Consider the following 72,089-nt stretch of genomic DNA (forward strand, 5'->3'; position numbering starts at 1 on the left):
TGCTGATGTGCACCGGAAACAGTGTCTTTCCATATACAAATGCACCCTTCAACCAGGGGCGAGTCCAAACCTGCTTGAGTGAGGTTTAATGCCATGCCTATGTTGTTATTGTTGTCCTACGTTCATTAGTGTTAATTGCAAGATAGCACAAGTGATCACAAGTGATGGCAACCAGCGAGGAAACCACCAAACAATCCTAGAAAGGCTAGTTCTGACCTCAGTTAAAATAATTTAGAGCAAAGCCCAGCCTTTTCTACTAGCTAGGAAGAATTTTCTGTAGTCAAAAACTTAAATAGAAGCAGGACCAACACATACCTGGAGATGCGAATCGGCAAAACTCTAGGCAATTCATTAGGAAACTGAGATCTTTCTAATTACAGAGCTCAGTATAACCATCTGCCTAGTACAGCAGGGAGGGAATAGTTCAAAAAGGCAAAAGTATTAAGCTCCAAAAATTTTAAGAATCCGACAGGCGTGAGATGGCTCACCACTTGTAGGTTTTTGCACACTAACAAAGCTGTATTCAAGCATAATGAAAACATTTTTTTCTCCTTCTTGAAAAAACATAATGAGAATGCAGCATTATGGATTTTTGTTTGGGGTTTTATTTTGGTTTCAGTGTTTTGTTTTTTTTTTTCCTCTAAGTGTGTTTGTATAAAGTTTCAGGCACAGATTCTCTAACTTTTTATTGAAGTCTTCACAAGTACTCTCTCTTCAACAATGTATCTAAAGACATTTTGATGTATAAAAGCTCATGAAGAGTGGTTAATGTGATAAAAGCAGAAGCTTGAAGCAATGACATCTAAAGAGAGTCTGTCTGAAGATCTTGAAATCAGATAGAATAAAGAGAAGGCTAAAATGACAAACATGTTTGATCTTATGTACTTAAACAGAAAATCATTTCTGAGCCCTGTCTTATCCTATAAAGAGCTGATGAATGTCTTGGATTTAGATACATGTAGCTATATTTGCTACTGAGAAAATTACATACTTGTCCCTTTGCACTTGTACCATATTTTAGGAGTTGAGTTTATTGATTTAAAAACCCAAATCAACAACTTCATTCCTCCTCCCCTCTCTGCCTAAAAAAGTATTCAAGTGGAAAACAGAAGTCGGCTTTCTTGTACAAGGAAGAGATTAATTTCCTTAAGGAAAAGCAATTAAATGCCTCCAAAAATGAAGCACTGAGATGATTTTTGGGTCAAGTAAGGAAAAGCAATGCACACAGAAGGCAGCTGTTGAGTCAAGTGCAGTCACTGCAACACAACTGTGGCATTTACAGGGGGAAGGGCAGGCGATTAGGGTGACAGAAGACTATTTCTATAGCATTAAACCTGTAAATGAAGGGAGAATATGGAGGAAATAATATGGCGTGAGCCCTAAACCTATCATTTCTGTATTCAAGTCTGGAGCTCACAGATCAAGAGAAGCAGAGAGCTCAGTAACAAGGAGATAATATGATCATCCAACTGACCTTAAATTTATCAATAGACTTGTATAGGCAAAGACAAGCTTAGACCTAGAGCCTTTCCTTTAAAAACACAGGCTCCATTCTTGCAGAATTAAAGGAAACTTGTTTAACATTTGCTCATATTTTGAAATACATCTTCCCCCAAGCCCATAAAGCATGTAAAGTTTTAAAAATGTTTTGGGTTTGTGAGTTTTCTGAGTTTTCGTCTTTGCATTCAGAAGGTTCCTAGTTCAAGTCTTCTAACTACAGAAAGCTTTTAGTATACGAAGGCTCTGATTCAGTAAAGCACTTAAGTAGTTGTTTTATTGTAAGTGCAGCAATACAAATACAAATCTGAGCTCCATGTTCAGGGCAAGATGGCCTTAAAATTAAATAACGGTGCATTAGAAAAATTCATCTCTATTAAATGCTGCACTATTCCTTCATCTTGCAAGGGGGTGCAAAGAGAAGTGCAGAAGACTGAGACTGCAGTTTTTAGTTACTGATCCACCTGGCCAACAAAGCAGCCTAGCTCGTGCTTACTAGCACACTCCCTTTCTCACAAACCTGCTTTTCTTCCCCAGACTGCTCTCTAAAGGACCTATATATTCTCTTTGGTTAGTTACTGCTGTCTCTGTCTGAAGCCAAGTTGTGTCAGCCTCCATGTGTTCTTGTGAGAAAATCACTGTCCCAAATGCAAATTATCTGCATACATAAAACCTCCAATTTCATGCAATAAAAACTGCTAAAGAAGAGTAAGAAGAAAGCATTGGCTCTAAATCAGCGGAGGCTGGGGCCACACCTAAGCCACTGTGCATGGGCTCCAGTCAGCAGAGAGCACCAGTTTTAGGGTTACTTTAGAGACTCCAATTCCTTTTGCACCATCATCTCTAGTATTACACTGAAGTTACACTTGAATGTACAATATTTGCATCCCACTTGCTAATTCATGTTGCTTGTTCTCTCTAATCTCGCCATCACAGCACAAATCCTTTTCATGCTCTATTTCCTATGCAGTGCAGCTTCCTGGTTTTGTAAGCAACATTATTCTTCCCATTGAAGTTATTTTCTATAGTAGACTATGGACTGTCTCTAACTTTCTCGTACTTTCCCTGCTATTCAGGAGGAGCTACGCAAACAAAAGTCAAAGGAATTTTTTCTATTACCTTTTTAATCATCTTACGGGCTACTAAAAAAGTACTAGTAACTTCTGTTCTTCCTCTTCTAAGGCCTGTTTTAAAGCCGGTGAGAGCTATTACATTCACAGGGTTGTGGACAAAACTACTTCTGACCAGTAGACCATCACCATAGACATAAGGCATCACTGTGAACATACCAAGGAGTCACTTGAGGAAGACGAGAGACAGTCTGCTGAAGGCGGCCTTACACCTTCACAGACAGAATCAATGCAGAGGAGGTAACCATGAATCCTGAAGGTGGCAGGGGAGCAGAAGAAAGGTCCATGAGGAAAACAGAATGAGTCTGTGGAAGGCCATGAAGGGTGGCACAGATTTTACAAGGTACTTTTCAATATGTGTGGTGTCCCAAAAAAAAAGCCTTTTGACTCCTTTGGCTTTGCTGGCTAGGTGACACTTTCTGCAGCTGCTATACAGGCCCATTTGTTTCGAAACAAGCAACAGCTAAATGTACCTAACCTAAATTAGCACATCTGTCTACGTAAGAAGTTGTCAGCTGACCCTGACAGACACTGACCAAAACATCCACTCATTCAGTTTTTATTTGTTTCTTGTGGTGTCTGCAATGTCACATCAGAACTGGTAGATCTTAGCCTGTCATTGTTTAAGGTCTAAGGTCTGGTTTGGCACCAAAAGTCATGCTGAGTCAAGGCTCGTTCCTTAGTTTTATATCTGCTGACTTTACACTAAGAAATTATTTCAGGATCCATTTCCTAGTCCTATAGCAGGGAATATAGGATTTCTTACACACACAACCTGCAAAATGCTGTAGGAGAAAACAGTGTCTGTGCTGTGCAGTACAATTTAGACCATCAGTAATGATAAATCTTTCCAAGTTATATTTTTGCTGGAGTTCTCTGACATTTCTCTGTGCTGGGGTATGAGTTATATAACAGCAAGTCTCAACAGACATTGACAAAAGCATCCCCAGCTTCAGCAACACCGTAGGTCTTTAAATTATGCCTTGTCCATGTGCGTGGACACATGCACTAGAAGTTCTGATATATCCACTTTTATTCCCTCAACGTTTGCTTTCCACTCATGCAGGAAACTGTATGGTTTTTCCTTTTGGCTGAGGGGGAACAAGTTTTGTTTCCCTTTCATCTCCTGATGAAGGTATCCTTCCTAAGTATGTCAGGAGACAGCAGCAATGCATTTTTGTGTGGCTTATAATTAAAAACTCTTTATGAAATTCACTTTTTTGCAGTGTGCAGGGGCAAGGAAACATCCAATGCTGTTGTTCAAGTCCATATATACTGTATGCTTACTAGTAGCTACATGGGTGGAGTCAGTCAGCATTAACAGCAGCATGTTTTAAATGGCTGCTCATTTCCTCTGTCTTCTCTCCTGTGTGCTCAGAAATGACTCGAACTACGGCATAATAGAAACCGGCTCTGCTTTGTGTCTAAATTCCTGCAGATTTTTTGCTGTGTTCAAGTGAAGGTGCAGAACAATTGTTTTAGTCGTCCAGGAATAGAGATTGTATCTGTAACTTGTCAACACACAAAGTCGGTTTTGAAAGTATCTCCCTGTTGCTGTCCTTCTTTTGAGGGAAAAGTAAAAGGCCAGGATGCAAGGCTGGCACTCAGCTGCACAAATGTCACTCTAGATGCCCTAGTCGCCGCTTCAGATCAGCGTAGCTCTTTTACAAGTCCTGTGCTACATCCACTCGTCTGTTCTGGATGTCTCTGGTTTTTAAGCAATTGAAGTCCAATTTTTAGGCCTTTAGATTGAGTTTCTGGTTCTGCAACAAGTTCATCCAAGACTTAAAGCAAATCTCTTGATTCCTCTGCAAGACACAGATAATGATTCTTTCTATTTAAACAGTAGGAGGCTCAGAGAAGAACAGTAGTTACTACACGTACGTGTGGATCCTAACACAGCAGGACCTCAATCTTAGCTGATCCTCCTGCGCTAGACCATTGATATTTGTTTCATCTCTCTCTCTCTCTCCAAGCTGTTGGCATGATCTGGCCAAGAGAACAACCCAGAGGCATTTCAGGCTGGATATTTTAAAATGTTATTTCTGCTTTAGGCTAAGAAACTTAACCATTCTGGGACAAATTATTTGCTGCTATTGTGCCGCGATCCGTGGTAGAAAGGCTGGATTCATTCATCGCCTATACAGACATTTTACTTGAAATTGCTGACCCTTCCACTTGTTCAGCTCCTGTTTTCTGAAGTACCACCATCTGCATACTGAGTGGTATTTAGCACACAGGCATATTTTTATTCTCTTGAAAAAAAAAAAATGATGGGCTCAATTGCCCAATCCCCTGGACTGAAATGCTTTCTACACAATGGTGAGCCACATATATTTTTGCCTTACCTGTAGCAGAGTTTAACATTTTATACTGACTCGTGGAGAAATATTAACAGATTATTAACAGAATACCTGATTCTGCCTCTAAAGTAAGGGCTAGGTCAAATCTCATCAGTGCCCTTAAAATACAGATAACTGTACTAATTTTCCCTTTTTACCTTTATATTATTAATTCAGAATGATAAAATACATAACTACGCTGCACAAATTTTCATTCTCCCTTGTACAGCACTTAAAATGTTTTGTTCACTTACCAAATGTTTTGTTTCAATATTTACGGTCTGGATGCTTTTCATGTGTCTTAGACTACTGTAGATTCTCCAAAAACTTTCAAAAGTCCTTATTTCGGAAAGCACCTTTGTGTGGTTTTTGTGCTTTCCAGAATACATCTTCACAGTCACCTGCATTCTATTTTTTTTTTTTTTTAAATAAACAACTGTGCTTATAGTTTAAAAATAAGATGGTATTTTACTTGGGAGCACACAGTATGAGCTTCAACTAAACCATTAGAATAGTTTGGACAAATTGCCTTTTCTCTGACAGATATTTTTCCAGACTTCTTAGTTGGGGAGGAGGGCGAGGACAACGCAAGTGTGCAGAGCTGGGGTGAGCAGGGCAGTTTGGGGGCTGGAGCTTGCAGGATGTGGGATTTTGTGCTGGGCAAATCGGTGAGCTGTAGCCAATGCACAACAGGAGATCTCTGCCTGATCTTTTGGGAAGCACTCCATTTAATAAATGACCTGCAAAAATATGGTCTAGTACAAGGTTAAGCCTTTCTATTGAAAACGGACAAACCAAAACTCATTTGCCAGGTTTGACTGACAATAGTGAATAACAAGCCAGGGATTTGAATGCCTTTTCGACGTGCAAAAGACAGTTCAATGTATGGAGACTTTTAGCTTTGTAATGGTTGAACAGATAAAAATAGAGGGTTACTCTCTACTGCTTTTTCCTGTCAAAAAAAAAACGAAGGTGGGAGAGGAATCATCACCTTAATCTCGTTGCCTTGGGCAAAGTCCAGTTCAGGAAACCAGTCTCTTCCCTCAGAGAGGACGATGCTGCTGGGCTGCTCCTCCCAGCCTGGCTGTGAGCTGTGGCACTTCCATGGAGGCTGATGCGAGTGCTTTATTGCTATACAAATGTGATTGCTTTGTTGATCATCAAGAAAGATGGCATGTCATTCACAAGCAGCGTGCTGGAAAGAAGACTTTCATGGGATCATTTGTAGTTTACAATTTAACACAAAACCTGTTAAAGCATAAAAGCAGTCTGTTATAGTCCAGAAACACTGTGCACAGCAACTTTTGGTGTTTATTTATGAAAACAATACAGTGTGGTTCCAGTGGGAACTGATCAAGTTGCATAAAAGATTTAAGAGTCCATTCTGTAGCTGTAATAATGCTTTTAGCACTTTCTCAGATCCTTCCCTGTATTCCAACATAGTGGCTTGTGCTAGTTTATCTTTTGGACCGTAAAACATTTTATGCCTTCGGTATTTTGGAAGTGGTATCACAATAAAAAAGATTTAAGCCACAAAATAATACACACATTTTCTGTTTGGAAATGTGTTAAATCTGTTTTTGAGAAACTAACTGCATGTGACGCTATTAGCACAGTATTGGTAATACCCTAGAATATCGCTCTAAAAGTGATGGCAGGTTCTTGTTAACAAGTAATCCTGTTTTAATACAACTCTGTTGAAAAATTCATCGTTGAAACATCATGTTCAAGAAAAAAAAAAGATTCCTCTCCGACACTTTAACCAATTTATTTTGTTTTGTTTTAAATAATTTAATCAAAAGACATCTTGAAGCCTTTTGTGAAATGAAAACTAAGGGCTTTGGGGTGAGGTTTTTTTTTAGTTCTTCTTTAAAAATATAACATTTTTTGAGCCATACCCAGGCTTTTCCAAGTGTTCAGGACGTAAATATGCTAAAATTAAGAACTCCAATTCAACATTTAAAATAATAATAATGGAGGCAGGGTGATAATGTCCTGCGTGAATGTTAGAAGTTTATGTCATAAAGAAGCACGGCCTCAGACGGCACAATTTCAATGGATTATTCCCATAAAGAGAATTCAGGCATTGTAGCTGGAGTGAAGCATTAGCATCGATACACATGCTTTAATAGGTACATGAGAAATAACTCCCTCTGCAGTACTTAGGAGAAAGTAATTCCATTTAGGACTACATAAATTTTCAGTATGTTAATTAGGTTAAGAGAGGAAAAATAACATTAGGAACTTTCACTGGAGTTGTATTAGCTTCAAAATTAGGAAGAAATTGAAAGAGAATTTGTTATCCGGTAACTTTGGCAATCAGCTCTACTTCCAAGCCAGAGTCCCAAAACACTAAAATCTTCACTTAGACATGTGTTCCCATTTCACTGCAGCACTATTAACCTCTTTCTTTTTTCTCATTTTTTTAATCATTTGCTTTTCATTATCATTTCTCAAAGACAAACAGTTTGTGAAGTAGTTATCCAAATATATAACATAGAATTATTCTGAAATCTGTCATTTTAAGAAGCATTAGCCGGAGTAGATGTACTCAGCCCAGGTACGCAAAGTCATATATAGGAATTACCCCAGAGAAATTGCAAATAGCTAAAGCCTCTTTTGAAAATGTCAGGTCCCCCCTTCAAAAATGATTCAGTATGCTGAGATCATGACCTGTCATCATGTTAGCTTTGGTTGGGATCCTGGGAACCGCTGTTAACATCACCAATATCGCCAATAACTGATGAGATTCATTGAATCTCATTGAAAGACTTAAGGAGTTGGGGGGAATGGTCAGGAATATTTTTGATAATGCAGACGGGAGTTGAGTCTAAATGAGAAATCAGCTTTCTGTCAGAAAAGTTTTATCAGGTTCAATAAAGGGAGATTCATCCACTCCAAAAACTCACAAACTGGTGCTTTAGACAGACAGATGAGAGGAAAGCCTTGAAAAGCAGCCTTTGAATTCTCAGCTGAGGATCCTGATCAGGAGAGGGAGAGAGCGTGAATGTGTGCATGTGCTGCTGGAGACCCCCTCTTAGCCTTTAAGTGCTCACAGGTGAAAACCCTTCTGTTCATCCATTCCTTCATGGAACATGAAGGAGTTGGATCACTTCTGAAAGTAGCCATGAATTTCAAGCTCAATACCAACACAGGGGAAAAAAGGACCCTACTTTTTAATTCTAATCCACTGAAGTAACAAAGCTGGCAAGTGGCTCAGACCTATCCCTTGCTTACGAGTAGTTACGCCAGCTCTTAAAAACACTACTTTCAGACGTGGGTAGTTAAGCTTGTCCAATGTATTCATCGCATGCCCATTAAATAGAAGTCTGGATGAGGCATCAATGGCCTCCAACATGACTCTGCTCAGTCCTAGAGGTGGTAGCTACATTTCATCTCTCAGCATGTTTCTATAGGCACTCGCCCTCTTTCTGAGGTTTCTGCTTCCAGAAACTCAACTTCAGGGGTTTAAGTGTTTGTAGTAGATGAGCAAAGCAATAGCTTGTCTCAGGTGTAGGCCAATACATGAGAAACAACATCAGCCTTGGTGTAATCCCTGTCCAGTCTCCAGCTTTCAGCTGCCAGCTCTCAGATTTGCTATCTAGCTACTGATCACAGGCAGGTCTCAGAGCTTTTGAACCAAGCCCAGTCTAACATGGGCAACCTCAAACCAGAGCAGGCTGGATTTATTTGGGGGCAGGCATGAGAAGCAGTCCCCTTCAGAAGGACCTCCACCAGACTCTTTGCGGCCAAGGGTCCTTGTGGGCTGGGCATGATAACCCATAGGGAGCATCATGGGGAAAGTGGTCCTGGTGCAGTCATCCTTGTCACCTTCCATAGGGGAAGCAGAAGGCAGAAGAGGGGGAAATTCGGGGAAGAGTTTGAGAACTGCTGCTCCAATCTCAGGATGCACCCTCCCTTTCACATAGCTTGTCAGAGTGGGTGCTGAGCCATGTAACATGGGTCACTGGGTGCAAAGGGTATCCTGGCCTGAATAAACAGCCTCACTGAGAACACCAGGCAGTCACAATTGCAGGGTGTGCAACACATGTACAAAGTATACAGCTCAGCACACTTCAGGAGTCAGCTCCACAGTGGGCACGATAGCCTCCAGCTAGACTTAATGTTTTCCTTTCAGTTTTTGGTCCCTGCTTGTCATCTGCAGCACATACTGTAGGGAACAGCATGCACCTCATTATTTAGATTTACCGTTCTATTTGTAGCGCTTCAGAGAAAAGCAGGAGGGTTTAGTAATCCTTCCCCCACCAGCTAAGGGCTGGGGAAATTGGTGGGAGACAGCAGCCCCACTGTTTACTTCCCCTGGTGGCAGGGGCTTGTTTTAGCTGCTGCCTGCCTGATGCGGCTTTGTGTTCGGAGAGGCATTTCACTGCAGTCGCTTGACAATTTTGTGTGTAGAGCAGGCATCTGATCAGACTTTTAACCCGGGGGAGGGAAGCAAAGCAAAATTCTGGTGAGTTAAATTACCTTCTGCTGCATACAATCATCTGGCATAACACAGCTCAGCAATAACGCTCATGTTGCCATTAATAGAAAACACTTCACAATGCACTCCGGAGATTTATTACTTTTTTTTCTTTTGGTATGGAAGTGATCCATTCAGATTGGAGCTGCTTGAACAAAGCCTAAGGGCTCAGACACCACCAGCAGCATCTCTCTAAATGTCTCTGTCTTATTGTGTAATCTTTACATTGACTTGAAGGAAATGTGCCAATTGTTGAAGCTATAGGGCTCTGTGTGTATAAAACACACTTAGCTGAGTGGCCCTATGGGGCAACACGAGTTATTTGCTGTTTACCTCAAGTAAATCATGATAATGCTTCAACAGAATTGTCTTGGCTTCAACAAAATGTGTCAAAGCCTTTTTAAAAAGAACACTTAATCCGTGTGTGCTTCACTCCCTCATATCGTGAAGTAAAGAAGAAAAAAATGTGACTATGCACTATGCTGGTAAAAGCCTGAAAATTCTGATGAAACATTTACAGGGGGGAGGGGGAAAGTGGGGCATTTTCTAGCATGCAGATATCTGAAGTTTTCTAAATGGAGAAATAAAAGCTTGTCTTGGAAACTTTCGGTCATCTGAAAAATAAGTCGAAATATAAATAATAAGAATGATAATAATGATGTCAGAAGACCAGAATCAACATTTCATCCTATACCTATATATGGACTGCTTCCATCAAGCTGACAGGTGCCTGTATACCTCTGAGGTAAAGATGGCAAAATTGCTGACAGCAGAATAGCGGTACTCAGCTCAAAGAGCACCGAGTTGTCAGGCAGTCCGGATCCAGCTGCAGGAGTGAGTGGGGCTTGCAGAGGCTGGAGACCGGTGGATGTGGAATTACATCACCTGAGATGTTCTGCTGTTTTACATCCTTGGTCCCTAAAAAGTTCAAGGGATAGTTATATTCCTGGCTAAAGGACACAAGCCCTCGAGTAATTTTATTAATGTTTCTTTATTGTTTAATCATGGCTTGCATAGCTTAAGGCTGTCTACTCTGTTAAAATTAGCAACCATGCTTTGTGATGGAAAAAGTCATCCTGTTTTCTCAACGGAGTTAAATCATTCACAAATCAAGAAGGGATGCTGCAGCCAACCCTTAACTGAATTTTGTGGCATTCTGAATGACAATGCATGAGTCTCCCCTGCAAATCAGGAATGAGGAATTATTACACAGAAGGATAAACAGGATAAAAATGAAAATTAATGCTCCTGGAAAACAAATCAAGTATTTCTGCAAATCTGTTTACTGGCATTTCTGCTTGTAGACTCGTAAGTTAAAAGTCTCTCAGACCCATCAAAGATGATCATTCCCTAATTCTATGTCTTTTTACTCCTTGTAAAAGACCATGAAGTTGCATAGAACATTAAAAACATTTCTTTAAGAGTATGGTAAATAGACTGAGCTTATTAACCTCTGTATAAACAAGTAAGGTAGGATTTGGATCATGGAGGGTAAGGCTCACGTTTACACACATTTATCTAACCTAATTAGACATCCAGGGTGGGGTGTAAACCACAAATCCAGGAGAAGAAAGTTCATTTATTCTCAGAAATTGTCTGCTTTTTACAGTGAGATCTAAAAGTAGATCCTATCAAGTAATAATTTGCTATGTTGTTTACAACGTTTAGAAACGAAAATGGCAATTACCAACCCTCTTTATTTGTCAAAGGTTGCTAGACAAGGTTGGCTCAGCATTTTCACAGCAAAGAGCATTCAGGTCTTTCAAATTCAGATCTCTGTCTTAATTGAACATCAGAGAAGTCTGTCGTGAAATAAGTAGAAACAACACAGGCCATCTAGTTTATGGACAGCTCTTTTCCTTCCTAAGGCTGTTATCAATTTGGAAAGCTTACTCTTTTTTTGGTTTTACTGGGAAGAGAAATAAAGAAATAACTTTAATGCAGAAATTTTCTGTTGTAGATCTACTCCATTACACACTTAACATTCTGTATGTTACAATGAGTTAATGTTAGCTTGCTAGCACTACTGATGAGATTCCATGAGATATCACAAGCTAGTTAGGATTTAACATAGTCCATTTTCAGGATATCTTGTTCTTAAAAATTGATATTTTTTTTTTAAATAGTTGTCCCCTCTACTAAGATCGGGAGATTTTTAATTTTTCTTTTTTAAATATAATTCATAGAGTTTGTGCTATGGAATGAGCAGGGCAAGGGAGTTCTGGGTGACCTGAGGAAGTGTTTTCTTTTTGCTTGGTCTCATTGTCTCTTGCCACATCAACTGTCCTCTCTGAAGTTGAACTAACAAACCAATACTTTGAAAACTGAAGCTTGTAGTCTCTTGTAAATGTAAATTATACCTGGATTTAACAGACTTCCCAAGTGCTTTTTCTCCTAGCTGAAAACAAACACCACACAAGCAAAACATCAGAAAACAAAAGTACAATTAACACTAAAAGAACAACAATAAGAAAGCAATTCAATGTCTGTACATTAAAAAAAGTTTCACCTCAATAAAATACATTATAAAATAGTTGAATTAGCATAGAGGGTTTCCCCTGCTAAGAGGTTACAGAGGTCTGTGAAACATTTTAAAAAAAAAGTAGGTAAGGATTTTGCTTTTCCTGTGAAAGATTATTTTTGCGCAAATATGATGCCTTGGGAGTCTGCTTGTGAGAACGCAGGAGCAACTGATTCCTTCCTGGGTGCCAAAGATCATGTCTGTGTGGTGATATTTTTTTTAATCATTTCCAGTCCTTCAAACGTATCTAGCATTATGTCTGAGACCACTTATATGGGAAGTGCTGGTTTACCATACTCCATGGTCTACTTTACATATTAGAGTCTGGCACGTTTGCATAAGTGAAGATGATGTCAAATTATGAGTTACTCCTGTGTAATGTAGAATTTGAAGCCAAATGGTTAGGTAGATAGCAACTGACTGGTAGTGTTACAATTTTATCTAATACAAGACTTGTCCTGATTGGGGTTTAGGTCTTTCCTGGTGTTTTCACTACCAAACCACACCATCTAAAACCTTGTATTTTGTCAAAGGCTGTCTGTTATTAGGAATTAATTCAAGACACCATGGTAAGCATTTTCTGTATTAAGCATATCTGAGAACCAGGCTGTGAACTAAATTAAGTAACCTTAAAAGCGCTGGGGCTGGTGAGTGCCTCCTGCTCGAAGAAACAAGACCACTTTTATTGAAGAGGGTACCTGAGGCCACAGAAGTCCAACCCTGCCAGTCTTAACTGCAGTAGTGGGGAGGTTTGCTGCCCTTCATAGTGGGGAATGAGGGGGGGATTCCCCTAGTCTGGTGCAAGGATGAAGGAATTGGTTGGAAGGCTAAGCAATCAGCCTGAATCTCTGATCATGACTCTTGACATTCAGGAAGTTCAGAGCACTTTTCCTCACATTACTTATCATTGTGTACAGCTCTAACCCAGAGGATAAAGCAGGGTCAGAAAAAGGATTTCTGAATTCCCAAGGGCTTACAAGAAATCCTCCTGCTGGGCTCCTGTATGATGTAGATTTCTCTTCCCTTCATCTACATAGTTCCTGCTGAATTTCACCTTTTCAAGATTAATAAGCCAAAGTTTGTTCAGACGCTAAGAAGGGCAACTACCTTTTACTCACTACTTGCTGTGTGGAAATATCTAAGTTCTTTAGAATCTGTAATGATTGTGGGTAAAAGGCCTTTCTTAGGTATCGTCCAACGACCAGATGATTTACTGCATCAATAATTTTAAAAGCTCCCAAATAAAAAGTGAGACCTGAATCCCAGTTTTCAGTATCCCTACTTCATGCCTAGCTTGAGAGCAAACTGAGCATTCGATATTCCCAGTTTTGACACACCGCAGCTTTACTCTCTACACGCTGCACACCATCTTCATTCTTCTGGTACATGGGTTTAAATATTTAAGGATTAAGAAGAGCTCACCCGGTGAGCTCACACTCACCCAGTCAGTGCAGATCAGCATTCGGAAGGTCAGAAAAAAAGCTTCATGTACTGATTTTCGTAGGACTTTGGAATAGCTTATTTCTGGCCACAGTGGAAAGAATGAGTCTGTCAGACTGCCCTCTGTGCGAAGGGAGAGAGCCCAGCCTCGGTGGGGACCAGGACAGCACATCTGTAAATAGCAGGTGAGCATTGCCCAGGTTGGTCACTGAATTGAGTGTCAGAATGCTCCACAAACCAGCCTCAGGGACTGTCTGTAACAGCGCTTCCCCATGGGAGCATGTACAGGAAACTTCTGATTCAGGACGTGTGTCTGCCCATTTGATAGATTTAATTTTTTTTTTCTCCCTCTGTTATCAGCTTATTCTTAGACATGATTGGTATAGTGGGAGGTGTCCCTGCCCACGGCAGGGGGGGTTGGAACTAGATGATCTTTAAGGTCCCTTCCAACCTAAACCATTCTATGATAAAATAAGGAGGAGAATGGTCAGATAATTAATTTCATTATAAAAACATTTGCGAGTTCACTAGACAGTTTATCTTTCTTTTTCCTCCCGTAAAAAAACACTACCAAGGTCTCACTCCACATAGAGATGTTTGACTATCTTCACATAAATAGGGAAAATCAACTTTTGCCAATCAGTAGTGTCAGCTTTGCATCAGCAAGTTGACTTGAACACAAAATGACCTTTTTACATCCATATGTATCCATCTATCTAGAATTAATCATCCATTCAGCTGGTAGTTTATTTAAACATAAACACAGCAAAAAGGTGCAGTAAGAGTGTTTTCAGAATCCAAATATTTGCTTGCTACTTCTTTAACCACCTACCCACCACAAGGGTGAAAGCTGCCAACTGGCAGCTGAAAGCAACATTTTGTCTTCGATTAGTCATATTTGAATTTCTTTTTTTCGCCTGTGAAATAGTGCCTCAGGGACAAATGTATAACAACAGAGGGCAAACTGGGTCACTTGAAAACCAACTCCTGGGGCATGTCTGGATTGTGAATGAGTTCATGACTTTTGTTAGGAGCTCCCATTCTCCCACTGAGATTATATTTCCTGCCTTAGACAGATCACGTTCACTGAGCCAACAACTGCCTCCAGGCAACCAGGATATAACGCTGTGCCCTGAGCAGCACAACACTTAACCTTGTGGGATATTGTACACAGGGTTTGTGTGTGTGTGTGTGTGTGTGTGTGTGCGCGCAGGGAGGAGAGGGAGTCCTCTTAATATTACTTACTAACACTGACACCACAGAGCGCTTCTGCGGTAGCATGTGCTCTCAGTCGCCTGCTCCAAGGGAAAGGATTGTGAGAGATGTTTCATCTCCCTCACGGCATGAGAAATGTATTTTACGGCTATTAATGTTAATCATGTTAATCATAATGTTGGGGTTGGGCCAAGGATGCCCAGTGATAGACTGGGATTCCACTAGGTAGTTTAAAGGCACCACAAGAAAAGATTGCTTATTGAGATAGAGGCCAGTTTATTAGCTAAGTATGCTACAAATCTCTGGGCTCCAGGAGGAGTGGGGAACTGTCCGATATGAGCGCTGACAAAAGAAATATGCAGACACATGCTAATCCTGTTTTGGGAGTTGGGGGTTGGTGGGTTTGCATGTGGTTGAGCATGAGGGTCACTCTCAACTGGGCCTTCTGAGCCTTGATTTCACATTTGTCTTCATGAAGTCTGGAAAGTTTACCTGGAAAGACTCCCAGTGAAAGGAGCTGGAGGTGACCAAGTTCCGCAACTTACTTTTCAAGGTGGCAAATTCTCATGGGGCCATGTTATAAAAATGGCCTGGCCAAGGGAAGAGAGCACATATCCTCCAAAGGCATGCTCAAAATTCACAAGAACCTTGAGTGTTGGACTTGTAATCGATTCCCCTTGCACTCAGATGATTTCTATGACTACATAAAAACATAGGGGCTATTTCTGAAAGGAGGAAAACAAGACAAAGTCTCCTCAAACGCCTGCTTTAGGTCTGCTCTCTGTGTTATAGCAGTGGCTTGCATTTGGTGTAGTTTTAAATAACTAGAAGGCTTTATACCGTGCTGTGGCTGGTGTCAGTGTGGGTTGTTTTTTTTAAGCCCAGAATGACTTATAGATTAGTCAATCTGCTACAGTTCTAACTAATGCATTATTGGAAAGCTTTCTTGAATCTCCAGAACTGAATCTGGAAGGTAAGAGTTGCTCAGAATTACTTAGCATAGGCCTACTCAAATTTGTGAACCACTTATTGTCGCTTCATCTGGCAACAAAAAAAGTTAAGGTGGTCATAAACCCAACTTCGTTTATGACCTCAGAATTAAAACAAGTGAATTAGCAAAAAATCCACAGGTTTTTCTGATGGAGTTGCTTTCAGGACAATCTTGAAAGCCTGCAATGCTACTCATGTTCTTTGGCAAATGAAAAAGGATTGTTGCCCGAAAATGGAAGGCTTTACCCACTGGGTAAAAGAGCTTCCTCTTTGTGGTCACAGGCCAGGACAGCTAGGAGGAGATGGGTTCAGACACAACTGGCCACATGCAGATAAGCCATGGACACAAAAGCTGTAGATTAGACATCACAGCCTAATTGGTACCCTAATTAACACCACAATAAGAAAGGGTTATTGTAAAAACAAGCATTTATCTTTAGGCCCAAATCTGCCAAATCTAAATCTACTCAAAGCCAAACTTTCTTTTCTTCAGGTCCTCACGTGAGCTGGTGTTAGACTGATGCATGCATAACTGACAATTCTAGAAAATATTACGAACTCCTAAACCAGCACTACTGTACAACAAGAAATTAGTATAGTGTAGTTCCAGTTGGAAGGGACACAACGATCATCTGGTCCAAATGCCTGACCACTTCAGGGCTGACCAAAAGTTAAGGAATACTGACCAAAAGTGAAAGCATACAGAAAATAAACCTCTTGTCCTTGCGTGGCTTGCACACCTGAGGGCTCCCACTCTCTGCAGCACCGGGTCCTGTCCCTGTTCAAGGGGCTGCACGGGTAACATCGGGCTTGCGTGGGCTGCTCGGGTGACCTCCTCCGATAACTTGGCTCCCCCAGGCTGGCTTCTCTCAATAGCATCAATTGAGGTACAGCAGCTTCTGTCTGAGAAATTGAATTAATTTTAATTCCTTTTTCCAGGCCTCCTCTCCGCCCTCAGTTTTGAGAACTCAAACAATCCGATATATTCAGCTTTTAGTTCTCAGTTCATGCACGCTACTAAATACTTGGATAGTTTCTCTGAGGAAAGCTTAAGAAAGGTCTAGAACAACTCAAATAGTCTTATTCATTGCAGAGTCCCCAAAGGATGTCAAATTTAAACTGAAGTCCTGCTTGGACAGGAAATGAAAACAGAGAGGAAAGGGTTTGGGAGAATCAGAGGTTTTTTAATTAGTTTGTGGTTGAGGCAGTGGAATTATGTGCTGTAATACCCCCGTGCCTGTACGCACATTGTTCTCTCCAGGGTCAGCTCTGTGAATTTGATGAGTGACAAAAGGAAAACGTAACCTTATTACTTCCTCCTCCCATACCGTACTCTCAAATCAGCACAGCGCTGTTAAATTCTGCTTTTACCTCTACCTCTCCTTGGCTTTACAAGAGTTATCCCAACGCAGAAGTGAAGTGAAATGACAGTTAGGTCATGTACATATCTCACTTCTGGACTCTTCAATCAGTATTGGGGCTGCAAGGCCAGGTTGCTTTGTTTTGTTAAGTACTTAAGTCAGCAATGACCTACTCTATCTTTTGTATAAGAGAAACCACCTAGATCATAACATCTTTTTTGTATTATGCTCCTGACAGACAGCTGAACATCACTCACGCAGCACTGGCTACATGGATGAACAAAGCAGCTGCTGATGCTCTAATTTTCCCCAAATGAAACACAGCATAAATAGTTGTCAGCACTTGCTCTCCAGACACTGCCCTTTCATGGACAATGGGCTAAAGAAACTTAGTGATGGCAAACTTTCCATCAGCATAATGCCAGGCATTTAGAAAACTGACTTGACCCAGTTCTTGATTCGTAGAACCAAGTGACATGCAGTTTATGTGCAAAAAACCCTTAACTTAATAAAAAAAAATTATGTAGTGCACATACTCTTTCTTCGCAATCTAGTATTTCTATCTTACTGTGCAAGCTGCTAATTCAAAAGGCTGATATGGTCACAGCCAGCCCAGCTTCTAGGATTTACCATTCAAACATACTTGAACTGGCATGAAAAATGCAATAAAATAATTCTTTCAGACAAGTTTAGAGAGAGGTATTCCCAAAAGACAGAATTCTGGCTTCCAGTCACATAAAGCTTACACTTTGTCAATAACACAGTGAAGGAAGGCATGAATGAATTTTATTTCATTGGACAAGCGACTTGGAATACAGATAAGGCAGGGTGAGCATATAAACCTTTAAATAAATGTTTTAGCACTATCTGGAAGGGAGGAATGCAATTGATTCCAATCTTTTCTGACAGGAAATCAGTTCCTCTAAAGCTCTTGGGGCAACAAACACTAACTAAAAGCGCCTGTTACTAATAAAATCTTTAAGTACAACAAAACAAAATGTTGTCATTTGCAACTAATAGGCTACAATTAATGCAAATTACGACTCTGTAGTTTAATTGAAATATTAAACTGCGATATGAAGTCTTTCTTTTACTATGACTTTAAGAGCCATGTAACTTTAAAGAGGGATCTTTAAAGAGCTCAAGAAAAACCCAGCAAATAGCTGACAAAGCCCCAGACAAAACACAGTGCAAACAGCGGCATTAGGAATACAAAATACTCTGTAGCTCAAATGCTGAGATTTCTCTCTAATGAGCATAGCTATGTTACGTTGAACTGCTACAAACAGTTAATAGAAAACACTCAACTATGATTACGCCCAACACCATTCTTTGTTCGGCTTTGTGGGTGTTACTTTATACAAAGTTGTTTTGTGGAAAATCTTGACCTTTTCTTCCCTCTCTGCCTGTTTAACATGAGACTTGTGTTACTCTCTGCAGTGATACTACAAGCTGGAGCAGTAAAAACTGCTGTTATAATTCTGGTTTTGCTTTGCAAACACAGGTTTTGCTTCAGAATGAAGGACTGCATGTAGTGTTTTAGGAGAGTCATGTTTGGAACTTCTACAAGAGAAACCCACTGAAAGCAGCAATTCCTTTTACATTATAAATCTAACTCAAGCCAGTATATTGAGTTGCAGTTTTATTTGCAAAACCACAGGTTGTTAAACTTCACAAATCAAACTCAACATTATTATCTTGGGGGCCTGAGGATGAATGGTATTGGTAGAAAAAGGGATTGTAGTCAGTCACAACCTGAATTTCAAATAAAATAGTACTTCATTCACACTGCCTCTCTCATACCAGTTCAAAGGAGTCACTATATTTTTAGTATTAAATGTTCTTTTCCTAATGCCTTCCATAATGGAAGCAAAAATTGTGGAATAGAAAAAAAAAGTCTGGTGTTTGCATAAAGTGCATTCAATGGCTGCATTAATGCTTTAGGCTAAAATACGTAGTAGTAGTACTACTACTACTACTATAGTAGTAATCTTTTTATTAGTTGGTAAAAAACACTTTTTGGATTGGACTTGCTTTCAGGTTACTACTTATTGAAATAGCCACTTTCAGATTAAGTTAGTTATTATAGCTAACATGTTTAAAAAAGGAAAAAATTACACAGCTTCAAAATACACGTGCTTGCAATTGTTATTATCTAACAAAGAGCGCTCATGGTCTGTCTCCATGCCTCCCCAGCCCATAAATCACAGAATTTCAGGATCTTAACTTCTGTCTTCCCACCAGAATTGTTCTTTTTATTTTTATAGATAACTATTCAACCTTTAGACTTCAGTGTGAACAGGCTTTGGCACCATACAAATGAAAAATACAAGTGGTAAGCTCAATATTTAGAAATAGAAAATTGTATTTTCTATTTTCATATTTCTACAGTGAGAGAGGGAATAGAATTTATTTCACTATCTTGTTACAAAACCAAACTTTCAGCACGCAAGGTAGCTATTTCTTAAGGGGTTGTTTTTCAGTTTTGCCAAAGAAAGCATTCAGCAACTGCATGGAAAGAAAAATAATCAAGTATTAAACAATGGCCAACATTTTACTTACAGCTTATGGATGAGTCTATATGGTAATCTATACTTCTGCACTGTTGAACCCAAAATAATTGCATGAAATCTCCAGGGCTCAAGAGTCATCTCAGAAACCTCAAAGAAATATATCCCAGAACTCTTAACACCAGCAAAAGGTGGAATAAGAGCCTTCTGCAATCTCCTCTCTGAGTTGTTCGTTTCTAGCAGCAGGCACCACATGTATATATGTTTTGAATGGCACTAAAAAGCGCAAGTTTACATTCTGTAGTGAGATGCCCTGATAGTTAAATCTATGAAAGAAACACTCTCAATACTTAGGGAGCATTTTTAATCATTAGTTTTAACATTCCACCAACATGACCGGAATTTCCTGCCTTGTGACAGAGTACTTCAAATTTGAAGTTTCTAAAAATGTTTCTGTAGAATTTCTTTCATGTTTTGTGCTTTTATGGAAACCTTTCAAAAGTTCTTGATTTCAAACAGAAAGAAGTACCAAACTCTGGTAACTCTAATTTTCATCCAGCTCTAATGACTACAGATCTCATCTGCGATGGTGGGGCCTTTTGTTTTATACAAAAGCTGCTCAACTAACTAATGATTCTATAGACAGTGCTGACACTAAGTATTAAAAATCTCTTACCTTCTAACAAACTGCTTAATTAATGAGAACTTACTGAAGCTGATCAACATACTATGGAAAACTTTCAATGGAGTAATTTGCCAAATATTTCCATCTTTGGCTGAAGGATACTTTTCTTTCATTAAATATAGATTTTTGAATAAAGTTTTCCTTAATGCTGAAGAGAGCTAGTTGTGCTTCTGTAAAGAGCTGGCTGTGACAAATGGCTGGATGAAGCAGTTATCTAAAAAATTATTTAGATATACAATTAAATAAAAAAGATAACAAATACCATAGATTACAAAACCAGAAAACTGGTCTGACTTTCTCCATATTTCAGACCATATAACTCTTTTGAAGAGTTACAGAAACCTTTTTTAAAGCACTCCCTGTTCAGTAGGAAAACATGCAGCTTGGAACTCCAAGTAAGGGGAGCTGTGTTTGGAAATTTAAATCAGGTCCTGCGCATGCTAAGGCTGTGTGTACTGCCCTTACCAGCTGCACCGGGGAGAAAACACGGGCCCCACATCTAAATTGCCCAGAACTAGCACCAGTTAGAAAAGGCTGACCACATCCACACTGCCCAATATTTGGCCTTTGTGCTCTCTAAGGCCCCTACAGCCATGAAACTTGCCTTTCCTTTGTGCTTTTGGTTCAAAAATAACAGTGAGTACCAGCATGGTGTGTTTACAGCACAACACAGAGAGCACACTCATGATAGCATGTGGTGACATTTCAGTGCCCAACTGGACAGTGAGCTACCTGGTGTGCTATCAGAGACTCTCCTGGTGGAAGAGCCAGATTGGGTTGGGTATATGCGTATTGTCTGGGCAGAGTTCATAACGAACTAACCTTAAAAACAGGTTTAGGTTTTCCCCCAGGACTAGTTGGGGCTCACCCTGGAAGGCAGCGTGGAAGCGAACTCAAGTGCTTGCAGTGTGGGGAGCTGCCCTACAGCAAAGCAGGGAGGGGAGGAAGACTTTGCCTTCTGTTCTTGCACAGGAGGCATCTTCCTCATCTTGCTGTACCATCTCTTTCATTTCATAGCCCTGCAGTGTTTCCTCTGATTCCCTGTCCTCCTCCTGTTCTGCTGAGCTCCTTTACCAGCAAGGAAGCTTGTGATAATGATATTTCCAAATATAGCTAGTTGAAAATATTAAATGAATGCAAATCAATCATTGGTGTGTACACAGAGGGAGGAATCTGGTTTTGATCAACTAAAGCTTTTTTCAGAATGTTAAGTCTTGAGATATTTCTGCTGACTTCATAAAATAATTAAAGCTCGTGGTGAGGGATTTTTATTGTTTGGTTTTTTTTTTTACTCGCTGTATCAAATAGTAAGGAAAAGCACCATTAAGATTTCAACATATCCAATTGTGCGTGCTCTCCTAACAACTAACCCAAACTGTTAAATTCCTTGTCGACAGCAGGCAATGATTTCCGTGGAAGACCCTGACTTGCTGCACCTGTAAGTCTTTAAACAGCTACACTTTCAGCTGCAACAGCTTCCAGAACTAAGTAATCAATCTGGAACATGTTGTTTCACAAAAATAACTAGGTGATTTTAAAGCTGTGTTTTCCCCATAGTGAAAATGCCAGGCTACTGCCAAATCAAGCTAGCTGTCATTCCCGTCTGCCTTCATGAAGCCAGTGGGATGCACAACTGAAGTCTGCAAGGAAATCACTTTGTGCCCCTTTAAGTTGGGGAACTGTGCTAAATCAGAAAGCCCAGTGGCACTAGAAGGAAGGATTCCCAGAACATAAGCCTGAAAACATAGTTACCGGGCAGATCGGTGGTGACGATCTTGCTGTGTAATCCACACTGACATCCCTCCAGCACATAAAATACCAGGCTAGTACCAGTGTCACACAGAGCACTAGCAGCACACTTTGCTCCTGCTGCTCTCACTCCCTGCTGAGCGGATGAGGCTCAGGCTGAATTCCCCCCTCTTTAGGAGGGCACTGGCACTAGGAATTCATTCTTCTCCAATTTACTCAGAGTGAAGTAAAATCCATGTGTGATTTCACCGTGTATAGAACTACACTACGTGTCCCTCTAACATAGCCTTGGGCAGATAAATGGTATTACACAAACTGTACTGTTCCCAGCACAGTGTAAATCAGTTGTACCTTGGAGGCACACTTCTTACCTTCCTTCTAGGTCCACAGAGTAGCCATGGCTGGCACAGACATCTCGTCTGCCTGTGCTGGCCTCCTCCTCTGTGTGCAGCCTCTCACCAGGGGATGAAGCCAAGACTCTTCCATTCCCGCTGTCCAAGGCAGATGGACCCATTTACAGTTATTCTGCACATTCAAGAAAGAGAAAGGCAAATTAATATGATATAAAGATGGCAAAGCAAGGAAGAGAAAGTTTGCTAAGTGATCTTAAGAAAACTGGTTGCTGCGCTATCCACTCTCTCCCTTCTCTGCAGCACGGCTAGGAGTGGGTGCTTTCCTCTGATGTGGTTCATCTTGAAGAATGCTGTGGGAGGTTGTCGTCCTAGAGAAGTGCAACTCGCTGTATGGCTGGATGAGAGTCAGGGGTTTTAGCATTTGGAATGATCGAGGGAAGGTAATTTCTCTTCCTGACTCTGGCACTGACCCACTATTTGACTCCTCAGCTCATTTTTCTGTGTTCCCAAATTATAAAAACAAAAGTTCCTACCCATTCTCTTTCTTAACAATATCAGCTCTGGGTAGCTGGTAGTTACTGCAATCATATTCTCAATTTGAAATGTTGCTAATAGTATGAAAAACAAGGTATGAAACATATAGCACTGCATTGTGGGTCAAATACAGCTTTAATTGAAATATTTTGTTGTAATTTGCTTGGCATGGCTTTTCTTTCACATATAGTAAGAATTTGAAACAATCCACCAGAATCAAAGCAATGAATACAGCATAAAACTTTAAATCCTGATTAGATTTTCTTTTATGGAGGGTGTGTGTGAGGAAGGAAACACATAAATCACACTAACTGGTTAACACAGTTGAGGCACTATATGCTAAATCAGCGAGGCCTCATTTAGTTCTAGTCTTAATTCCAGCATTCCCCCAAGGACCAAACAAATGTAAAACCTGACTTTGCAACAAGTAGCATAAGTTACTGCAGCAAAGTCTTACAACAGGGTGTAAGTGTGATTCCAAATTTCCTATTACCAATACTGAAAAAGAAAAGTAATTATATACATTAAGAATGACAATTTCCTGTGCTTAGGAAGCATTTCTTTTTTACTTTTTTTTAGAAGAGACTATTTGAGTAGGTTACCTATTTTAACCCCTGACCATGTTGATAACATTAACTAACAAATATAATGAGATCTTGTTTTCAAAGCCATGGTCACTAGCTGATACTAGAATATTTTATTTTATAGCAGTAATAGTTTTACAGTAAAGACTAGGTTATTAGCATACAGCTACTTTAATTTACAGAAGAAACTTGAAAGGATGCTAGCACAACATTTGACAGGGCTTTTGGGACGTTACTTTGCATCTGCAACACTGCTCTGACCAAGGACAGGATACTGTGTGATTAAAATTAAAGCCTCAAAACACAGAACCCGTATCTGTTACCCCAGGAACAAAAAGCTAGCAAGTTGAGGGTGTTTTGTAAGAAGTCATAATTTTTGTTTACTGTATCTGCTAAATTATTTAGGAAACCTCTGCATAATTTATTCCTTTCAACAAGATATTTCCATGCCTTGATGTTGTTATTTTTTGCAAAACAACCAGTATTCAAAGCTTAAATTTAAGCATGACTAGCTTTAAACATGAGTGTTTGGATTTGGGGATTTTGTTTGTTTTTTTAAAATAAAAACTTTCAATATTTTTGAATAGGTAATTTCATAGAGCGCAATACTAAGCAAAAGCAATACTCTGAGCAGATAGCATTGCTTGTTTTTCAAAAGGGCTTTCTCATAACCCAAATGTTGTTATTGTAACTACTTACCTTTTCAAATCAGATCTGGTAGCTCTCAAGGCTTCAGAGTCCTTTGTGACAGACAGCAGAGAGCATACAAAATTTCCCTAAATCCATTTCTGCATTTTTTTCCAGGTAGCATTGTGTTCAGGTATTAGACACAGGCATCTGTCCCAGAATCATACTGCTTACCAGTCCTGCTCTCGTCCTGAACTCAGGTGAATATATTTTTTCCTCCTTCCCTGATTACATCACAGAAAACCACAGAATTACTTTAAAAATACAATGTATTCCTTGTTACTTCCAGTTAAGGATGGTAATATGTTCTTCATCATAAATCAGTTGACTGCTTTACTGCATAGCCAGCAATTACAGTTGGTTATATCTCACCACCGGTTTACCTAGAATGAAATGAAATTCTCATTAAACTGCAAGATGAAGGCAACTGGCCAACTTCTGAGTGGTTTGGGTTTGTTTGGTTTTTTAACTGAGCAGATCTAATTTCAGATTTCTTTGAAGTTCAATCCTTAACGTTCTCTCCACAGAAGTAAACTATTGTCCCTTGTAAAGATGCTCTTCATCACTCCTCTCCGTTCCTATGACCTGCTACCAACCCAGTGATCAGAGTTTAAAACAGAATTCTACTTATTGGAGTCAAGTGCAGCCCTTATTCCTGGTTCCCTTTTGGGCACCGCTATCACGTACACAAATATTCCCTGAGCCAGTTCTGAGAGCTAATTCAGCTGAAACTGAATATAGCCAAAACTGGTTTGACTTCATCCGTGCAGAGTAGCACCAAAGCATGCAGGAGCAGACGGGGAGGGTACAGCAGGGCAACAGCAGCCTGGATTTAGATGAGCTTAACCTGTAACAGGATTAGAGTCAAAAGCCACAAACTGGTAGGACTTAAAAAGAGGGTGACACTTACTGTGTGCGATTCTGGGAATGACTTTACCATGCCCGCTTTTCTCTTCTGCACCAGGGGGCCTCTCATAGCTCTGTCCCTTCTTTGTGAGGGCTTGGGAATTAGTGAGAAGTCAGTGCCAATCAGCTAAACGAGCGTGCCCTACCCAATTCAGGTGCAGGGCACCACTCCACTGTCTCACTGTTAACATGCAGAAAAACAAAAGCCTGAGATTGTGGGCTAGAGCCTTACCCTCCTTTCTTCATCCTTTAATCAATATAGTGCCACCTTTTTATCTAATAACCTAGGCTCTCCATATCCCGCAGCTCTGCCTAGATAACCTCACTGACAGACATGCTCAGGAAACACCTCCCAGTTCAAATTACTCCAACATAGTACCCGAGTGGTAAGAGATCCTCTGAGTGGTTTGGATCAATCAAGACAGGAATATTTTTGGTTGTGGCTGGACTTGAAACTTCCTAGAGAATTTTGTCCAAAGAAGTGAAGTGATGTAGCTGAAATGTAAACACAGCCAAGTTAGGCAGCAGCTGGGAGAGGCCGCAGATCGCAGTTCTGAACAAGCTATGTGTACAGGTCCCAATTTAAACTCAGTTCTGATTTGGATCTGGCCTGAGAACTTTAGCTGATAGACCTACGTTTGAGCCAGCAAGTATCAGAAGACATGGGACTCAACACAAGTTCACATCACTTTAACTCAATCAGACTCATGTCTTTGTGACACACCATCACTGCACACACGAGACCCACGGAGTATGGTAGGTGTAATGGGAATTAAGTGTAAGCAGCTATAACCAAAGATCAATGAAGTTCCAAACGCTGACCACAGCCCTTCAAGAGAAAATACTTAAACCATGCAGCAATTTACAGTTAAACACATGCAGTTTAAAAGCTATATTTTCATTGTCAAATTACTTCAGGTCTCCCCTTTTTATTAGTTACTGATCTTTCCTCTTATACATGTAAAACTCGGACAAATGACAGTAGAATAAAATAGGTTCTTTTACAGAGAGAAATTTTGAGCGCTGAAGTTGCAATTGCCTTTTCTCAGGTTGCCACTGAAACTTTATCCTCCTAAATCTTTGCTTACCCTCTTCTGTGAGCAGAGCTAATGGAAGGAAAGGCAACACCCCTTCCCTGGCGATCTGTTGCTCCAGTCAGCTGCTGAAAATTCATTAACGCACAGGTTACACAACAGCCCTCTCCCACTCACAGGTACACTCAGCACTCTCATTTATGAAGTTAATTTAGTGAGGTTAAACGACACAGTATATTTGACTGCATTTTCACACCTCCAGCTCGAGCCCTGTCAGGCTTCCTAGGTAAGAAAAGGAACGCTCTCCCTGCCTTGTTTTCATACACACTACAAAAGGGATTGCATTACCCTCCCCCCAACCCCAATTACTAGGCTGTGGAAAGAACTCCAATTAAGTGGTTAGCCATAATAGCATGGCAGCCCTTTAGGAAACTGCTTATCTAAATAGAGATGTACAGAAGGCACTTTTCTCTCTAATAGTGATGCATTTTCAATTTATGCAATACAAAGTGCGTTGGTCTGCAGTGTCCCTGGCTACTGATGATTAATAGCCCGTACACTGCAAGGGTCTACAAAGAAAAGTGCCAAGGGAAGCAGATGCAGCGGGTTTTATATTATCATGACTGCAACAAACTCATTCAGTGGTGTCAGCTCTGACTGCAGGATTCTGATTATGAAATATGATGCGTGTTGAATTTAATGGCTTTCTCTGCCCTTCTGGTGAGTTCACTGCTTTCCAATGTCATTTTGTGTTCTCATCTGAGTGGTAATAAAAGGAATATCATTGACTGTGCTAGCTCTGTAACCACTGTGTGTTTTACAATAAATTGTGTTTCAGGACCTTTCTACCCAGGAGAGTGTGCAGGGCCAGAAAGTAATATTCCCCAGTTTTCCAATATGAAGGCTTTCTATGAGAGGATAGGAAATTATGCAGGACTGGCCTTCTCTTGAGGCATTGCTTATGTGAGCAGGACATCTCTTTTCCAAGTGGTTATGTAGTAAAAAGGTCAGTTTGGATTGCAAATAATAAAAAAAAAAAAAAAAAAAAAGATAAGACATCAAAATAAACAGCTACTGCTACAGAGCAGGAATTATGATACCTCGATGACAAGAGGATAAAAGTTGTTCAAAATAAAATTTAAATCGGGAACCTGGGCATATATGGTGTTACCCATGTTGGAATATAGTCAGGGGAGACTTCTAAAGAGGGTTTTCTTTATCCAGCAAATTGTTATTTCATCCGACCTGTCAGCGAACTGTGGCCTGCGCTACTGAGTTAAGGTCTTGCCTTCCACAGAGCTGGTTTGCGAGATAGCTACAGGTGTTCTCACGAATCCCTCTAATGATATTGGTTTCTCAAACAAAACAAGCCTCACTACAAATGCATTGTGCCAATATGAGTGTTGAAGAGTGCACGCACAAGAATTCTTCACACCACTAACCAACACTGCCCCAAGCTGGGGTGGCTTTACCTCAGGAGGAACTACGCGGATCTGTGCAGACAGAAAAGACGGATGCTCAAAGCTGAGATATTTTGCATTACCTGAAGGTATTCTGGTATTTTCATCCCCTTTGCTCACATGCATTTCCTCCTGCCTGTGGTAGCTACAACTTCAGGGGCTTGGTCACTCACACAGCTGGACTGATCAGGGGAAAGCAATGTAACAGATAAATAGAAAGAAACATTTTTTTGAGATTCTGCTAAATCAACCTGTCTGAACTTTCCCCACGGCTTCTGCTGCAGGCTACAGCCAACTTGAAGCACTGCAGCCCCAGCTAGGCTAGAGATTGCATGAGGTACAATGCAAGCCCCTTTATGTAGGCAGAGTGAGGCACAAGTAGATTCTTCCTCTTCCACCCAGGAAAAGGCACAAATCAAAATATTACTCACTTCTGCACTTCAGTTTCACGACTGGCCAAATCTAGAGAGCAGCAATGGAACAGCAAGAGGTCCTTCTCACGCAGAGCAAACCCATATCTACAGAGGCAGGAAGTACCTGAAACACAAATGGTATTTTTCTCTTTGTAATTGCACGTTCCAAAGTTTACCTGTGCTGTTTACTTAACTACAGCCCCCTCTGATGGAGTGTTGCTGCTTCTAGAAACGTAGGAAATATTTTTCCGAGCAGGAGGACAGAAAATCATACAGTTACATTTCAGTTCACTACAATCTGAATCCAGGGCTGGTGCTTTATTTTCCCTGTGATGAAACCAAACTGCAAAGGTTGTTCCTAAGAATATACAGTTAAGGTGGAAGCTCATCTGATCAGTAAATCTGCACATTTGTTTGTTTTTCAGAAGAGAAAGACCACCAACAAACCAGGACACAGTTCCATTAACACCACAGAGAGAAGCATGTTTCATAGCCAGCACTACCCTAATTGAATTTGCTCTGCAACTGAGTAAGTTTGCATTCAGCAGTTCAATTTTTTCCTGTACCACTTTATAAGGTTTTCACAAAGAACCTAGAAATGAAACTTCTGCTTTTAGGATAATCCAGAACATTTTTAACATTGTTTTTGTCTCTAGTTGAAATGCCACTGGTATTCTCAATCATATTTTATGTATGAACACTTAAAAAGCTTTGCCTAAAGGACAAATGAGAATTTTCTTTTGTCCTTTCAGACTATACTTCATATATTTTCACATAAAAATGTATTGAAACAAGATTTAAAACTGTTATACATTTTACTGAGATCTACCTCCAGAGGGAGAAGAAAAGCACATTAACATTTAACATGGTGGCTTTGTCTTTTTCCCTTTCCTTCACCGTTTGCTGAAAAACTTGCAACAGTTGAAAGGTAGAAATGTCAGACAGAAATCTGTGATCTGCCTCAAAATTAAGTTATGCATTGCCATAATAAAACAGAGCATTTGTCCTCACTGGGATTCTCAGTCTCAGTAAAGAATCATCAAAGGGGCTATGAATATTCCCAGATGAAGAGATCATAGAGAATGAGGGTCCTAAGAGTATTATGATTAACTTGACAATCCAATGGCAGTGTTTCCTTCTACACTGCGTGACTTTGTCTTTTGATTTATTCTGGTCTGTGGGTACAAGAAGGCGCAGGCCCTCAGTGCACGTCTCTGCATACAACACAGCTCAGTGCAGCAACACGGCAATTCTGGTGCTGGAACCGATAGACAGGCATCAGCTTCTGAGTTCTGCCTGCCATTAACTGAGAAGAAAAAAGCAAAGTCTCACATGAGATGCAGGCTATCTTACCTCCTCTTGTGCTGGTATCTGCTGTTTGCAAGCAGAGGAATTGCAAGGCTTCTTGGAACTGATACAGAAATAGCTAGCACTGAACCATCAACCCTGAGAGAAACTGCATCCTTGAGTCTCCTCTGCACAACAGCCCATGAAGCGCTGTTCTTAAATTTAGATATCTTCATGAACAGTTAGACTGATTCAGCACTGAGAGGGCCAGAGTATGCCAAATGCATCTGCGATGTTCTTCCCAGGCCAGCAGAGACTCTGCACAGTGAAAACGAGCTCAGAAGGGCACAGCATGAGAGTTTCATGCAGGTAAAGAACGTTTTAGTATGACTAAGATAAAAGTTTCTTTAGCAGCTGGGTTATGCTGAATAAATAGGGATGGAGGGAAGGAAGACGCGCTATTCCCTATGATGTCCAGTATAAGGCACATTTCTTATTCTGAATGTATTTCTTAGGTTTGAAGTTGCAAATCTGGTCCTCAAGTTCAACAAAGCCTGTAAGCACCTGCCTTTATTGTACTGACTTCAGTGGGGCCTCAGAGCAGTGTGTCTGTCTGGACCAGAGTAAGCCAACGTGTTTAAAGCCAACTTTCTGACCCCTCCCTCCCAACATAACCACAGGGCACACTCCAGAGTTACACCAATGTCCAAAACCCTTGCTTTGGAAGCCCCGGTGTTCCTGCATAGTATATCCCTCAGTTGGTAAACCTTTTGTTTCAGATGAATACAATTAGCGAGGTTGCTTAACAAGCTCTGCGTTTTGGGAACTCCTGTACTTTCCCATTAGAAGCATGAAGCGAGGCTTGATTTCACATAGAATAGATTGTCAACAAGTGCTCGTTAGAAACATCCAAAGCCTCCACAGTCTTGCTGTTTAATTTATGAGCGTCTTATGATTATGATAAACATGAGATGCTAGATCACTAGGGAGGGTTTTGTTAGTTTGGGCTGGGCAGAATTTTGTACCAATTATGCCTACACAAGGGCATATGCCAAGAATTGTTGTTTTGTTATGTTTTCCCTAAAGGCCATACCTGGAGTGCCCTGATAGGGAAACAAGGAAATCCATCAACTTTCCTGCTATTCTTTAAAGCAAAAAACCAACAGACACAACAAAGTTTCTTCCCCTTTTCTTTGTTAACGTTAGATTTTTCTCCTAAAATTTTGTTATAATATTGTTTAGCAAAACACAGCTATGAAACCTGGCATGCTTTAAGAGCAGTTACAGAATTTGCTCTCTACCACATTCTGACATATTTGCATTCTGACACATTTAAATCTATCAGTGGACTCTTTATAAAAAGACACCCAAAGAACACAGCGCCACTTTAATGGCAGGGGAAAGGAGCCCCATATTCAAGGAAGCCCCCAAGGTCTTTCACTGTGTCCCTGGGGAGAGAGGTGAACAGAGCGGGCATTTCCTTATTTCACCTCCGCCTAATCATGGCTGTTTTCAGACGGACACCTCCATCCTTCTGAAATCGAGCTAGCAGGGCAGGCCTGCGCAGCCGTAAGAGGATAGATGTACAGGACAGGGAAGATGAATATTCTTGGAGGTTTCCCTTAGTATGCAGGAAGCCAGCACTAAGGCACTAATAACCTCTTCATGCAGAGTACATTTTCTCATGGGGATAATAGCTCAAGGATAGAAAGAGAAAGCTTTCATACTATAAAGGAACATTATCTTTCGCGTATGAAAACTAACCATTTTTTGGCTCTTTAGTGCAGAACTAAGCTACCTCAATTTTACCTGTGCATTTGCACCTGTGTAAGGACAATTTCGAAATGTCAACAAAATACGTTTTAAGGAGTCTATCTTATGCCTCCCCATTCGCACTTAATTTGTTTCATCACATAGGGATAGGAATTAAAGGCCTTCACTATAGTTTAGGCAGCTTGCCAATACCTATTTTATAGCAATAAAATATGTACAAATTAAGGAATCTCATGTGGAAAATTCATTCAACAGCCTCAAAAGCCAAATGAATGGTAATTACTTCAAACACAATGTGGTGGCAATCAGGCAAGATTGGATCATGCTTTTAAATGTATGTCTAAATTTTTAAGAACCAAGATAATTATGAATTATGACAAATAACTCAGACAATACCACAGCAAAGACAGTGTTTGTGGAATAAGGAAGAGATCTTCTTTAAGGAACAGACAAGACTTAACTCCAACACCTGCATAGGAATAATCAGAGACCAAACGTGGGGCTGATATTTTGTTTTATTCCCTTACTTCTGGCCATCATTTTATACTTTAGGATGGCTCATGGATGCCTTGAAGTATGGAGCAAGTGGAAGCATATAAAATAAAATACAAGTAAAAGGATTTGTCCTACTTACTAAAAGCAATGGAAGTTCTTTCTAGTTCACATTCACATATATTGCAATGTAAAAATACATTTGCCATCTTAGTTCTCTGTGCGAGTTTTCTTCAATCTGGAAAACAAGCTTAATACTCATCCACTTACGGAATGCCAACTGAATAAACACAAAGTGGGTTTTTCTCTCGTGGGTAGAGCTGACCAGATTTAGATCAATATAGACATTCCTTTTAAAAGACAACTGGCAAACACAACATACCTTTGTTGTCGTTTTGAGAAGTCTCTAGGAAACCTTCCTCTTCAGGAAAAAGCACAATGGAACAGGTCTAAATTATAATGATATAATTCTATTAGCAAGTAATGAAAATACAGGTGTAAACAAAAATATACACAAAACACCAGTTGTATTTTTTCTATTGAAAAATTGCCAGGACACTGGACTGGCATTCTTGTAGATGTATAATCTTGTAAATGAGTAGTATCACAGAATAATTTCGAGTTGGCAAGGACTTCTGGAGGTCTCTTTGCCAACCCCCTGCTCAAAACAGAAAACTTTAAACAGTTTGCTCGTGGCCTTGTACCGTTGTATAGTATTGTCAGTACACGCAGTGCTGGAGTACTGCACCCAGTACTTACGGCTGCACCGAAAAAGGGCTGTTGATGCACCAGAACGTGCGAAAAAGGCTATGAGAATTATGTGCAGTCTGGAAAGCCTCCACCTTGTGATGCGTTTACAGATAGGTCTCCACTGCATCACAAGCGAGCATTACATGACAGCAAAGCCCATAGGCTCAGTACAGCTGAATTAGTGGGGAACTCCTTGCAGGCTAGTTTAGGGTTCTGCCAAATCTGCCTGTGTGAGGTTAGCCAGCCACAAGCCCTCCCGGCCCCAAGATTTACTGCTCCCTAGAGAGAGATGGCAGAGGGTAACATGTACCTGTGATTCACCTGTTCCTTCACAGCTTGGCATCAGGGCTTAACTCTTCTTTGAATTGGAAACTTTATTGGATGAAGCACAGTTTCTTCTGCTGCCCGTCACAGGAGCGCTGCCTCCCGTTAAGGAAGGGGTAGCAACGAAAGGGACAGCAACACTCACCGAACACAAGGCGAAACCCTCCCGCTGCTGAGGACCTGCATCTGTCCTGCCTCAGGTGTCTGTACTGAAGCATGACATACCCTGAAGGAAGCTCAATCTACTTAGCTTAGCAAAAAGAGGAGTAAGAGGTCACTTGGATCAATGGCTGGAATACGCTGTGTAGGGAGAGACCCTTACGGAATAGCGTGTTTTCATCTGAGAGGCAAAAAGTTTAATATGATCTAATGTCTGGGAGCTGAAACTACGTACACCTGAATGGAAAATAAAGCATACACCTTTGGGATAATTAACGACCAGAACAGTGTACCTAAAAGTAAGGTTGAAATTCCATCTGTGAAATCTTTAGGCCTGTATTTTTTGCTAAGACTATGCCAAACCACACCCAGCTCAGAGGGACTGGAAAACCTCTTGAACAATGCAGAGTGTCAAAACTGGTAGACAATGATTATTTGTAGGTGAGCATCAAATCTAACGGAGTAAGTATTGGGGGAGAAGGGATGGAAGAGGGATGTTTTCAGAGGACAGCTGGACATCCATCTCCCTTGGAAGACAAATTAGGTCCGAGACTGAAAATCTCTCCGTAAGCATCCAGCACACCGAACCCAACTGCATACTCATTACATGCTGAAGGATTCGAGGTATGTTTTGTTGCAGATTAGGTAGGAACATTTACAGGTTTGCCATACTTCAGTCTGCTTTGCCAAAAGACATGCTCAAGCATTGAATAGAGAATCTGCTACACTGGAAGCCTATGAAATTATGAATGGCCTAAAAAACTGAGTAAGGAAGAAAAAAAAGTCTATTTCATACTGCAAGAGCTCCAGTGACATTTTCTGGCAGAACAACTCAAATTTTGGAACTCATTGCCACAAGATGCTGTGGGTGTAAAAAAAATAGACTCAAAGAGGGATTGGACCCACCTCACAAAGAATAAATTGCTATGAAACATAACAGTGCAGATGTAGCTTCTGGCTCAGGAAGGCTGTACTCCTCTCCTTGCTGGGAGCTGCGGGGGCATTTCTGGGGAAAGCTCACTCAGTTTCGCCTCTCAGTCGGTGCTTGCGCACACATTTTCTGCAGCGTCAGCACTGCAAGTCAAGTCATTTCTAAGGTAACTCCAATCAAGTCAGTTCACTCCAGGGAGGGATTCGTCCCATGAAATCATCTCCAGCTGCAAGGACTCTAAGCCAGCGCTCGATTAATTTATCCATCTGGTGTGTGCACTGTAACTCAATTCTAGTGGATGGAACCTGTAGTGCACAAGGTTGCAAATACAACTCAGCCAGGAGAGCAGTAGAGTCTCTAGAAACCACTTGTTAAGGAAAAAAAGAAAACCTCTTTAAAAGTTGTTTTTGAAAAAGCAGAATATCAAGAGAGACCTATTCTCCCTCTTTCAAAGTTAGAGGAGACAGGAAAAAGGTCTTTAACATTAACCACCAGGGTGGGAATTTCATACCTTCTGTTTACTCCTATTTCTACCAGAAATTGAAAGGGATTCCATTAAAAGGTCAAATGAAATGTGAGCACTGTATTTTCCTGAGACGATTTGGTTTCACCAAAAATCAGCAGCAGAAAAAGTAAAGAACTTCAGATTATTCAAGGTTAGTGAAAATGGATGCTTTCTTAAAAATTTACACAATAAAAACAATTTATCACTTACTAAGTCAGGTGTCAGCATTACAGCTCTGGACTGCAAAGCATTGTCATGTGTGCCCAGCACGCAGCCACAGAGCCAAGGGTGAGGACTTAACACGATGCACACAAATAAGTACAATCAAATGGTTGAAGAGAATAAACTTCCCACTGTCACCTTTAAGATCTTTTTTTAAAAACACGGTTTTTAAGACATGATTAAGTCATAGATGTGATGCAACAACCAGTCCTGATGGTATAATTCTAATTCTTCATGTATTTCTGAACTGATCCTGAGATTTGCTCCATACGGCGACCTCCCCCTGCACGCCGCAGCACATAGGATCGGGCTCCAGAACACGGGTAGCAGAGGTGAAGCGTGGGGCCCTTGTCGCTGACGCAGTGGGTTAGGACTTGGGACATGGCAGCCCTTCTAGGTGACCTTAAGCTCACCGCGGTGCAGCAGCAGCTCGGTGGCATCGCTACCTTCACAGAGTTACCTTTAGACTGTTTTGCACTGTGCATTTGTTGTGCAATGTCAAATTCACAGTGGGATTTGCACTGCAGATGCACTGATGCAGGTGCACTGGGAAAACACCATTTCCTAACATCTCTGTCCAGTGCCCCAACATCCAGAGCTGCTTTGAAAACCATAGCGAAAACATTACCTGTTAAGGTTAGGAACTGCCTAACTAGGCAGAGAGTATCCCGTCTGTAACAAAAGAGCAGCCCAATGACTTCACAGGCAGCACTGCTGGTTGTTTTGTTTTGCTACGAGTTAAACATGATAACACAATCGCCGAGTGTAACTTGAGAGTGAATCATTGTTTTCTGGGGAGTTATTATAATCATTTCCCAGGGAACCTTTGTTAACACCGGCAACAGCACGGCTGTTCAATTAGAAAAAGATAACACTTCGAGCTCTCATTGATCCCCAAACCTCCCTCTCTTCTATTGCTGTACACCAGCTGACGTTATCTTGGCTTGCTGTGTCACAAAACACAGTGCCCTCGGCACGCTGCCCTGGGGCAGACACAGCCTGGAGCTGTAATGGGGAACTTAAGGAGGGTGAGCCACACCGCCTGGCACCAGCGGGGAGAGGGGGGGGGGGATAATGTTCCCTGCCCCTCCTTCCCACCCTCTAACCAACTCCCAGGGAAGCTGTCCACCACCTACTGTTTTGTATGTGAAAGTACGTGCTGGTCTTTAATTAAAGCTCTCTAAATTAGTCATATTTGAGAAGCCTCTCCCTGTGGGAAGGTCTAGTACTACTGTCAGATTCACAGTGGACGACTGTGCCAGCTTAATGCACGAGTGACTATAACCCCCATCCAGGCTGACAAGCAGAGATGGATTGCTACCAGCTGGGGTGAGAGGTGACAATGATTGACAGAGGAACAATCACCCAGTGACAAACCTGCCCTACTTAATGCACCTTGCTTTCTCTGATGAGTGAATTTGATCTTACAGGCAGTTCAGCAGGTGCAGTACCAAGGTGCCCAACTTGTGGGATTTATTTTTTTTTATGCTCACTGAAGTTTTTCATCTAGAATCTTTTTATTTCAAATGCTCTTCCTCCTCTCTAGGCTATGCTGTGCAATACAATGTGTCTTTTCTCTTTTTTTCTTGAAGTTATAAGTGAAAAACAAGCATTTTAAAATTATTTGAACACTCAAAGGAATGACTTGTTGATATTTTTAATTCTAATTCCCTCCCTTTAAACCTGTTAATAGATCAGTTAAGGTCAAGTGTGCAAATTATGACTTCCCTCCCCCCATTCCTGCCTTTCCTCTTTGCTGACTTTCCAGCCTCTAGCAAAGATACCTATTGTGAAACAGGAAAGAAATTACAGCTCTGGCAGTTCATAAATTTCAAAACAAAAAAAAAAAAAAGAAAAGAAGACATTAGAAAGCATAGAAGCAAAAGAATACGACAGAAAGGTAGCAGTGAGGAAAAACTGGATATACTGAATGTATTCCTGTTTCATTTTAAGTTAAAGTAAAAAAAAAAAAATCCAAGAATATTTCACAGAGTATTTAAAAAGAGTGGAAAGTTAGGCTGTCTCAACAATGTAAATGTGAGAATATGATTATGCGATGTTTTGCTGCTTCAAACTTGCAACATAAGTGTTTTGTTTCTCACCTACCATGTTTTTGCCATATCTTCATACCTGGGCTATGCACAGCTTCTACCTGTGTCCTGTATCTCCTCCTATTGAAAAATAAAAATAAAAATAATACATTTCCATCCTTGAAATCCTACTAATTTGTAACAAGAAGCTTAAACCAACCTTTTTTTTTTTTTTGGAAAAAGCCTATCCTATTCCTCCAATATTCAATCACACCTTGAATTCTTTTGCAGAACTGGCAACAGCAAATTCAATACGATGTCTCCTTGTTTAAGGATTTCCATTACATACACAGTTATTGCTGAACCTTAAGTTTCTGAAGCTGCCAAGTAAGTGTTCTGTAAAGTAACAAAAAGACAAACGTAACGTTTGAGACATTATCTGAAAATGGCCACAAAATACCTCTTCGTAGATATTGGAAGTGGCAGCTGATGCCTTGACTGTGGAGCGAAAAAACCAAGGAGCTTGCAAGGGTAATTCTCGTTTCATTGCTAGTAGATGAAGATCCAATACAAGTCCTGATTTTCTATGGGGTTGTGCATAAGTGTGGGGGGTTTAATTTAAACAGCTCGGCATTTCACAAAATAGATACCAAAATTGATTCTGCCTACTTCAGGCTAAACATGTGAAAATGCTGACTGACAGAATCACCTAAGGGTAATAAATCTGCCAAGTGTTTTGTTAAACAGCTATTCAGTTTGAAATGTATCCTGGCATTCTAGAATAACAATGGGCTACTGTAATGTATGGTGCATTAATTATATAGTTGACAAGAAAATTACCCTTCAAGCCAGGATTACTAAAAACTTTACTAGGCTTTTTTTTTTTTTTTTACCCTCTCCTGTTACGAGCAGTGTTCAGTGCAGCCCTCTCAGAAGTTTTCCCCACCTCCTCCAGCAGAGTTAAGCAGCATGGCAATAAAGTTCCAGGGAAACTTGCACTGATGTTTCACTGAGAACATTGGTTGCTTCCCCAAATTTTATTATAGCTGCTGCTAAATGATGAATATCAGTATCAAAAACTGCCTTGGCTTCCCTTAGTGTAAGCTTTTGTGATAAACGTAATGAAATGTGGCTTCAATTTGTGACTGTATTTACATCCTACACCAGGTACACTTGCAGTTCTCTGACAGTCTGGAAAAAAGCCACATCAGCTTTCAAACACTCACTCACATATTGGTGAAAGAGTAAGAACTCTGGTCTTGGAGGCAATGCAAAGGTGTTGTAAATTAGACTAATTTAAAATAGAATCATAGAACCGACCCAAACTATTCTATTCTAAAGTAGTATAAGAATACAACAGATATGTAAATACACTGTTATGAGCAGAACTTAATTTGTGTGTTTTCCAGGCACATACTCCTCTCTGATCCCTCTGACAGCTCTTGAAACTTTTGTAGTTCAGGGCTAAATCTGGACGCCCCGAGTAAAGCGGTGCAACGATGCTTCTGCATATAGATACCTCACCTGTATGCTGCCACAGGTACCTACCTGCAAATAAACCGTTTTAGAAACTACAGTTTAAAACTGGTAAATTCTTCCCTTATAGCATCCTGGCTACAGGATGTAGAAACAGAAATAGATTCAAAAGCCTTAAGAGTGCTGTACATGTCATGGGAGGACTCTGTAATAATTTATTCTAGTATGTACTTTTATTCAGAAATTTTGGGATGTGAAAAATTCTGTGTACAAGACAAATTCTGCATCAAAGATGACTAATTCTTAATTTTACTGTAGTAACTTCCTAAATACAATTACCAGTTATGTATTTGCTTTTTTGAGTTAGAATCTCCCTTGACACACAGCACAATTCTCTAGTGAGTTTTCAGCATTCACGCACTGTTGCTGATACGGAAAAGCACTTCTAGTATTGCCAAGGCAGAAGTGCTTACTAGCAAAGAAATGTTTCAAAATTGTACTGAAATATACTCTATAGAGTTGACAACGACGTGTTAGGACTGAAGAAAATATTACATGTGCTGTAAGTTGAATTAAAATTCAAAGATCTCTTGTAAGCATAAAACCAAACACACTATTTCCTATAATTTGAGGTACAAGCATGACTTATAATCAAACACATCTGAAAAATGACACCACTGAGATCTGCCACCCTGAGGAACAGTCTGTAAGGATATATGTTTTCAGCATAATGCCTTGCTTCCTTTTAACTGGGTTTTAAAGCATAATTTAAATAAGTTACATCTTTTACAGTCCGCTTTACTGTAGGTTTTGTAAACTCACTATTAAAATAAATGAACAGGCATCACGGATTAAAAGACCACTCCAGTTTCAACTGTTACAAACCCCACTTTACCAAATCACATTACCTTGTAATTTATTCTAATGTAGCATGTATTTCCCTTTAAAGCCAATTTCTATTCCTTAGGCGTATGTCTAAACACCTTTCTGATTAACCTCTCTGATCGAAAGCCCACATAGCTCAAGCGCAATCTTTCCATTTACCTCAACAAGCTGTTTATTATTCTCCTCTCCAGAAGTTGCGATGAGCTCAGTAATGTAACAGGGTTTTCTTTCAAGGAAAGCTTAAGGTGAAACAATGGTGTGGATTAAATGCTTAGAAGAAAGCAAATCAAAATAACACATCATTACAACCAAGACGGGCTGCAGCACGAAAGGACAGACATTTCTGAAGAGTACGGTCAGTTAATTAATATTGACAGAGGTATCCTTTCAGAATTGCTGTTAGTAATCAGATGTAGGCCCAAGTTATAAGCAAGTGTCTCTGACCTGGAGGTGATCACAGCCTAGATGTTACAGCTCAAGTCATATTTCTCTTAATTCCAGCAGAAGTCAAGTCTATCTGGTTTCCATCACAGCTGGCAAACAGCTTAAGAGTCTTGTGTAAACCTGCAAAATTACAGAAGGAAAATTTACAAGACATCCCAAATGAAAGCGTACTGAGCAGAGAAATGACACAGGATGAGGGCTGGTTGATGGGAAGGAAGCGTAAAAAGAAGAGACAGAATGTGAAGGATGCATTGTGGTAACAAAAACGGCACAGAAAGGAGGCTTTGTCCAGGCTAAATTAGTACCTGCCAAACACTGAAATACAAAACTTGAAGCCTCTCATTTGTAATGCTCCAAACCCTCTTTCCTGTCCCCCTCATTCCACGCACCCTACTGTCAAAATCGTATATACACAGGCTGCAACCGAGTTTCCACAAGGTCGCCCCACTTCGTCAGAGTTCTTGTGGACAACTTGACATTGACAAATTCTCACTTAAGGGTTTTGTACTGGTTTAAATGTATTTCAGTCATCCACAGATTTCTTTCTACCCAAAGATGGGTATTACACACTTTAGAGAAGGGATCATGTTTCTTTTAATCTCCATAACATCAACTCAACATTTAATAATAGAGAATCAACAGAGAATGGACCAAAAAAACAAGCCTAAAGTCTTCCTCACAATTTTCAGCTTACCAATTCTTGCTTTATTGCCATCATCTTGATGGCTGAGTATCTTCAACAGATATCAAAAGCTGTCACATCAGCTAGCTACATTCCCAAACTTGCCGCATTTCATCTTTACATAAGATACACTGGTTTTGCCATTGCTCCACAATGATAATCTGACTTGTCTGACACAAACCAGAGCACTTGTTTTGCAACTTCATCGGATCTGTGGCTTTGAAGATTCAGCCTTGACCATAGATTTCAAACAGCAGACAGTGCCCAACACTCTGAAGCTGCTCAAGTGTTCAAAACTGTACAGCTTAACCATGTCCAGCTACAGCTGCCCAACATTGCTCTAGCACTTTCTAATTTTAGATTAAAGAGTTGTCATTATCACAGATCTCTTCCTCAAGTAATCTTTTATTCTTCTTTTCAAACAAGATAAAGAGCTTAAGAGTCTAAGTCTCTCTTTAGATGGCATGATTTTCAAATCTTTCCTGTAACCCTTTCCCAAATCCTTTCCAATTTGCCAATATCCTTTTTGAAGTTCACACATCAAAATTGGACAGACATTTCTAATACGCAAAGAAGAGCACTCTGAAGCTAATTAGTGCAGTTCTGTTTAGCAGTTTTCCATTTTACAGCTATGCTTCTACCTCTCATTGCCTTTGGGCTGCACACACTCTGTCGAGGCTTCATTTGAACTGGCCTTTCTTTGGTGGGAAGGAAAAAAAAAAAAAATTTAACTGCATGCTTACTTTCAAACACAGTTTAATTTGTGCTTGTAGTAGATCCTACACAATACCATTACATCTGCTTCCAAAATGAGGTGTACTTAAGATCTTTGTACTGGGGGGTGGGACACAGGATGACACCAACATAAAAAGCCCATAAATTTTAAAAAATATTGCCTAACATGAAAGAAGATATGAATGCCATTACAACCCAGACCACTGATGGTCTAACTTTGCAACTGGCAAAAGTCTCCGCGTACCCCATGCTCAGGAGCAGAGGACAGTGCATATGTAGAAGAGGAATCTTGGCTGTGAAGACTTCAAAGACATCAGGTTACAAAATGGAAAATCCCTTCCCAACAGGCAGTACAGTTCCAGTTGGCCATTACACTGCACAACTTCCAGGGATTACTGGCAACTTTTGTAGGCAACTGTGCAGCGATAAAACATCTGGCTGTATTTCACAAGGTGATCACATACTTCCTAGGCCCCACTTCATAGTTCTGTAAGAGCAGCGCTGGTTACTGACAAATACTGCTGAGTCTCCAGGAATCACATAATGCATATTTTTGTTTCCCACAAAGTACATTTTCTAGATATCTTTCATGAGAATGCCCTCTGTGCCATCGCTGCCAGAAACAACCAGACTCGCTGTGACTACAGACCATGCGGGCCAGTCTTGCAGGCTGTATTTTCACGAGCTTGAAATGCTTTAATTGCATTAAATACTTAACTCCACTCACTATGATGCTAAAAAGGCTGCCAAAAATGCAAAGCTTGCAGGAGAGAAAGCACAAGAGCAGGTTAAAACCAAGCAACAACTTTAAAGAGATGTAGCCATTGGTGACAGCAAGAGATTCCAGGTACCCATGTGGCAAGCATTAAAATCTCCATTCTCCCCTGACTCAGACATAGTCATTTTCCTACTCTCCCACTAAAGACAGTAAAACAGCATTAAAAGAAAAAAAAATATCAACAACTTTTCTACATTTACATGAGCGCAACAGTGGAAAAACAATGAAAGCAGCTCGGCATTTTTATAAGACAGTTCAAATAAAAATTAATGGCACATGTAATAATAATTCCAAGCGTATTTTGATTCCATTTATATCCAACTAAGAGACAATTTTTGGTGCGTTTGGTTTTATAGCTCTGTGTATATGCAAAGTAAAAATTCTGCACATGGGAAAATAAATAAGTGGCTATATGACTGGTTGACAGCAAGATTTGTAGAGCTAATTAGTTCAATGAATAGGAAAGGCACTCAAAACTAACAGCTCATCAAATAGTTCTTCATACAAGAGATATGTGTCACCCTGCCTATACTGAATAAATATTTTTAGTCTTCCGGAGATCAACGGCAACAGAAGCAAATAAAAACAGAACAAAACATTAAAAAAACTCAAACCCCCAAAAAACCCAGCCCCCAAACCTGTGCAGTGCCCCAGGCTGCCCTCACTGACTGCAGTGCAGTGGGTAAGAGGTTGCTGGAAATGCCAGGCCAGGAACTACCTCTGCCCTGGCCAAGAACAGCATCCTGTGATCCAAGACTGATTAGGGTCAAAGTTATTGATGCACCTTAAATTCTGTAATTAAAATAAATACTGTTCTCAGCTTTAACGTCGGGCCAAAGGCCACTGTTTTGGCTAGTCAGATGGTGTCCAGTGTGGATTATAGCACACTGTGTTATTACAGCCCTGAACGAAACAACAGGTAGCAGAAGGAAGAATTAGCTCAGCCCCTCTGCTCCTGGTCTGTCCTGAAGGGCTCAAATCACAGTACAGCCCATCAGATTTGCTGGAACTAAAGGTGTCTCCGCAGGAGGCTCTGGATGCATTTCAGCAGAAGACATGCATTAAACTACAAAAGCAGCCACCTTCCAACTCACTTATCCCTGCGCCTGCAGCCGAGACTGCAGGACAAAGTTGAATTCAGTGCAGTTCAACCCCCCTCCCAGCATCGCCAAGAGCCTGGAAGGGCTGTGTGGAGCTGAGCAGAGCGCACACCTCAGCACCAGCAACGAGGGACACCCGCAGAGTCTCCCGTGTGCACAACCTGCGTCACGACTTGGGATCCTGACGCAAAGCGCAGCCCCGTAGCAGGAGATCTGTGCCTCTAATGAATGAGCCCACATTTCCCAGCGCTGCTCCTACCGCTACTGTCAGAGAGCGGAGAGGAGGTAGTTCCTTAAAGGGGGTGGAAAAACATCTCCCCTGCCTCTACGTTGAATATCTGCACTTCCACCACTTCAGCAGCTGCCACTGAAATAAAACTGCAAATACGCAATGGGAAAAAACCTTGAAATTGGTTCAGGGTTCACTGAACCTCCTGCCCTGTTCCAGCAACAGGGAGCCTGCAGCCGGGGGACCTGCTCAGGACACTGTCCCCATTCAGAGTTCAGTGCAAAACTAGGCTCAATGTGTACACCTCAATTTCAGACTCCACTGGAGGAGGAGAAGACAGTATTTACTTGTCTGTCTGCAAATTTTCTCATGCGATGCCATACAAATTGACTGCAGCCTTCGTTGCTACTCGAGAGCCAGCAGGCTGTAGCTCAGATGTCCCCAAAGCAGCTGCCGGGCAGTCTGCGCATGAGAGGTTTTCAAGTGTCCATAAAACCCGTCCTGTCACGCGGCGTACAAACTGCACGTACTCCTGCTGTGCATTATGTCCTTTCTTGTGTGATTCTCTGTTACTGATGTATTGTGTTGAAAATTATGATTAATTAGGAAGACAGAACACTTTCCCAAAGCTCGCTCATGGCCTGGTAGAAATGGCAACACCTTCTGTAGACATCTGAGGTCAACTAATTCCCATGAGAGTCAGCTACAGGAGCATTGCTTCACCAAACAGAAACAGGTTTCAGCAAGTGCTTTTGTGTAAGAGGAACCCCATGGAGTAATGTGCTGCAGATTAAGTAAACAATCATGCTTTGAACTAATAACAGATTAAATGATAAAAATCAACAGTGTTCTAGGAAGGATACTGATAACACTAAATTTCACCTGGGTTTTTAAAACCCATATATATCACCTTATTCAATCCCCTTCTCTAAAGAATTAAATTCTTAGGGATAGTTTTATTCCCTCAGGAGAGCTTGTATGAAATACATAATTATGAGACGCAAACCAGGTTACAAGAAATTGTTCTGGGCAGAACAGTTAGTTACACTTAGCAGAAGAAAGTGCTCCTCTATCCCTATCTCATACTTCTTGATGCAGAAGAGAAAATAACTTACTAAGTTAATAACAAATACCAAAAAAAAAAAAAGAAAAAAAAAAAAAAAGAGGAAAAATAAAGCAGCAATGAGCACGCACTGCAGGCAGCTTACTGAAGCCAAAAGCAAGGACCCTACATCTATCCCCCTCTGGGCAGCAGGGGCTGAGCAGGACAGAGAGGAGGAAAAGGATAAAGTTTAGAAGCGGCTGACAGGAGGGAATCATGCACATGGGCACCAAGAGACAAAGAAACTCCCTCAGAAGGATCCCGAGAGCTACTTTACATCTGGTCATAAATAAGCCTGCCCCATCGCCAGCAGCTCCTGCAAACTAATATCAGCAGAACTGTCCCTGTTACAGAGAAGTGTAATAATGTTAAATAGTCCAAAGTAATTCATGGGTTATGGATTTTTATTATTGACATTCAAGTAAACCATCAGCTCCTCTGGCGAGCGATATTTCTAATTGATTTGAAATTGTGATATACCTATTATTCAATCAACTCAGTTTTGCAAACTAAATTGATATCTGAAACCATTCCAAGAGATTTAATGAGAATGTAGCAGCTACATATTTAAAAGAGGAGAAAAAGTAAACCATCTGTTTGCTTTTGTATAGTAATGTAAAACATCTCCTTGCCATCTTTTTTGATTTTGCCACTGTACTCCTTTGAAGAACGACACAGAAGAAAAATGCTTAGGCTATAACTGGCTTTCATCCGACTCCCCAAATCTTAGTCCTCTTTTACAGCAAATCATTACAATTCTATTCATCTTTTTATGTCTATAATCCAGAGTTTCAAGCGCACTCTTGGATATAAAGGCCATTTAGGACAAACATAAATTGATGAAACATTGGCCTTGTCTTCTAAGCATCTTAAAATAATGACATACATTTCAGTATTCAAATTCTTCTACAACTGAGGTGCAGTAGTGAATGAAAGCAGAATCGAGTAAACTCACATCTGAGCATTCATTTGTGATTTCACTTTTTAAAATCACTTTGTCAAATCTTCCCGAGCTTTCTTAATAACTACAAAGCAGTACAACAGGCGTGTTTCCACCAAGATGTTGAACCTGACTCTTGAAAACATGGTACAAAAAAGGTTAAATGTAGTTTCTGTTTTACCCTCCCAGCACTCACACTGCCCCCGCTGAGTTCAGTAACTTTTCTCAGGTGGCCAGCGTGAAGAAAGTCCACATTCACAACTAATATCATTCACGACAAATTGTTTCTACAGTGCTCACCCTCTCCTATTGAATTCTTCTTGGGTGTGAAAAGGCAGGCCACAGCCAGGGCTGCAACTGCAATTAAGGTTCACCGAGGTGCTACTTCCATTATCAAGCCCAATTTCCAAGGTTTAATACGTCAGCAGTTCCAATTACACAAGGCTGAAACTTGACATTCAGGTTATCAGCAGAGACACAGTTTGTGCTTATCTGTTTATCAAAAGCACAATTTAAATCCAGTCAGCTGTTGCTGAATCAGAGATCTAAAAAGCGTGGCCTGCATCTTCCTCTTCATCTGTTTAGGACTTGCATGCTCTCAACACCGCATTTTCCTCTGGGGAAAGCATGCACAGGTGTTTCAGTGAAGGCATTAGAAGTGCCTCCTGTCCAACAAACTTAGTGCTTATTCCCATTGTTCCTTGTTTATTCACACAGTCTACAGGGAATAGAATAAGTCATTCACTTAGTTTTGACACAAGCATGCCAAAATTAAGCAACCTAGTACTTCAGGGTGCACAACCTTCGTGACCTGATTGTATCAAGAGCTTAAAACAGGCAAGACCTATAAAGCTGCATTGGACAACTTTCCAGGGAGCTCACGGGGTAAGCTGGGAGAGAAGGTCCCTCTGTGCATCTGACTGCCACACGGGCTGTGCCTGAGCCAGGCTCAGCGCCGGGTCCCGGAGCGAGAGGCAGCGCCAGCCCCCACACCGAGGGATTTAGCTCACCCGTTGACCCAGCATCAGCTCAGCCCCGCTGCCCATCACGCCGCGTAGCCCTGCCACCAGGGAGGCGCGTGGAGCTGTGCCAAAAGCAGACGCTCACCTTGGAAACCTCTGAGCTGGTACAACCTGACAGAACGAGCCCCAGGCAGGTGGGTAAACTGGGTACCGCTCTCCCCAAAATTAATAATCCTCTTGCAAACAGCGGTCTCCTCTATGGTGCAAAGACCAGGTTTGCATCTAGTCTTCCAGGGGACAGGATGAACACAGCCAGCTTTCTGTATCACTGACTTCAGAGACAATTACATTATGAAGAAGAAAAGGTGTAACTTCTATGTTTAGCAAGTTATATGCATAAAATTAGGTAAAAATGGTAAACATAATACATATGTGCAAAAATGGAAAATACATCTGCAAAATGGTAGATGAGACTTGGTATCCATCTCTTCTTCTGGACACAAAACACACCAGTATCCCACAGCAATAAAGTTATAACACATGTAAGAGTCAAACTATATATGACAAGCTAGCCAGTGTGATTTACCGTACTGTCCAGATCCAGCTTGGTTTTTAGCTTCACAGTCTGTTCTTGGTACAGAAAGGGAATTCATTTCATTCTGTATAAGAAACAGCACAAATAACTGAAATAAAACACTGGGGGAAATATCTCCTAATTTTTTTTTCCACCAAAACTATTCAAACAGAATATAGAGGAAAAAAATAAAAGAACACCTAATGTGCTTTTTGCATCATAAAGCAACACTGAATTCAACCTTGGTTCCTAAGAACTGGAATTTTCAAGGCTGTGTATGTAGGTCAGGTATGCAAGCCCCACAGAAATGCAACAACTTTGCTAGGTTATTTCTGAAACACCTACTCGGAAAGAACACAGATACGGACAAATTCTTAGATAGTTAAAGTCAACACGGGCCTTTCCACTTGGGATGAAACACCAGCGGAGAGCTGACAACTTTCATCTTTTCAGGTGTCAGAGTTTTGGCCTCTGCAAAAAGGTGAAGCACAGAATCCTCCTGCACAAAAGAGAAAATGAATCCATTGCTCAGTCACGATAATAAAACCTCTAGCCCTGAAAATGCTTCTTTCTCTGCCAGCCCAAACACTCAATGACTCCAGCATGTCTCAACGGGGCCTTGGGGGCAGGAAAGGGAGGCACTGACAACACAGTCCATGTCCAGCCCCAGAAGCGAGTAGCCTCGAGATATCTTGAAAAAGCACCCAGGGGTTGTTTAATAGTTTTGTGTACATTGCTTTGTAGAAAAAGGGCAGCACAAGAGCCCAACCATGTAACTGTAACAACCTTTCTGCACTGGAGCAACTGGATATAAACCAGGAGTAAAGCTAAACCTGTGTAAATGAGATGTGTGTAAAAGGCAGGAGCACGGCTTGTAAGCCAGTGAAAGGAGGGCAAGTCTGATGTACATGAGCTACGAGCAAGGAAATTGCAGCAATTACTCTGCATTCTTTGTCAGGAAATCAACATAAAAATCGTTCAATGCCATATGCCAACAGAGAGAGATGCTGCTTAGGTTCCGTTTCATGTGTGAGAGTGGAAGAAAGGAAAAAAACTGACCAAAATACTGCACCCTGTATCTTTCTATAGCTTACTTACACTATCCTGGTCTTAAGATTATTTTAGTCAGGAGTAATTCCCTTGAACTGCTGCAGCCCAAAGAATCCGCAAGGGATTGAGGAAAAACTTCTGCAATATGAAGAGTGAAAAACAATCGGTGAAACATTTCAAGAAGAAAAAAGTCCAGCCTTAGTAATAACAAACTTAATATAACAACACCAATATTACTGCATAAGCAGCATATGTCCATCATCTACTTACAATGTGACTTTCAATCTTCAATTTTTCTTCCATACTAGTGAGAATTCAGAGCATCTTCTCTCAAGCCAATCTAATTAAAACAGTAAAAAAGAGAATTAAATACTCAAATTCACAGATTTGGTTCTCCCTCCTGCATTATGACACCTTCTTTTGTTTTACTTGTGATCTTGAAAGCTAACAATGATGAAGCACATCAGAATTGAGAAGATGAGCACATATAACTTGTTAAACTATCTTCAATGTGTTATGCAATGTTCAATATTGATTTTGATTCAACTAGACTTCTATTAGAGTTATCTGTTCTAGCCAGCTGCCAAATATACCTGCTCAGTAATGTGTCCAAATTCATTAACAGTTTTGTTTTAATAATATTTCATTTTAAAGTTTAATTTTATCCACACATTAGCTTCATATTACTTATGCAAATAAAAGCTTTATGGCTATATTAGCAATAATTCATTATCATTCCCTACTGGCTTAGTGAAGGAATTTGTAACTTTGGAGTACATCCAGAGCTTTTAATTGAAGATACTAAGGGAAGCCTACATTTAGTTAGAATCATTTGCACATACAAATTAAATATGATTAGCATAAGTCTCTAAAACTCTTCCCAGACTCAAAGATAGATTGTGACTTTTCCTTGAGTCCTGGCTGAAGGATGGTGTGTTAAGGTGGAATCCAGTGAGCATGCCGGGGGAAGGGGGCTGTGACTCTCACCGCCGGCATCCAAGACAGGAGGGGGCTCTGTTTATTGAAAGTTACTTCCCACTCCACTCCATCTTCACAGTTATGGCAGAGGTAACATTTGTCCCCTCCTCACCCGCCTACCCCATATCTTCTCTAAACAGAGCGAGAGAGGAAAGCTGTGTCTCTACCCAGTGTGATTTCCCTTCGAGGGACTCGGAGCAGGCGACGAGCAGCAGCAGGGAAGGAAGGACACGTCAAGGCTGTATGGGCAGGCTGCGAAACCAGGTATGTTTGAGTCGCTGGGACAGAGGGAATATGTTTTGGCACAACTTTACTCTTTTCTGTTGCTTTACATCTTCACAACTAGCCCCACATAGGGAATTCATAATGACTAAATACATAGAATACTGCAAATATACAGGGCAGAGAGTTAACTACCTTTTAGGCATCACCACAGATGTTCTACAGGGCTGGGTCTTCTAAGTTCCATTGTTTCTATCTCCACTTCAAAGGTGGAAGACTGGACCCTAAATTATCTCAAAAACATATTAAGAAAATTGTTTTGAGGATACTCCTTTCTTTGTGCTCTAAATGAGCTCTTGTGTGATTAGGAACTGACTGATGTTTATTATATCCCAAGTCGTATAAGGACTGTGGGTATCTTCCCCATCTCCTACAGAAAAAGATGTTTTAATTAGCCAATTATATTAGTAAAAAGCAATCTAATTTCTAGGCCAAACAATAGCATGGCACAGATATTAAAATCAAATTAGCAAGACATACCAGTGTTTTCCTTTAGCATGCAAACCCGACCTCCTGCACAGATAATTAGCATTGTGTCTGCGTGGTGATCTGCAGCAGTGCAAAACCACAAACAGTGGTGAGTAATGAACACCATAACAGGTACAAGAATTTCTCTCTACTGTCTCTCACCAGCTTTTGCCCTTTTAATTTGGTTTATTAGTAATCATGGTGTGTCCTTTACATACATGCTTTAGAAAACAAATGGCAGTATTTGCAAACAAGTAGTAACGCTGCTTCCAGGAGACAAGAGCTACACCCGATTCTAGAGATCATAGAATGGTTTAGGTTGGAAAGGACCTTGAAGAACATCGAGTTCCAATCCCCCTGCCATAGACAGGGACACCTCCCACTAGACCAGGTTGCCCAAGGCCACGTCCAGCCTGGCCTTGAACACCTCCAGGGATGGGGCCTAAACAACCTCTCTGGGCAACCTGTTCCAGTGCCTCACCACCCTCACAGTGAAAAATTTCATCCTAATGTTCAATCTAAACCTGTCCTCTTCCAGTTTAAAGCCATTCCCCCTCATCCTATCACTACATGCCCCAGTAAAAAGTCCTTCCCCAGCTCTCCTGTAGCCCCCTTTAGGGACTGGAAGGCCTCAATAAGATCTCCCCGGAGCCTTCTCTTCTCCAGGCTGAACAGTCCCACCTCTCTCAGCCTCTCCTCATAGGAGAAGTGCTCCAGCCCTCAGATCATCCTTGTGGCCCTCCTCTGGACACGCTCCAGCAGGTCCATGTCCTTCTTATGTTGGGGGCTCCAGAGCTGGATGCAGTACTGCAGGTGGGGTCTCACGAGAGTGGAGTAGAGGGGCAGAATCCCCTCCTTTGACCTGCTGGCCACACTACTTCTGATGCAGCCCAGGATACAGTTGGCCTTCTGGGCTGCGATCGCACATTGCTGGCTCGTGTTGAGCTTCTCGTCAACCAGCGCCCCCAGGTCCTTCTCCTCAGGGCTGCTCTCCAGCCATTCCCCGCCGAGCCTGTATTTGTGCTTGGGATTGCCCCGACCCAGATGTAGGACCTTGCACTTGGCCTTGTTGAACTGCATGAGGTTGGCTTAGACCCACCTCTCCAGCCTGTCCAGGTCCCTCTGGATGGCATCCCTCCCCTTCAGCATGTCTACCTCACCAAACACCTTGGTATCATTGGCAAACTTACTGAGGGTGCACTCAACCCCACTGTCCATGTCGCTGACAAAGATGTTGAACAGTACAGGTCCCAGTACTGACCCCTGAGGAACACCACTCATCACTGCTCTCCACTTGGACATCAAGCCGTTGACCGCAACTCTTTGAGTGTGACCGTCCAACTAGTTCTTTATCCACCGAATGGTCCATTTGTTGAATCCATGTCTCCCCAATTTAGAGACCAGGATATTGTGTGGGACAATGTAAAACGCTTTGCACAAGTCCAAGTAGATGACATCAGTTGCTCTTCCCTTGTCCACTGCCGCTGTAACCCCTTCATAGAAGGCCACCAAATTTGTCAGGCATGACTTGCCCTTGGTGAAGCCATGCTGGCTGTCACCAATCACTTCCTTGTTTTCTGTGTGCCTCAGCAGAATTTCCAGGAGGATCTTGCTCCATGATCTTGCCAGGCACAGAGGTGAGTCTGACTGGCCTGTAGTTCCCTGGGTCTTCCTTATTTCCCTTTTTGAAAATAGGGGTTATGTTTCCACTTTTCCAGTCGGCAGGAACCTCGCCAGACTGCCACGACTTCTCAAATATGATGACTAGCGGCTTCGTGAGTTGATCTGCCGGTTCCCTCAGGACCCGCAGATGTATCTCATCAGGTCCCATGGACTTTCAGGTTCCTTAGGTGGTCTCGCACTTGATCATCACCTAGAGTGGGCTTTTTTCTATTTTCCCAATCCCCGCCTTTGCATTTGGTGTCATGGGCAGTGTGGCTGCAGTCCTTGCCAGTGAAGACTGAGGCAAAAGTCATTGAATACCTCAGCTCTGTCTCTGTCCCGGGTAACCAGTTCTTGCATTTCCTTCCGGAGAGGGCCCACATCTTCCCTAGTCTTTCTTTTCTCGCTGACATACTTAAAGAAGGATTTTTTTGTTTGTCTTAATGTCCCTGGCCAGATTTAGTTCTATCTGGGCTTTAGCTTGTCTAACTCAATCCCTGGCTGCTCGAACTATTCCTCTGTATACCTCCCAGGCTACCCGCCCCTGTTTCCACTCCCTACAGGCCTCCTTTTTGCTTTTGATCATGTCCAGGAGCTCCTTGTTCATCCATGCAGGCCTCCTGACTTTTCTGCCTGTCTTCCTCTTTGTAGGGATGCATCACTCCTGAGCTTGGAGGAGGTGATACTTGAATATTAACCAACTGTCTTGGGCCCTTCTTTCCTCCAGCACTTCATCCCATGGCACCACACCAAGCAGATTCTCCAAGAGGCCAAAGTCATCTCTTCCAAAGTCCAGGGTGGTCAGTTTGCTGTGCACTCTCCTCGCTGCCTTGAGGATCTTGAACTCGACCATTTCCTGGTCACTACAGCCCAGGCTACCCTTGAGTTTGACACTGTCTGCCAGCCCCTCCTTGTTGGTAAGAACAAGGTCCAGCATAGCTCCTCTCCTCATTGGCTCTTCAACCACTTGGATTGCATTGATGACAACTTCCGTCTCCAAGAACCTCTTGGATTGCCTATGCCTGGCTGTGTTACCCTTCCAACAGATGTTGGGGTGGTTGAAGTCACCCATGAGAACCAGGGTCTGTGAATGTGATGCCGCCCCTATCTGTCTATAGTGGGCTTCATCTGCTCGGTCTTCTTGGTCGGGTAGCCTGTAGCAGACCCCCACTGTAATGTCCCCTGCTCCTGATTGCCCTTTAATCCTGACCCATAGGCTCTCAGTCAGCTCTTTATCCATCCCTAGGCCGAGCTCCATGCATTCCAGCTGTTCATTGACATATAAGACAACACCGCCTCTTCGTTTCCCTTGCCTGTCTCTCCTGAAGAGCCTGTAGCCTTCCATGGCAACACTCCAGTCACAGGAGTCATCCCACCATGTTTCTGCAATGCCAGTGAGATCATAGCCTTGGAGATCAGTCCTCTGCTCACCACAGACTTCCTGCATGACACTGGCAAAGCCACACAATTTCTCTGCACCTCTGTTGCATGAGGACAAATGTTTTCCCATCTCTTTCCTCCTTCCATTTCAAGTGACTGCTGGGAGACAGACGATGCTCACCACGCACTTGCATACAACCCGGAGCAGTTAAACCCTGGGCACTCGCAGGCGAGGCACAGGTTTTTGCCAAAAAGAAACTACAGTAATGTAACCTTTACCTCTGCTGGGAGAAATGAAACTTTCCTCATAAAATACACATGCTAAAAAAAAAAAAAAAAAAAAAAAAAGAAGGGGGAGAGAGGGAATAGATCTTACAGCCTCGATTCCATACGGACTTTTTCTTTATTCACAACTATGAGTTTAAGCCGAAGCAGAGAATTAAAACGTTTGATCCAGGATGTTGCATGCTTTTGATTGCCAACTAGTGAAAGCTGAAAGGAATCTTTTAAATTGTGCCTAGAATCCACCTTCTGAGATGGAAACAGACTAAAAAAGTGTTTATTTGGGAATTAAAACCAGACATTTACAAAACAACTAGCTGCTTTGAAAACGTGCATTTCCACCTCCTCCCCAAAAGAAAAGAGCAGCCTGTCCTTACGCCGGCAGCCTCGGCATACTCGTGCTCCCTGACGGCAGCCGTGCAGCAAACTGAGGCGCTCTGAAAAGCAACATGGATTTGTCCGAATTAGACATTTATCCTTCAAAGGCCAGGGCATCAGAGCGCCTGTCTTGGAATAGCTAACAGATCAATTCTGCTTAACCTCTGAACTCTGAATCCTTATTACAACCTTCCACAAGTTCCAAGGTGTAAAACCAACCCTAAACAAACCCAAGTCTGCCATGCAGTGAAGGGATGAAGTGGAAGAAACATGTTAAGGTAGCACTGTGCGGGGCTGTTGCCTGAGCTCTGGAGATGCAGAGCCCCTGTTTCTGCAGCACACCACATGCTGCGTTAGCTTCAGCCCCAACGTAAGGTTGGACCTGGGAGTAATTGCTCCCCTAACAGCATGTGACAGCCCAGAAATGCCCAGGATCGCTACAGACACATTTCTAATCCTCTCTAACCTAGAAAGGGAATAATTTCCCTACGTAAAGTGGTAGCTCTTAAAGGTGCAGCACATCCACATATCCAAACCCAAATTTAATCTGTTATAAATTAGTGTAAGAGAGGGATTAGAGGACTGGAGGGATAATTTCTGCTTCCCTGGCTGTTGGTGTCTTGCGTGTTTCCAGCTGTATCTACTGTACCGCTGAATGCAATTTCTGAGGGGATTTACAGTCAAGAAGAAAGGCAAACGAAATACAAGTATTTCAGCACTGTTCTGATGTAACTGCTCTCAACATTGCTAGCTACTCTTCTGAAGTTAATATTTTATTTTGTCTGAAGGAGCATAAGGTCCTTTGACAATTTTTTTTCATCCAGAATCCCCTCCCCTGGTGTGCTGCTCACCTGCTAGCCCCGAAGAAACGGGAGGATCATGCACTGGATGAAACCACATGTTCCATCAGCTAAATAAAAGGGTCAATTAAAAACTCAATTCTTTATGTGCTTTCTGAAAAAATGCATACAGGAGTATCCACGTGTTTTTGGAACCACTGACCTATGACCCAGGGCTTGCTACACTTGCTCCTGCTAAACAGTTAGCATCGATATTTTCTTAATTGGCTGTGTCCAAAGAGGGATTAACATTAGTCTCTTACTAAGACCAGGGCATTTTTTGTACCTATTGGAAAGCACTTCGCTATGTGATTTCTTTTACCATTTGCTAGCTGCAGTAAATAAAATATTCTGAAATTACAGTGGAGTAATTCTGCAGAATTTCATGCGAGGGCCCTGCTTGTCACCTTCCCTTCAACGCTGTGACTTCATTTCTACAACCGCTCGCCCAGAATCCTCCTCCATTCCATAAGGTGACACTGCATTTTGCTGCATTTTTATCCTAGTCATCTTTGCTCCTCCTTCGAGTCAAAAAGGAGCCACAGATATCAAGACTGGCCTTTACAATCACCTGAACTAGTGTTTACACACAGGAAATGCTGAGAGAAGCACCCAGGGGAGGTAACAATTCCTGATTGTGTTAGCGTCCTGTTTCTGATGCAATGGAATAGCTTTTGGCAGCATTACAGATGGACATCTCCAACATTTTGATACATGCGGATTTCCCAGCCCAGCAGCGGGAAAGCATTGGCGGAGCAGTCCTCACCTGCATCCCCCTAACAAGGGCTTTGAACACCAGCACTGCAAACCACTCTGCACCTCCAGCTTTGACCGCTTCATTGCTAACACCTGCAGCACCTATAGCCCTCTGGCAGACAGGTTAGCTCAGCCCATGGAACACCACTACGGAGTTTGGCCACCGCTTTCCCCACAACCAACACCAGACAGACCATGGGCAGCACTGCTGAGCTCTGGGGAAGAGCCACCCAACCATCCTTAAGGTGGGGACTCCAGGCAAGATCCGAGCACCACACTTGTGCTGCACTTGGCAGCGTCTCTGCAGCAAACAGGAACGTCCCCGTCACCTTGGGCTAACGAGCCTGGGTGGTTATCACAGTGAAGGCTCTAATATGGGTTGTAAACATATGTCCACAGCACTGAGAAATTGCTTGGGTACTTGCAGCTCATGTTTGTCTTTAGCAATCGCATTTCTTATTGCGGGGTGACCAGGCCTTACTGGCGGCAAAGAATCAAGGAAAAAATTAATAGGGGTGATCTTGGCCTTCTGCACCATACTGTGGAACTGGGATGGGAATAGAGAGACAAACTGTACCGAGAGCACGCCATGCAGGATCCGGTTGTGAACACTCCATAATCTAAGTTCTGGTGCCATGATTTTGGCATGAACTTCCCTCCCCCAGTGTTTAGCTACAAAGTGTTTGAGTAAAGAATGCTAAATTACATGCAAGTCACATTAAGAACAATCAGTCTCATGTAATAGGGAATCTAATAGTTCATAAATGAGATGCAAATTCATTTTTACGGGTGCACTATAATAAGCCAATTATTTCAGAGCTCTTCAATTATACAGTTTCAAAAGCTGAATTGCTTTAAATTTTTTTTTAAGAAGCTTTAGGTTTTCCATAGCTTACAAGGAAAAGAAAATATATCTGCCTTGCAAGCAACATAAAATAAAAACCAAACCAAAACGCAACCCCGCAAAACATCATGCCAACTTGCGAGCAGGAGCAATACAAACATGAAAGAATAAGCCAGCTGGCAAGCCCCAAACATAGCAGCCGCGCAGAAAACCAACCTCTGTGTTCCCACCAATTACAGGCAGTCAGGAGCCCATCCTACAGCACGCTGGCGTGAGTACCACAAGGTGCTACATTAGCATCAGGGAATCTCAAGAGCAGCACTGATTTACCATGCCTGCAGACAGCAATGGCATTGCAGCTCGATGGTGTCATCTTACCACCATCAAAACGGCCCTTTGTGACTTCTGGCACTCAAATCCTGAAAAAGAGATGTTTTTCCTTTGGAGAAAGAAACAATGCTGAGATGTTCTTCCCGAACCCCTCTGCACTGTTGTTTTTCCAAGAAACTGGGGACAGCAGAATGTAGGTGTTGTTTCTGTTTTAAAAAAAAAAAAAAACAAAAAAACACCAAAACCAACAAACCAAACACAACCAAACAAAAAACAACAAAACAAACCATAATTGAAAAGATTATGCAAAGGCAAAACCATTCTTATTTCTGCACTGTGTGTGAAAAAGTGACCTAGTACAAGACCCTAGCCAGATTCTCTCTGGCCTGGATGGTAACACAAAATGCAACCTGTACCAAATCAGCCCTAAATTTGACTTAAAGTTTTTTCAAAGTCAAACTCTATTTGGAGAAATTTTGCATAACAAAAGTAAACTCATTGCTTTCCAATGGTGACACAATTTCACGGAAACCTTCATTTCTTCAATTTTATCGTTGATGGTTACTTACAGGGAAACAAAAGCAAAACCAGTCCTGAAACAAGCATCACATGATGGAGCAAAAACCTTTCTTTATGGTTTTATGCCTTTTTAAGGCTTTTGCTGCACTGATTGCTACGTTCAGTGTTGTTCTCCAGAGGCCCTCACTACTGCACCTTGGCAGCTGGTGAGATGTGGCCTGCTTTGGGGGGTGATTTTTAACTGGGACAAAATCGAATACTACGTGGGCAACTCCTATCTCTAATACAACCCTTTCTCATTCAGAGCCACAAAACACTTTACAGGGGCAGATCACAGAGAAATTCAAAAGTCACAGCTGTTTAGGTCTTGGCTAAGCAACAATAATGAACTTAGTCTTAATATGATTGTAATGCGCGGTGCCGGCCTCCATCTCTGCTACTCGCCATCCTTCTTTATGCTGTTGTTATTACTCACGTCGTGGCCTCAAGAACAAGGAATTTCAAAATAACTCATAATGCAGAACTCGGGCACTGTCCCAGGGAGGCTATAACATGCTGGACTCCTGCCCGATCTTTCGTGTTACTATTTAACCTTTTTCCACACAGCAAAGGCACATACACTAACTGAGGAAAGGACTTCCCTTTCTGTATAATGAACAGTTGTATTTTTCAGCCTTTGCTTGCAAAGCGTTTGGACCAAACGAAATGCACAGACAAAAGTAAAAGCACTATGAGAAATGGTAATTGCAATGTAATGCAATCAGTCCCACACCCCCGAAGGCTGCCAGCCACTGCTGCACGGGCTACGAGGCCAGCTGGCACCCAGGTACGCCCAGCGCTCTTTATTTGCCCCGGACTGCTGGGCTCACCTTCAGGCTGCGGGCTGGCTCTCGCCTGGTGCCCTCTTGCAGCAACGGCAGTACTGCTACCCACTGGCCTGAGCTGCCGCGTCCCTCGGACGTGGTGTCTGCTGCACCACAGGTATTCAGAGCTCCTGTGTTCTCAGGGATGCCACAACAGGAAAGCAAGAAAAATATCCAGAAAAGTTAAGCCAGGCTTCATACGCAGAGGCCGTATCCTAAACGAAACCAATTCTTACTGCTGGAAAACTTGCACAGGCTTTTAGGCACATAGGCTCTTCTTTTCAGATCTGAAACAGAAGTAGCAGTCTTGAAGCCTGCACTGTGCGGTTGCTCTCCAGTTGTATTTATTTGTGAAGCGCACTGCTTCTGTGTCAGAATTCAAGGAGGCTCACATGTCTTAAAGCGTATCAGCCGGTCTAGTAAAAGGTACAGCTTCTACTTCGGTAACTTGTCTTAGTGCCACTTCACCACTGAAACCGTTACATGGGTTTTCCTACTGCACAGAGATTTCTGTTTAAAGCTCTACAGAATTACAGGATGCTGAAAAGCAGCAGAGCGGCTAACTTTCCCCGTTCCTCTCCGTGCCCGTTACGAGCCTCTGTCAGGTTTGGTACCAGGCCTGGCTGAGCAAGGCTCGGTCTGACGGCTCTGCCAAACCTTCCTGGGCAGAGCATCCCACAGATAAAGTTTCTGAGTAGCAGCAAAAAAGGCAATAAAGATAAATTATAACATAGCCTTCTACACTGTTTAAATTTCTAGAGGTAATACAAAATTGACATCCAGATGTAGAACTAACTGGTTAGCTTTGAAAATGCTTTTTGACCAAGGCTTAGAGCAACGTACATCAGAGTTTGAACAACACATTCCTATCCACACGTACTGTTTACAATTAGAAAATGATCCTAATTTTAACAAAGACCACATTCAAAAAACAAATATAAGAAAAATGTTGTGAGGCATCTAACATCTGGATCAGGGCTTCGGTGAGTAGAGCCTGCGAAAGCCTTACAGGTAGCTTTTGGGAAGGATATCACTTAGCAGAGCTGTCCTGAAAGCAGTGTCTCAATCTGCAGCCAGTTGACCTTCTGGGACAGAGTAATTTTAGTAGTGTTCTGGCCTTATAATGCCATAAACTATATTGTGAATACATACATCAGTCTTGGGTAAGAAGCTTAATAATAAATTAGTTAATTTTTTTTCCTTTAGCCAAAAGGCAGTGCAAGCCATAGCTTTATTTACAAAAGGTTAAACATTCCTTTAATTGGATTGCTGGCATTTAAGTGTGCAGCAGAATATCTTTCAGCAGTGTCCCTTTTATTTGTGACTGGAGAAATGCCTAGAGAAATGCCAAGGGAAGATTTCATTTTAATAAAAAAGAGAAGCTTAACATCCCTTTGGAGGCTTATGTTACATCTCAAAACTACCATGAACTAATGAATTTAATCTAAAAGGTCCCCAACCGCGGGACTGAAGAGAAACTGCAACACTGGCATAGCTTGACCAAGCTGACTTTCTGTGCGTGCTCGCAGTTGTATCTTTGTGCTCACATTCTGTTATGAATACAAACACATCTGAAGTTTTTAGTCATGTAAAAGATATTTTAAAATCAGAAATATGGCTGCCCTACAGCATCCTAAAGACACTTCGAACAACCATTCGCGTCAGAGACTTGCACATAAATAGAGCAAAGGAAAACCCACAGCCCCTCCTCCCCTGTGTCAGTGCTTTGGAAAAAATTACACGCCAAAAATTGTACTGCCTGGAAGAAAAATAGCCCCGTGTTGGCTCATATTGGGGTCGAGCTGAGGACCCAATGCTGCATGGTGCTGGAAGCTGAGTGCACTCAGCACTGCTAGGCTGAGTTATTATCTCACAGTTATTATATGCACAGTATGGAAGTCTCCTGGGAGAGTGGCTAATGTACACTTTGCCTCCCTAGAAAGTATGGTGGGAATTTATGAGGAAAGAAAATAGGGTCTATAAATTACACAAAGGACCTTTAAATAGAGGTATAGGTTTCATTACTGGAGCATGTTACTGGATGGTCAAAATTAAAAACAGCTTCTAGAAAGTGGATTGCATTTAACTTTCCATTTGGGGGAAAAGAAAAAGAGAAAATTTCAAACACAGCCTCAATTAACTGGGCAAAGTTAAAGTATGATGCCAAGTTTGCATTGACACAGTAAGTGACCAACATGTAAGTTATCATCCTTCAGGTAACTCTAACATCTCATTTTGCTTTCTAAAATGTGATAATTAGAACATTGCCTTAATGCTACAATGGATTTAGAGCCAGAATCTACCTATTTTACTAATACCTGAGAGAGTACGAGTCTCTAATGCTTGAGCTCCAGTATGTTGCAGCTGAAGAGCCAAAGAGAAAAAGCACCACTGGAGAATGTACACAAGGAAAATCCTACCCCAAGACTTGCCTAACTCTGCAGCAGCCAGCCTGCCCCACCTACAGACCATCCCCAGGTCTTGCTCTCATCAAACCTCTCATCCCATCACCCCCACCTTGCGAGGCAGGGCTCTCCGGAGATAAAGTTTTCCCCCTTTACTGTACCTACAGTCTGAAGTATTTCAACAGAAAGAACAGCAGTAGTTTGGGGCATGTCAGCTCTTGGGAACCCATGTTCCCAACAAGCACTAATCAATCCAGGAAAAACTTTCCTATCTTAGAGATTTCCACTGTTGCTTTACTGTTTAAAGTCACAGCTCGTAGTGCTTCGCTTAGAGACTCCCAGTAAATGAGAAGGGGAGTATTATGCCTTTGTGGCATACAGAAAAGATGGAGAAATAATTATGAATAGTGGAACAATCCATAAACCAGAAGAATCTACAACTGCATTAGAGCAATAGTTGATTATTTTCAAGTCACTAGGACAATTTTTAGACATTTACAGTTCGCAACCCTGAACTTTCCAATGCTATCATCGTACTTGAAGAGAGGAAGTCTCACCAGTCCCAAAAAGCAAGATGCAGGTTTCTTTCCACCACAGACCTTCAAACAGAGCTGGTGGCACTCAGACCTTCTTGGAGTGGAAGAATCCAAATTTGAACAGAATGCCTTGCACTCATGTGCCCATTCCATCACGCTGTTGCTTGAAAAGATATGCAGAGAAAGGAAACAAAAAATTTCAATTTTTAAAAATTTGGAATGGTGTTTCACTCCAAAATATCAATTGTTTTTAATCATGGATACGATATTTAAAACTACTCAGAACAGAAATACAATGTCTCATTTAAGGTTAGGCAAAGCATTCATTCATCCTCAACAATTTCTTCCCTTAATTATTTTGTTTCCTCAGTCGTTCCAAATCAACCCTTCTGGTTTGATCTGGAACAAAAACAAATCTTTAACAAGACGCTTATTTGTGTGGGGTTTATCCTCCTGCTCAGCTGTAATTCCACGTCCAGCTCATGGAAGTGGCAGCTTCCTTCTTGTGGGACAAAGCCAGTGAGAAAAAACAACCCTGGCAAGATCAGCTTCAGTTTCTTTTATTCTGTAGCCACGTATTTGTCCTTTGAGTCATGATTATTTGACTCTAGTCACCCCACTCTCTACTGGATTTTTACATTTAATGAGGTTGCAGGCTGCTGCTTTTCACTATTATCCTTAATCAAGTTTTATTGATTACTGGGATGCAGCATCAATGGAGAGAACATTACAAACAAATGGAAAAGCTGCCCAGAAGCTACTGGTAAGCTTGTTGTGTTCTAGGAAAAAAACACCCTATGTTAAAAAATAATGTCACTGCCTCTCCCACTCAGTCCTGTGTACCCCTTGCTGTGCGCTCCCTGCAAGATATTCTGATGATCCTGGCACTACATTGTAAGCCCTGCAATCCTGACACTCCCTTGTTGAAAATCGGCTGGATGTGGAGAGACTGACCGTGAACGTTTGCAGCTGCCGAGCAAAGAGCTAGAGGCAGGAGGGCCGCTCGTTCTCAATTTGATGCGGGCAGGTATAAAAAGTGTCATCTTATACAGCCTCTCCCACTCAGACAGAAGGAAACTTGCAGAAGGCTGAAGGAAAGGTTGGTGAAACACAAGAGTTAGTTATCTTGCAGTTATCTATAACCAACTCAATCATCAAGGAGTTAGTGGCATAGAAATCGCCTGGCCAGGCACTATCATAGGTAACATGCTCGCAGAAAATGAACAAATCGGAAAAAATGACCAGTTATTCTCATTATAGGGGATTAAATTAAAACTTATTTAATATTCTAAATTAAAATCCATTTTTAGAAATTAAATCACCTAAATTATAAAGCCCTCATGAATGGTAGCATATAGAATCACAGAATGGTTTAGGTTGGAAGGGACCTTGAAGATCGTCCAGTCCCACCGCCTGCCCTGGGCCGGGACACCTCCCCCCAGCCCAGGTTGCTCCAAGCCCCGTCCAACCTGGCCTTGACCACCTCCAGGGATGGGGCCGCCACAGCTTCTCGGGGCACCCTGCGCCAGGGGCTCACCGCCCTGAGTGAAAAATTTCTTCCTGATATCCAATCTAAATCTCCCCTCTTCCAGTTTGAAGCCATTGCCACTTATACTATCAAGGTAATGCTGGAACAGAAACTAAGAGAATTGGGGAATTTAAGATACACAAAATAGCTGTGCCTGAGGGATCGAGCTAATTAAAAACAACTCTGCTAGTTCTTAAATGTTCGTTATTGTTTAGAATGGATGTTTGAATGAAAGCAGGGCGACAGCAGTGACCCATACTGACATGTGCGTTTCCATGAACAGTGTTGTGAAAGGAAATGAGTTTGTTTGCCAGCCAGGATCCCATTAAACACCGCAGCCTGGTAAGATACAGGCTCCATCTCTTATTATCGCACCATTCTTCCAACTCTTCCCATTCTTTTGTAGGTATAAATTGTAATTTCTCAAGACAGTTCAAAGTAACGACGGAGCTACTGCTACTCCAGCACTACCACTTTCAACTCTTCTCTTTATTGTTAAGGATTACTTTTGCCATGGGATATTCTGTGCCTTGTAAAAACATGAAAAAGAAAGCGTGGCTGAGCTCTTGATTTCTTGATTGTAGAATTCCCCACTGTATTGCATAAGATTAATGACTGTTTTCTATGAAGAACAAACACATAACAAAGGGTTGTCTGCACAGGGTGGAAAAAAAATCCTTAATTTCCTGTAATTTATGTCTCTCTCATGCCATGAAGGAAATGGATCTGTCCCCATGTACCTCAGTAGAGATACACAATTAATAGTCAAGAAAAGGAAAACATAACTCTAAATTTCTCCTTCATGTAATTACAGTGATCTAAAAAGGATAATCATATCTACACAGTTCAGAATGACCAATCGTTACAGAAGATAAAGTAGCCAGGTTTAAACAAATAAACCATCTCTACCACAAACTTAAGCACGTGTTAAATGTACCAAAATCCATATCATCTTCATTATTTCGTCCACCTCTACTCTCTTTCTTAAGCTTCTAGTTGTTCTGAAGAAAAGAACACTTTTATTCTGTATTGCTTCCACATTGTAGATACTGTGTGTTCTTTCCCCTATGCCACAGTTGGGAGGTGATGATGTTACCCAAAGAGGGACACAGGTGAAGAGGAACTGGCTGACACTGCTGGTATTCCCGTACTCCAGAGAGCAGGTTACACGGGCACGCTCAGCCTAAATTTTAACTAGTGTGAGAAGCACTTGTGGAAGACAAGAGCAACGCAGAGCTCCCTACCAGGACAAACCTGGCACTGAGCAAGCAACCACCGCTGAGCCCCGTGTGCGCAGCGCATCCCTGCGAGGTACCCAGCACAGATCCATCAGCGCAGGCCCACAGCCACACTGCGTCTGGGTACGCAGACGGGCTTCGAAATCCGAGAAGGCAGCAGATCACCAGCGGGTTTGGAGACCGCTGTAGTCTTCAAAGGTCCTGCCCCTATACTTGGATGTCTTATAATTAGGCACTACCCAAGAGCATCTCGCTCCGAGTTTTGCATTATCTGGCCATACAGGTCCCCATCCTTTCCTGGAGCTCCCCAGTGCTGCTGCAGTGGAAGTCATATGTCTGAGATTCATTAAACGGGGGACATTCCTCAGCTGTCCACATTAGGAGAGACAGCAAGGCAGAGCTTAATCAGGCGTGGACTGTGAATGTTTTCCAGCTGGTACCACTCATGCTCAGCACTAGATTATTTTGTTACATTTCTCTGCCCTTTGTTACTCTTTGTTCAGAGATGGTGGGATGGAATTTACCATATCTTTAAACTGTCATTTAGTGCTACAGCTGCAATGCGCGTGTGCTTATCTTCTGGTTTGCAGCTTTTTTTTTTTTCCTGCTTTGTTTTTCCTAAAATGTACACGTATTAGTAGCTTTCTCTTGAATTTGCCTTTTTTTCCTCTGTGCATTAATTCCTAAATTACAATGTGTCATATCCTTTCAACTGCTCATTAATGTCTTTGTAACTATGATATTTTATGGCAATTTAACTGTGGAGATTACAAATAAAATTATCAGCTAAAACCAGAATGATTAGTAAACCAAGATAAATGCTGTAAATTAATCATCATTTCATACATCGCACCAAGGTCTTAAATTTTCATGTTAATATAGCAGATGCAAATTGTTGAGGTGAAAATAGTTGTAGCGATTTTAACTATACAAAATATCAGTCCTTAAACACAAGCAAAAGGGAGATTGGAAATTTTTAGCTAACCTTTCAGTCACACATACCTTCATGGAACAATACCCATTTTTTAGCAGATGCTTGCCAAATCGCCACACAACAGTTATTCCGTCAGTTCCTATTCTTTGATTTTTCGGTTGATGTGTCGAGGAGTGACCAGTGGCACAGCACACACCACGGCCACCGCTGCCTTTGCTGGGATTTGAAAGAATAAGACTCGCTCATCTGCAAGCCTTGCTGAGGCGGGACACAGCTCCTTCGGAGTTTACGCAGCATTTGGCACAAGGGACGGGGCCTCATTTAGGAAAAGGGCCTTAGATGCAAAGAGAACATTTTCTTCTGCAAAATAATGGAGAGAAATCTCTTCATATCGAAAGTAACAGACGTGTACCCCAACACCCTCTCACACAAAACACGCACACAAACATATTCTTCCTGTGTGCAAATACAGAAACACACACACACTCCCCCCACATTTTAAATTATACAGCATTGGCTCAGCTAGACAGAAAACGCGCAGGGTTACTCCCAGACAAAGATTAATCTTTCTTTGATATATTCAATACTTCACATGCTCCACATTATCTGGTGAGTATATATGCTTTGCCTTCAAGAATGTGATGTACTATGCCATACATCATAGTCTAATTTATCGAGTGCACCTCTGCAGCGTGCACTGTACATCCCTGCCCAGGGTCAGGATCACATGCCAATCTTCAGTCGGGCTTTTCCCAGTGCTGGGACTCCTCCGCGTGCCAGTGCTGCCAGGCGCTGCACAGCCAGCTCTGCTCACACAGCTCACCTGCACAGGCCAACGCTGCTTTTCTTCACAGCAGGTGCGCAATCAGCATAAGGCTGAACCAGAAACAATCCATGACACTCATTATAAGCACGATCCTGGGAAAACTGGTAAGTAATAGCAAAGCTGGCATCCCAGCAGGAGCCACTGGAACGAGCAAAGCACCTGGCTCCCCCCGCTCAGCCACTGGCACCCAAACACAGGCTCTCCTGGCTTTATTTTACAGAATGCAAATCCAGCTGGGGCAGCTGAGTTTTCTATTTGCCACACTCACCTACTTGTATTATAGCTGTCTTTTAAAGATGAGGATGTTGAGAGACAGGAAGGTGACCCCTGACTCACCCAAATTAGCTTCATCTTCACAGAGACTTCCATGGAAACGGAGGAGAACACGCTTCTCGATCCTACAGCAGATCCTCTCAAGACACCAGTATCGGAGTCGCAGGCTGAGAGGTGCTAACAGCCTACGTGGTTAGAAATGGGAGGAGGGAAAAATGAATAGATATAAGTACAAATTTCTTCTGAGTGCAATTCAGTTTGTTATATTGAAGACCTGGGGCTTCTGCAGAGCAGCAGCCTGGAGTAATGTCTTGCAGTTCTTTGCTATAACGACAGAGCAATTTGCCTGGTGTCATGTAATGGACATAACGCATAATGGTGTGATTAAAAAGACTAACCCCACGTATGCCTCTTTCTTCGGTGTACGTGTGAGCGTTATCGTCTACAGCTGCGCTTAAATGGAAGCATGCTGCATAAATATTGATACTTGCTGTGATTAATATTGCTATTTATATTAGCAATGAATTGGGTTCACATAAAAATAATTAGCACAGCATGCCTGGGTATTATTTGCTCCTAATTATATCACAGTTCATTTCACCAACAGCAATGTGTCACCAAGTCAATAACAACCAATGATTAATACACAGAATGTATTACCTTAAAATAATACGCTGTGTAACTCCCTGTGTTATGATGGAACACTATTAGGAAGTCTCTGGATAATTGCTTCAGGTGAGTTCCTGAGTGGAGTTACTAATAGTAACATAAATTGCAAATGCAAGGATTAAAAAAAGTGTTACTCGGCGGTTTTGTTTGTTCATTTTCTTGCTTTTATTCTTTTTTCCATCCTTTCCTTTCACACCTCGAGAGTCAAGGGTGACTGGGCGCACTAAAGCATCAGCACTACCATTCTGCAACTCGTCACCCCCATCAGTCCCACCACTCGCTCCGGGAGCAAGGTGGCGTCATTCAAATTACCCCATCGCGGAGCAGCCAGAGCCCCTCCACCTTCACCCGAGAGCTCTAGATATACTCTTCGAAAACACCTCGCAGAACAGACGGATTCAGGCAATTACGTCCCAATCACACCACCCAGGCAGCAGCATAAATATAACAAACATGTAATAAACCCAGCCAACAAAATCATCCCCAGAGTCCGCCTCCTACATCTGCCCAGCCTCACTCATCTCCCGGCTCCCTTGAGCAAGTCATTTAACCACTCTCTTTGCCATCTGGAAAGCTGGGACATCACCGCTGCTACAGTACTCACAGGCTATTGGGAGACTTTGTTTACTGGAGTTTGTAAAGAAAACTGAGATTTGGGGATGAAATGAGTTGTCATGGGCTCTGCTCTGCAAGATGCTGGCTCTGGCCTGGATCCAGTGAAGCACTTAAGCACTTGGTTATCCCTTAAAAAAGTAGAGCAACTTTTCCACTAATTGTATCACAGAAAAAATATTCAAAGGAGCTTAAAAAAATACCTTAGATGAAATAGGGCAATTTAATACCGGTGCTGATTCCAAGGCACTAGAAGAATGGTTTCATGTTGTTCTCAAGAGCAGCCTATTCACTTTTGGCTTCTTATGGTACCCGTGACATTTACACAGTTGATAGTGGCCACGTGTCAAAGTTGGAATCAAAAACTTTGAAGGATAAAGAGTCACAGATCGTTTTAAGACAGCAAATACAAACTTCTCTTTGCTCATCACTTATTAGTTACGACAAACTTGGATGTAAGTTAATACTTCTTGCCAATATCTGTCAAACATACAGCCAGCTAACAAATACTAAATATCCCACTGTATATCGCACAGCCATAAATCAAGCCAGCCAGTATTAACATACTCAGCATCTTTATGGTGTGCTACTGCCCCCATGTGTAATAAACATTCCTAACAGTAATCCTAGAACTGAAAAATGCTGTTTTGGTTTTCATTATCACAGAGCTAGTGGAGTGTCGTAGATAAAACATCCCGGGTTCCCTGCAGCTCAGAAACCAAATGAAAAAATCAGGGGAATATTTCAGCGCAGGGATGTCTGGCTTTTTCTTAACCTGTTAATGACAGGACAGCACTGTCCCTTCTCATTTATTCTAGAGTATCTTCATACGTCTCAGACAGACAGTTGTAACAGTCTTGTCACAGCATAGGAAACAACAGATCTTGAAACACTTGGGGTGAGATTTTTTGGAACAGTTCATCTCTTATTTAGGTACAAAAATAATCAAAATTTGAAAGTTTTCAGAACATTAACTGAAGTGCTTTTGAAAAATTTATCCGAGAGTATTACTCAACACTTTATAAAGAGCATGTCTCTGGAAAAAATGAGCTTTTAAACATGATGGTGAGCATCGTGCAGAGCCTGGCAGAGCTCTAGAAATGCCTCAGTGATGGGCACTAATACCAAATAGGAGAGAAAAAAACATAACTCATCACAGAAGCAGCAGAAACTCTCAGCTCCAATCCACGTCTGGGTAGCAAAGGCTTCTCTCCAAGCAGAAAACAAAACCAGTTTCCTGTCCTGTCAGACGTATCAGCTGCTGCTCACCCAGCGATCTCCATCTGCAGACACGGCTAAAAGTCAAAATCCAGACAAAGCCAAGGAATCAAAAAAAAAACCTCATGGAAAAAAAAATAACCAGGTCAATAATTTCATTTTTATTTCAACCAAAACCATCACCTCTAGCCGTAAACGTTGATAACAAAGTCAACAAACAAAGAAGCCCACTTTGTCATTTTGAAAGTGTTAAAAAAGGGCATATTGAAATTATTTTTAAAAGGATATTCCTGCAAAAAAATCCACTAACTTCTCTTGACTAAAAATCCAGTTTTATAATCAGCATTTTTTTATTAAAAGCAACATAATGGCAGAAATTCTCAACAGCTGTACTTGGTACCCTGAGAAACGAGCTACTCGGCAAGTACTTCGTTTAATTTGAGAAGAAAGATGAAGTGGCTAAAATTTGCTTCTCTTACTTTCTAAACACCTATTTCTCCCATCTAACGTAAACGAAAGCAGAGCCCGGGCTCCCACACCCGCCCCAGCTCCGCCGGCAGTGCCAGTCCCAGCGGGCTTGTCCCCAGCGCTGCCTTTGCAAACCACAGGGCAAAGGGGAGAGGGACACTTCCCCTTTCTCCGAGCACCCCTTGGCTCCTGGGAGACCCGCACAACCCGTGTGCCAAACATGGTTTGTGCCAGTCTCCCAGGTGCAGTCCCCGATTTTTCTCAGGACTTGGGATGACTCATCTCTTATTCCCAAATTGTAGGACCTTGCCTTTGTTCCAGCAGAAGACGGGGACTGAGGAATCCCATGTTTGCACGTGCGATCCTTTCCAAAAAGGAATGGGACTGCTTGCCCTGTCTTGCAGTTGAGTCCACAGAGCCCTGGGCATCTATGGGCTCATTCTAAGGGAGCCACCAAAATAAGAAAATGAAAGTTAATTTACTGACAAGCTGTAGAGTAACTTGCATCTACGCAGGAAAGCTTTTAGATGTTACACCGGAAAAGAATGAAAAGCATTACTCTACTAAAATGGTCTCCTCGCCTCAGTTCAGGCCATGGGGGAATGGCTTTAACAGTCACTGTAACCGAGGGGTTCAGCATCAGCACTCCGAGCGTAAGCCCCCTACGTTGGGCCTCTGGAAATACTGCCATAACTATGATATTTGGAGTTAATACTATACAAATTTACATTACAGCTCTTCTGCAGGAGAAGAGAGAGCACGAGCCCCAGACAGGTTACAGCAGAACCGGTTGCGTGTCTCGCTGCCGGCTCACCAGCGCCTTCCAGACTGATTTGACTCCCCACAGACTGAAGGGAGCAGAGGTTGGTCCCAGCCTCACACCTCCTACTGCTCACGCCAAAGGCATAAGAGACACAGAAAACAGGTCCATTTTAAAGCTCCAAACCAGAATCTCACCTTCTGGCCAACTCTAACCTTAGCTATGTAGTGTCTTAGATGGCAGCAGGTTTCTCCGCGCCCTTCCCAACTAGCAGGAACGTTCCCCTACATTCCCATTTCACTTGCAGACTCTGCCTTTCAAGATGAATTAACCCTTTGATTGCAAGATTAATTTCCCAATGACAAGTGCACACCTAGAGGGAGTCAAAGTGATAATGAAGACCAATACATCTGCCAGTTAGAAGGAGCTGCACGACAAAGCCCGACAGATCGCTGCAGAACACTTCAGGGTGTTCGGTCCACTGCCTCCATCGCTCAGACACGCGTATAGCAGGGAAGACAGGTGATGTATGGTTACCCACAGAACTTTATTAACACATTCAGGCTTATGAAAATATGCAGGCTAAGCTTTTTTGGCTTTCTTTTTTTTTTTTTAAAAAATAAGATATTTTCCACTAACAAAACTGATTTTTAAGTATGGAACAGTCATTTGCCAGGTTTTCAAAGCCATCTGTTTTCAAAGCCTACCTTCCTTGTTGTTTACCACAGGCTGTCTATCTGTTTTAACAACCTCCACTGGGATTTCACATACCTCATTATGCAAAATCACTACTTATGCATTCACTCCAGCACTTGTCTAACTAATCTGCACTCATAACACCTTCCGTAGAAGATGCAGCATCCCTCTTCAGAGGCTGCAGATCAAAAACAACAGTAGCTGGTGTCATAGCAAGACAAAACATAGCCTCCTGTGTATTACTGTTGTGATACAGGCCTAATCCAAGACTCCTTGGAGCTGCTAAAATATAATAATAAAAAAAAAAAAAGTATCACAAGAGATTTTGTATCATATGCAAGATAAAAAGCATCTATTTTTAATGTTGAGACTTATGCTTTTTTTTTGGTCAAGAGGATTCTAAGTATTTTGGTCTCTCAGCCCTCATCCCTGGCAATGCGATGAGCACCTTTGACCTCCTCTGAAGTTCCTCATGACCTACTGTTCGGTTCATCCCAGGCCCCACATGCTTTTCTTGCCAGCTCTCCATCTGCAGCAGGCAGCCCTAACATCTGACAGAGCCTGAGCTGCTGTTTCCAGCCTCCCGCTCCACCCTCCCTCCGGATACGGGCAGAGAATCAACGGATCATTGACAACGATAGACCTTCCGGACTGCTCCGGTCTATCGTGTCAAGGCCTGCTTGGGGACCCCTTAACCACACGTCATTGATACAATCCATCATGTAAAGAGATTGCTGGGGGATGCTTTAATTCACAGATTATTAACACAATGGACTGTAATGTCTGGTACCGTTATGGCTGGCTGTGTCACAGAACATCCTCAGGTAGGTTAAAAACCAAAGAGAAGAGAAAATCAGAGGAAAATAAAGTCTCTCTTTGGCATATTACATCCATCATCTACAGTATTCTCCAAGCACTTTTTTAAAAAAAAATAAAAATCAGAATTTATTAACATTATTTTCTTAAAAATAATTCGATAGCTCATCTTCCTTGGAAAATACAGTTATCATCTCTATTTGCCTGTATATTGCAACACTTGAGAGCTAAATGTAAATGTAAAACTTGCCATTCTGACATCTTTAAAACATCACAGCTGCAATGACACTGCTATGGTAAGATTTAACTCTAAAATTCAGAAAGACAAAGTGACTCTAAATGATGTTTATTTTACGTGGGGAAGCAAAGGGAATTCCTGTTGAGCAAAGCACAAGTGATTGAAGCTACCAACAGAAAAACGTGAAATTTCATGGTTGAGTTATGATTTCCCAGAAAAAATAAAATACATCAGTCCTATAAAAGACTTTTCATCTACGAAACGGAAAGCATTTTCTGAGTGAGGTAAGCATCACATCACTAACCCATTTCACACATGAAAAAACAAGAGATTGGAAATAAAATGAGGGGGTGGACCTTTCCAAAATGTAGACATCCAGTTCCTGACCCAGGTGCAAACATCACAGCCCTCCACCCTGCTGCCCTTCGCTCCATTTCCCACCCTGGATGCTATCGCATCAGTCCCAAAGCACTCCTTGGGGTCACTCCTGAATGAGACAGCAGCAGCAAGGTGTTCCAGGATCAGAGGCTTCCCAGTTGGAGCCTCACTGCACGGGGTGGCAAAGGTGATGTGAAGAGAAGCTGCTGCTTAGGACAGTCATCAGCAACAAGACAGAGACAGAAAACAAGAGCTTGCCGGAGATGGTTTTAAGTGTGATTTTTAGGTGATTTTACCTAAAACCACATCCAGCAGAGCCCAGACAGCATTGCCACAACTGTCAACTCCTCGTAGCAGCTTTGGTCCCCCTGAAATCAAAGTGGGCTTTGGGGGAATGATTGCTCATAGAGTGAGACTCCAGAAGTGAAGAACTACCTCTAATGCCCACGCTCCTGTCTCGCAGCATGACAGAGACAAACCCAGAATCACTATGCATATTTCTTTGTGTCTTTGTTTTTCTTAGACACAAAATGGAAAACATTCTATTCAATCACTGTTGCAAAATATTTTATGGCTAAATATGCTTTTCTTTATAACACCCTGAATTTATATAGCTGCATTAGCATTTTTAGATTCAATATAAGAAAAAAAGATTTCCTTAAACGTATTATTTGGAAACACTAAGTTTGTATACACCTGTATTATACAACTGCTACAGTTCGCAGAAATTACTGTTTCTTTTCCCTGCACTTGCTTTACTTGGCTGCTCTAGTGTTCTCCACAGTGCGAGTTCAACAAGTAGTGGCATTTTGCTGGGTGAACACCTCTTTTACTGTTGGTTGATATAACTCTGCCAGCACAGATGTTCACGGTAACAGCGCTAAATGCTTGATCTGCCTGGTACACTTATGGACCACTTATGTCAGGCCCATCATTAGGATTAAGCACTGTCACGCACTAACATCAGGAGACGGCAGGTATGGATCAGGATTATGTTGGGGTAAGGCACCGGATAAATACGGAATAAAGAGCCGGCCTTGCTCAAAGTTGTCCAAATGATTTATATGAATGCCAGCTACAAATAGGATCAGATTAACTTTCAGCTTCGGTAAATACTAGTTTCACTGGAACCAAATCCTCCGCTTCTCCAGACTCTGCTAGAAATAGCAGACTAGCTATCCAAGACGCATTACAATTACAACGCTTAAGAATTGTGGTTGGGTGGCCCCAGGGCAACACCCCATCAGTTCGGATTACAGGTCAGGTAGCAAGCACAGACATGTTAAATGTTTGCATTTAAACTAATACGCTCCCATCAGGAATAGCTCTATTCTTCACTGCACAGCTGGTTTGCAAAATAGCACAGAGCAGCAGAAACCATCTTCGCATTGTTCTTAAATATTCCTTTTTAGCTCACTCATGATGCAATTTAGAAAACTGCTAGAACGGGAATCAGAACTGCGTTAAACATAAACACAACAGAAGTCAAGCTGCTGGAGACAAACATTATATAAAACAAAGATCCCATAAAAAAATGAAATACGTGGTGTCAGGAGCCTCAGCCCAGTGCTGTCTGAGGTGTTAAAGCT

The sequence above is a fragment of the Vanellus vanellus genome (assembly GCF_965231255.1).
Source record: "Vanellus vanellus genome assembly, chromosome: 19".
NCBI classification, from domain to species: Eukaryota; Metazoa; Chordata; class Aves; order Charadriiformes; family Charadriidae; genus Vanellus; species Vanellus vanellus.